This window comes from Thunnus albacares, chromosome 13 (genome assembly GCF_914725855.1).
Source record: "Thunnus albacares chromosome 13, fThuAlb1.1, whole genome shotgun sequence".
NCBI lineage: Eukaryota > Metazoa > Chordata > Actinopteri > Scombriformes > Scombridae > Thunnus > Thunnus albacares.
Window position 1 is genome coordinate 18,522,327 of NC_058118.1, and position 60,948 is coordinate 18,583,274.

At 39.8% G+C, this 60,948-nt stretch overlaps 2 protein-coding genes and 1 long non-coding RNA gene across 3 annotated transcripts; 1 reads left to right on the forward strand and 2 right to left on the reverse strand.

The window, feature by feature from the left end:
* Positions 1–20,425: 20,425 nt before the first annotated feature.
* Positions 20,426–22,094, reverse strand: kctd16b (potassium channel tetramerization domain containing 16b). The gene has a single exon (XM_044369685.1). The coding sequence runs from the start codon at positions 21,269–21,271 to the stop codon at positions 20,426–20,428; it is 846 nt and encodes a 281-aa protein (XP_044225620.1). The 5' UTR covers positions 21,272–22,094.
* Positions 22,095–37,451: 15,357 nt separating this feature from the next.
* yipf5 (Yip1 domain family, member 5) lies at positions 37,452–43,692 on the forward strand. The gene is made up of 6 exons (XM_044370921.1): positions 37,452–37,575; positions 38,938–39,052; positions 39,310–39,482; positions 41,712–41,857; positions 42,038–42,219; positions 42,429–43,692. Exons 2-6 carry the CDS (start codon positions 38,946–38,948, stop codon positions 42,589–42,591), a joined length of 771 nt encoding a protein of 256 aa, XP_044226856.1. The 5' UTR covers positions 37,452–37,575; positions 38,938–38,945; the 3' UTR covers positions 42,592–43,692.
* Positions 42,763–48,570, reverse strand: LOC122995606. Its single transcript, XR_006406819.1, has 2 exons — positions 48,279–48,570; positions 42,763–47,668 (listed from the first exon to the last, which is right to left on the reverse strand). It is a non-coding gene; the product is annotated as an uncharacterized LOC122995606 (long non-coding RNA).
* Between the last annotated feature and the right edge of the window lie 12,378 nt (positions 48,571–60,948).

Genomic DNA, 60,948 nt, shown 5'->3' on the forward strand with positions numbered 1-60,948 from the left:
TTTTGATTTCAATATCTGGATGTCACTTTGACTCCTCCTGTGGTCATTCATGTCTGACTCACATGAATACACACAAGTGCAGATGCTAACAGCAACATGAACTAGAAATACAGTAAATACAAACAGACAGGCCTGAAACATGACTGACACAATCTCCAGTCAGTTATTTAGTGTATGCTACAGACAGACACACGCACATACACAGACTGACAATTTCATCCTAAGATTGAAGGTTACAGTAGGAGGCATTTCTATCTGTGTTAGCAGAGGACGGGAATAAATCACTGCCAGAGAGACAGAATGGAAGAAACAGCCACAGAGAGTGAAATTACCAAAACTTCTGCACTTGCATTCAAAAATGATAACAGCAGTAACAGAACGAAATCCACAAAGCAAACCAACAAAAATCTACATGTCCACCAGGGGAAAAAGCTGAAATGATAGGATATTACAAAACAACAGGATGTTACAAGATAACATCATGCCTGGGACTTTGCTCCAAAGCATTCAGTGTTTTTAATATAATCTCAGTTGAGATGTGTCTGCATCCTTGGCCATAAGTCAAGTGCAATGGACCCCAGCAATGCTGTAGCTTGTGGCAGATTCTATTCAGCCATGTGGAGATTCTTCTTTGAAGAAGAATTAGTTCTGCTGGTTTTATCAGGTAATTTAAAATAGTTAGCATGAATCAAAACTCTTGAATTAACAGCCAAGTTTACAGTCAAGATCACTGATCACAAGGTTTAGGTATAGTGATGCAAAGAATAAGATGAAGATCCAACAGCCAAAATTAAGGCTAATCTGTACCTCCTCAAAATGAAGCTATTGGAGCTATGTGTCTACAGAGATACAATGTGGAGACTGCAAGAGCTGTGAATGGTGAATTTTGGCTACTTGTGTTTTCTCCTTAATGTTTCAGATACAGTTGAGATTGATGATAGTGAAAACATCAAGCAAGTAAAAGAAAGGCTCATTAATCTTCTCCTCCTCAGGAATACTAAACAGATTTGTAGCCATTTCATTTTTTCAGTTACTTCAGGGTACACAGCATGATACAGCTTGATAATGTACAACAAATCCACCAAGTGATGCAGTGGTGCTATGAATTGATTAAATTCAACACTGAACAATAAAACAATTACTACACCAGAAATATTCATGGTGGGACCGCTACATCACAACTGTGTGTGGTCACAAGTACCCCAGACCACACCTGACCACACCCAGCTGTGATGTTGGATGTGGAGATTCAAAAGACCTTTCAACCCATTAAGACCACTGCAGCATTTTTTTATGATTCCCTCCAAAATGTAGTTCGGCATTAGGTCTTTAGGAGCTCGGATATTATATTTATCGAAGAAGCCAGATGAATCCAATCAGTTAACTAAACTCAAAGCATGCCTTAAGGACATAAAGACCTGGATGACCTGCAATGTTCTGCTACTAAACTCAGACAAAACTGAAGTTATTGTGCTTGGTCCTGAACACCCAAGAAACACATTATCTAATGATATAGCTACTCTAGATGGCATTGCCTTGGCCTCCAGCACCACCTTAAGGAATCTGAGAGTTATCTTTGATCAGGATGTCGTTCAACTCCCACGTAAAATAAATTTCTGCCTTTTTTCACCTACCTAAAATCAGGCACACATCTCAAAAAGATGCAGAAAAACTAGTCTGTGCATTTGTTACTTCTAGGTTGGATAATTGCAATTCCTTATTATCAGATTGCCCTAACAAGTCTCTAGAGACTCTCCAGCTGGTCCAGAATGCAGCTGCATGTGTACTGACAAAAACTATGAAGACAGATCATATTTCTCCCATTTAAGCTTCTCTGTATTGGCTTCCCTTAAAATCTAGAATATTATATAAAGTCCTTCTCCTCACCTACAAAGCCCTTAATGGTCCTTTTTGATAAAGCTTATAGCTGGAGCCAGCCAGGCTTGCCTTGGACCAGCCCCTAGTTATGCTGCTATAGGCCTAGACTGCCGGGGGACTTCTCATGATGCACTGAGCTCCCCTCTCCTCCTCCTCTCCATCTGTACACATTCATGTCCCATTAATGCATGTTACTAACTTGGCTTCTTCCCCAGAGTTTTTGTGCTTTCTCATCTCACAGGATGAGGGACTTGGACCCCCTGGTTATCGACGACAGGGACCATGACTGCAGGGATGCCGTGGTGGCATGGTCCTGTGGGTGTCCTGCCTCGACACCATGCCTGCTGTTATTGTTACTAGTCATATTTCTATTATTATTATCGGTGTTATTGTTATTATTGTTGTTATGCTTCTCTGTGTCTCTTTCTCCCCTCTCCCCCCTCCTTCTTGCTCTCTTAACCCAACCGGTCGAGGCAGATGGCCACCCATGTAGAGCCCAGTTCTGCTTGAGGTTTCTTCTCATTAAAGGGGAGTGTTTCCTTGCTGCTGTTGTCAAGTGCTTGCTCATGGGGGAATATTGGGTCTCTGTAAATTAAAGAGTAAGGTCTAGACCTGCTCTATGTGAAAAGCACCCTGAGATAACTTTTGTTATGATTTGGCACTATATAAATAAAATTGAATTGAATTGAAATTGAATTGAATAGATATCCTAAAGGAGCTCAGAATTGAATCACTGCTCCTCTGCAACCAACCTCTTGCTCTTTTTATTATTGTTTTTCACTGTGTTTTCATATAGGTAGGGTGTACACCAACTTTTGGGTGATGGGAGCTCATAGATCAAACCAAACCAATACCTTTATGTAGTAAAAGGCAAAGCTGAGTAAGTAGTTTTACAGTGAAAGGTGCAAATAAGCTAAAATACAATAAAATAAACTTTAACAGTCACAAGAGGGACCTGAGAAATTGTTTAAACTGTGACCTTTTTTCCCCAACTTTTCCCTTTTCACACTTGGGCAGTGGTGCCTCCTAATTGAGTGTAGAATACACCTAACAAGGCACCCAGCCTCACTTACAAATGGCTCACAATCCCACTCATCCTTCTTGTGCTGACCTTTAGAGGTTTATTTTACGGTCTCGTGGACGACCAAAATGTACGGTCGGTTAGGCTGAGTATTTATGTTATATAGGTTTAATGTAAGAGCAGCAAATGGCCAAGAAGTGCATCGCCTGTGTGACTCTATTTCCATTGCACTTGCTTTCTGTGAGTCTCTCTCTCTCCTTGGCAGAGGTAACAATGTAGAAGATATGAGGATCTAGTCAAGAAACAACTGAAACAATGAGGCCAATAATGTGGACTGAGAGAGGAGAAAAAAACTAAAACAGAACGGAATGAAAAGAACAAGCAGGACTGTTGTTTTTGGCTGCTGTTGATTTTACTCCTCAGGCGCTTGGAGAGAAAGAGAAATATAGAGACCCATCAAATAAAGAGAAACAAGAAGACATTGAAAGCAATTGTGACAATCCTCACAGAAAATGAGAGCCAAATCACAACAAACCTCAGTTCTTGCAGGAAGAAAAAGGCAGAGAGGCAGATACAGGAAGAGGGACAGCTAGGAAGAGACAAAGGCCCAGAGCGGAGAAAACAACATCGACCAAACGCGTAGAGCGTTTGGTCGATGTCAGAGGGAGACAGACTGGGAGGGAAAGAGAGGCATAGAAGAGGGTTAATACGAGAAATGGCTATAGAGTAAGACAAAGGCTCGGAGCACTAAGAGCAGTGAAAGCAACAGCAATAAAAAACATCTGCTGGCAGCTGCAGCACTGGCAGCTATACCACTCTGTGCACTCCAGGTGAGATGTTTGAAGTCAGCGAAACACCAGTCAAAGATTCTTTACGGAAGGCAGGGGGCTGAGCTCTCGGCACAACACCTTGATGCTTTCAGTGCTCCAGAGAAAACTGTAAAATATCTGATCTGCACAACTGGCAGAAAATCAACCGCTCAAAGCAGCAGCAGATATAGAACACGAAGGTGAGACCCAAGAAGTAAAACACAAAAACAGAAAAAAACATGCTTGTGGCATACATATTTGACGCCCACTTGTAGATTTCAATCCAAAACATATTTCTATGTTGCCAGTGAGCCAAATCTAAGCATCTATTTGTATTTTGTAAACCTGTGTGCTATCCATGATGGATTTGTTCACGCTCAGCTGTCTCCACTGCCCATAGCTTTTACAATGGTAAGAACTTATAACTTTGCAAGACCAACAGACATAGAGATACTGATACCATCAGTAAGCTGTGCCCCATTCTACATATCCTTGAGTATGTGTGTGCGTGTGTGTGTGTGCTTTTGTGTGATTAACAGAGCAGTGAGAGGAGGAAACATTATTTTCTTCCACCATAATTTCGTGATCTTCTTTCTGCCTCCTCTTTTAAATGTGTACTCTCTCATAGAACATAATGTGCCATTTGGTGTCATATATTACATGCTGTATGCTGGATACTTTATTAACAAATACCCAGAGGCCCCATGTGGTGTAGCTAACAGCACAGCATTGTGATTCTCTAAGTGTTACAGAGGGAACACAAAACACCTGATCAGTAAAACGAGCTGGGAATCAAAAGTCAAACAAGGCAAAGCCCTCTAATGCCCTTGAGGAGTCAAGGTATTAACAGATGAGCCAAAAAAAAACTTTGAAAAGATTTTGAGTTCCAAAGCAAACTCTCTTCTGCAAACACACCCTGAATATTTATTCTGAATCTTCAGTTTTGGCTCATTGGCTGACTAACTCAATATGCATATTTTTCTTTGACTTTGTCTGTTTTTGGGCCTATTTTTGGTTTGTTTCCCTGCACAATCTGGCATATCTTTCCAGCCGTACAATCTTTTGCTGGGGAAAAAAAACATAGCATATCTAACAGTATATTAATGAGGGGAATATAACTGAAGGGATATTGCAAAAAAAAAAATGGAAAAGAAGTGAAGTGGAGAAGAAAAGAGCTTCTCAAAAGGGTGAGTGATGTCTGGGGGATTGGAGGCAAAGTGACATTTGTTATTGGGTGTCGCATGAAAAGAGAAGAGTGAGATCTGAAAAGGCCAGTGTCCTCTATTCCACCTCACACACACACACACACACTCAAAAACATCCACGTGTAACCCACACTATGTCCTAATCAAGATGAATGAGATTTGCTCTTCAACGAGGACACGTCATTATATTATGAGACAACTACATTATTGCTCTGATCTCACCGTTTTAACAGCTTGAAGTGCAGTGTGTGTGTGTGTGTGTATGGGTGGATGTGCTTCTATGTATGTGCATGAAAGGGAGAACCTTAATGATTAAAGGGGATTGGTGCACCCAAATGTCAGCCTGTAACGGCTTTAATTGGCTAAATGAGGTGATGGATGTTGATAATTGTCTTGCTCCATTTGCTTGTTTCTCATCCCAGCACACGCAAGCGTTCATGGACAAATGAGACCTGCCACGCTCCAGAGATCATATCTATAGACTTTCAATGTATAGAATAGGCAGAGCCTGCATGCTGACACAAATCTGCACACTGGAAAACTGTACATTGGTTGTGTTGCCATAGACAGACACACACTGCTTACTAATCCTGCTAAAGCTTTGGCCAGGTTAATCTTGTAGTAAACAATGTGTCTCTAGGCTAGACTGTGCTGTCTGATCTTATCGGTATAATGTGTGTGAGTGTGTACATATGTGTATTTGTGCATATGGGCCGTTTGTGTGTTTATGCCCCGATGCATTTGCTCTTGTCCTGCAAAAGCAACTTACCAACAGACCTCCTGTCTGCAGACCATAATCACACAGTAAACACAGGTTTCTCAGCCAGCAAATCATTATCTACACACAGCTAATACAGGCTTGTGTGTTTAGGACACCATTATACAGGTTGTATGTGTACATAGGACCCCAGGTAGCAACCCATTACTTTAGCAAACAAACAGCTCTGTGTGGCTGCCACAGACTGCGCAGTCCTCAGCGAACACAACTCAATAATTCATTACCCAGTGAATAGTAAACAGCAGTGCGGGGTAGATGGGATGATAGCTGATGCTCTCACTTTCTATAAATCATCATCGCTATGAGACAGAAAACACAGAGTCATTAACCACAAACTCTTCAAATCCATTGGATGTTTGATTAAACACAACCAGATGACACCAACCAATCTAAGGCTGTAGTTGCCTTCTGCATACGCTTCATTCCCTTGCGGTAACCAAGGAGACAGTAAGTTATCTCTCTTTTGTTTTGTACTCCATTTTGTACTCTGCTCAATTAATTGAATTCAGTGTGTACTAGAAACGATAACTCTGAAATTCCTTTGTTTTATATTGTCATGATGTGAAAGACCATTATGTGATGTGTAAACATCTGAATAAAAAATTAATTAAACGATATGTTAATGGGTTAATTTTCCAAACTATTCAGGTATTTGTACAGCCTATTCCCTGTGATATATCCTGCATATCATTCTCTTCCAAAGTTCTTTACCTTTGCAAGAGATTTAATGGCAAACACAAAACTTTTTAGATTTAATACATTTTTAAAGATTAAGTTAAGTAGCACTGTTGCTTTTTATACAAAATTCGAACTACCATTCAGATGTCTTTGCCAACACAATATGGAGAAAACTAGTGAGCCGTACTGAATGGAAAATCATGACACCAAGCCATTGTGAGAAGTAATGGGTGGAAGCATTTGGGATTCAACATCACAGATGGAAAAATCGAGATAAAGCTAAAGCTGTTTGCTGACTTCATAAAGTGGAGGCACCACGGATGAATGGCACAATATCAACTCTACAATGTAGTTCTTGGACTGCCGTTAACCCCTTGCGTCAAGTATAAACCAAACAGACTATGTAGGTAACGTGTTAGTTCTAAATTGTTTGAATTTAGGATGATTTCGAAAATCTGGCACACTTGGGGCAATCAGGCTACAGCCTACTGCATGTCAGCCTGTTCTTGTGGCTGTTGCTAAATTACATGTTCTAAGGAATAGGGAGGGACGAACTCATGGGGTAAGGTGAGATCAGTGATCTTGCTCTGATTTATTTGCCTGGTACATCCCCTTCAGTCTTAAAGGGGCACTATAGATGAAAGCAAAGGAAACAGATTAAAGTGGAAACTTTTTGCCACAAGGTGGTTTGAGGTTCAGCTCAGCAATAGCACAGTGTTCCTAATGTGCCTGCTGCACTTAGTGTGTATCACTTTGCCATCTATACAGAAGAATTCAACAGAATCCATCTCATCCATCAAAGTAAAAATCGTTATCCCACTTCTCCCTACTCTACATTAACAAGCAGAAGAGATTCAACACAACAACATTCTGAAACTATCTATAAACCTAAGTGTGTTTAAGTGAGCAGTCTCATCTATAATCTCTCGAATGAGAGTCATTTTTTATCGGTGAGCCGTTTTTATAAGTTAACCTCCAAGTGCATGCAAGTGTATGAGAAGGGGAGCATGTGTGTGCATGCATGGCATGCTTATGCCGACAGTATATGCTGTATGTGTTTTAATGGACAGGGAGCTTCACAGCCACTTAGGAAGGAAATGGTGTTGACAGCATGCTCTAGCAAGCAGCTGAGTACTCTGAAATGACACCAAGGCATTACAAATGAGACACAGTATTGGAATTAGAAATAATCCTCTGCAGCAGCATAACTTAACAGTAGCATAACAGGTACATGCTGAAGACTATTTTAATACAGTATACAATCCTTTGTGATTATCAGAATTTGTTTGACAGTGTGATTAATTGGTTAAGATGTATGCAATGTAACTGTGACAGCCTGAGATAAATTATTTGTCACATCCTTTCCAATCTACCTCTGTTTTTTTTTTTTTTTTCATTTTCTTTCCTCTATGGCTATTCAATATAGGCAAAAAGAAATGTATGACTTGCACTATTGAAGGCTGCAAATCAATCAGTGTGCTCCAATCTTTTCTGATCTTGAATTGTATGACTTTGTATGACCTTTATTTGTATTCCCTCTTGTGTCAATTGTGAAAACAAATGCATTTGAAGCAAACTGTTGCTGTACTACACATCATGACACATCAAGTCACAGGCTTTTATCACAAGTTACCATTGGTGGTTTCAGTAATTTCCTCTGGAGTTGCTACATTAGTGCCTCTAGCTTTCTTAATGGACATAAAGACTTTATTGCCACTGACAAATCAAATGCCACTGACATTCTGCAATAGGAAGCTATGACGCACTGTAGAATGAAATTACAGTGGTATGACCATATGCTCGATCAAGCTGTGGACCACTGCTGTGTGAGTGACAATGTGTGAATCTAATGAGGCACTGTGGAATTAGAAATGATTCAAAACACGATCAAACTGTAAAGTTTCATCATGAAGTTTAAGTACTAATGGTCTGAGTATTGACCAACTGTTTCATCAGTCACACCATTTTCAGAGTGAAGAAGATAAATGACAGGGCAGATGGAGGTAAATGAGAGGCAGAGCTAACTGAGGTGAGAACAGGAATAAACCGCCGCAGTGAAGCAAAGACTTGTCCACCCCACCCACGTACAAATTAACTCCCGAAAAGGTTTACACTGTGTCTACACAGGAGGTGCAGTGTGAGCAGCACGTTAGAGCAGCAGCTAGTGCTCCATCAGCATGCTCACAATCACAATGCTAACTTGCTGATGTAAAGTATAAAGTTTACCAAGTTCACCATCTTAGTTTTGCATGTTAGCATGCTAAAACCGGCTTATTAACGCTATACACAAAGTACAGCTGAACCTGGCGGGAATAGCATTATCTTTGACCATAAACCAGAAGTACTGGATACATTAAAATTTTACAAAATTATGGCTCAAGATGAAAAGTCAGGAGAACACCAAAGTGATTACAATTCCTCCTGAGGGGAACATGAATGTCTGCACTAAATTTCATCGCAATCAATCCAACAGCTGTTGAGATATTTCACAGGATAAGTAAAAATTTTGACCTACTGGTGGCATTAGAGGAAAAATCACCAAACTCAGCAAGACTCTGGACCACAAATATCTCATCTATAAAACATTTCATGGCAATCCATCTGGATAGTTGTGGAGATATTTCCCTCGGGACCAAAGGTGAGCCTGACTGAGCCACAAACTAACCAGCAGACCTACATTGCCATCCATAGAGCCATACCACTAGCATGGCTGATAATATCAATAAGAGGCCAGAACATAGAATATATAGATTTATTGTGGTAACGCATTTGAAAACAAAAGTTAATTCAAAGAGGTAGTCATTGATTTCCGACCACTAGGGGTCAGAAAGACACCACTACATATTTGAAAGTAAACTTTCCTACTATTCTACAAAGCACAAGCACAATACTTGCCAATGGAAAAAAAAACAATATCTTTTTTTACAACAAAGAGCTGGTATATCTCTATGTAAGTCTATCTGCTCTACACAAGCATCTCCATTGCCTCGTCCAGTAAAAGATATATGTACCAAAAAGGAAAGTGGGTAAAATTTGTGCGAGAGAGATTTCAGCTTGGGCCAGTAAAGATTTAGAATCATGTTCCTGTCTTGTTTAGTATTTCAGAAAAGCACTGCAATCAGACACTGGAACTTTAAATGTCCTTTATTTATTATTCCTTAAACTGCATGTCGGCCCCCTTTTGCATTAGATTCCCTATTTGAGAAAGTTTAACAAATGGCAGCAGGCATTAATCTGAACTGTGACCTGCACTCCCACAGTGGAAACAGCCGTTGTAATGATTAGACGATGCAATTACTGACGTGACAGGAATTCCATGCATCCTTTACATTATGTTTCCAGCCAATCTGGCCTTGCACATAGCGGAGCTATTACGGCATTGATGCATTGCAGCAGCCAGCCGGTGGGCTGAGCAAGTGAAGAGGCTCTCCAGCTGCAGTTTCTGTCATTATGGCAACGCTCCACACCTCGTCGCACCGCAGAGCACTTATTCCAACACAACAGGGGAAGAGCATCAGCATTATATCAACTATGCCTACCACCGCAGAGAGAATAGAGTGTCAAGAGTCACAGAGGAGGGGAAAATGGGCTGATAGACGTGTGAGGAGAGGAGGGAGTCGCTAAGGGCTTAAGGGAGCTTGTTGTTGACTCTCCAGTGTTCACTCTCTGTGTTTTCTTTCTTTCTCTCTCTCTCTCTCTCTCTCTCTCTCTCTCTCTCTCTCTCTCTCCCAGAGCTCCGTAGTTCCCCATACCCCCCAGAGGCTGGGGATTATGGGAATCTACACTACGTAATCTTTCAGTGGAGAAGGTCAAGGGGAGGCCAGACTAACAAGAAAGCCTATCTTCTTTCCATATGACCCACTTGCCCTTTATCCATTCTTTCTTCTATACTGTCCTCCCCTCACTTTCCTATAACCCCACCTGCGCCTCCCTCTGTGACCTTTTACGCAAAATCAATCAAACAAACAGCGATATAAATGCAAACAAATGTGTTGTTTCAAGATTTAGTTTTCTCGAAGACTCACCTGCTTATATACTGAAATTTATTTTCTATCAAATTGAAAAGGTGAGTAAACTCTATTTCAAAAATAAAAATTGAGTTCATTTTCTGTTTACCCTTAACCACATCCAATATTCCCAGTGTAAAGCAGTTTTTTATCGTTTTGGTGAGGAAGGGAAAGGGTCATCTGTGCTTTCATTTTCTTCACAACTCTCTATTCCCACCTCAGTCAAAAAGTATTTTCCTCACCCACAGCCTCTAAAAAATGCTGCAGCTTCAGATCTTAATGGAAAAAAGGGCAAGCTTGCATCAGTTTTATCTAGCTATATTAGCTTTCCAAAACAGCATATCATTATGAAAGGAAGTGATAAGAAGCAAAAAGTATATATTTGTAAATTCAGTATACGGTATGCAAATCCTTTTAGATTTCTTTTACATACTTGAGACTCTAAGGTACACACTGTAACTGCAGCTGGAAGGTTTGAAACTTCCAGGTTGCTTGCAGTGTCAGAACAGTTAAGAGAGCTAAATCTGTGTCATCTTTTTCCATTTTCTCATTTTCTGAAGCCTTCCTTCAACTTAAATAAGTTGAAATGGTTCGTTAATGGTGTCGCTTTTATGGTTTTGGCCTTTCTTTTATTCTCCTAACCTTGATTTTATTGCATTTGCTTTTGATTTTATGTGGCTTTTTGTACTCTTTTCCAAAGCAATTTAAAGTGGGTTTTGAACATTGCTACTGCACATAAGTAATGATAAACAGAAGTAATACCAATAGTTGTAGTAGAAAGAGCAATGTTAATGTTTCTGTAGCAGTAATGGTACTTTTAACAATCTAGTACTTGGATTAACGTCACAAGTAGTACTGGTAGTGGGAAGATAAATGGTTGCACTAGTTACAGTAACAGTATTTATGGCAGTAAAATAGTGGTAGTTATAGCAGTAGTAAGATCAGTAGCCATGGAAACTGAAGCTTTAGCAAGAAGAGTAGCATATTTTTCTCTACTTTCGTACATCAAACAGTGTTCCCCCCTCTGCTTCATCTCTTTCCTTTTTATCTCAGTCTGAATAATGCAGAGTTGAGGTGTGTGGTGGTGAACTCCCCTGTGGAGCTGTGGCCAGGGTAGCAGCTGTCCCTATCAAGACTCTCCTCAGAGCTGTCATGGCCTGTCTGCTCCACGGCTAATCACTTCCTACAGGCCTGCAGCATGGGACCGCCGCTGCTAATGTCATCAGCAACTGGGCCGGGAGAAGCTCGCTGGATGAGCGTGATGTAGTTTCATACACTGATGAGTGTATGTGTGTGTCTGCCAGTGGGTGTGTGTGCATGTGTGCAAGGGGTTGGTGGAGTGCAGGTGTGTTTAGCTAGCGGCTCAATGGGTGTGCAAATGCCTCAGGTAGTGCAATATGGGTCACGCATAAACTCACACATACACACACACGAACATCATAACCATTAACATAACCCCTTCCTTCCCACCTGCCAAAACACATTTGCCACACAAGAAGTTACTCATCCGTGTGTAACAAGCTAATGGCAAAGTGTGTCACACACCAGCACACATGGTCATATAAAAGTGGCCATTTGTAATGACACACACTTCACTCCGGTATTTTGAGCTGAGGCAAAAACAAAAGCCTGGGGAAAAACATCCTGAGCCAAAAAAATCTGATTTTCCAGGATGTTGTGTTGTTTTTGATGGTTCTATTGTGGTCAGCTCTGTAAGGCCCTGCGGTGAATACCACTGAACCAACTGTCAACAGAAATGATTAATTATCAGTCACTCCAGCCATGCAACAAATTGGTAAATACATTTGCCTTCTGGGGTTTCAGCAGCATTTGAATAACAGAAAAGAGATTGATAGGTATAATCAGGGAGTGGAGAATTCAGAGAGAGAGATAACAAGCAAAAGGAGGATTGAAAGAGATAAAGGAGGTTTAGGCTTCTGGCAAGAAAAAAAAATAATGCTTGTGGATAATGGCAAAGTTATTACAATCAAATTGGGAACAAAAAGTGAATGACTGGGAGTCTTAGATGCCTTAAAAGCTACTGTTGTTGTGCCCTTAAGCTCAACAGTTTACCTCAAACACATCAGGCTCAATTATGGAGGCTCCATGGAGTGATTGTGCTAAATACAAGGCCAGTGCAGCAAGAGGCAGATAAAATACCTAAAATGTAGAATGAGCAGCCAGAGATGAAGGTAAATAAACAATCATGGAGATGGACAAGCAGACAGACAGAGATATGAATAAGAAGTGAGAAAGGAGGCGTGACAGTGCAGTGAGGCATGTAAAGGCAACTGGTGCCGCGCCACGCTGCTCCTTGCCCCTGCGGCGCACAGAGAAAAATGAAGCTGGGGAGAGGGAAGGCGGGAACTGAGACAAGAAAGAAAAGCCGGGTATGATTGACTTCAGCAAAATGACAAGACATGAAAGGAGAAGAGGAAGAAAAAAGACAAGGAAGGCAAGGAAGAGGGAGGATGGGGAGAGGGGAAAGATGAGCGTGACAGGCAGATAAACAAGAGACTGTCAGTGACTACATTTAATCCACTGGGTGACTGCAGCATCCTGCATTTCCCTGCATACATACATGCATGCTTACCTGTGTGCATGTGTGTTTTTGTGTGCACATCTGCCTATTTAATTATTATGGGTGTGTAGGGGGGGGGGGGGGGGATGCATATAGGCTTTTTTGTGACTGTGTGTGTTGAGGTTTAGACCCAGCAAATATGCCACTGCCTTGTGCCCTCGCCTTTGAGTGTTGAGTTTGTGCCCTCTGACAAGCTGAACATTTGTCAACAAAGCTAGTAAGCAGTTGTTGTTTGTCAGTAAGCAAGAAGAGGTCTGCAGAGGCATTCCAAAGACACACTGCCAGATATTGCATAAGTAAGGTGTGTGTGTGTGTGTTAATGTGTGTGTCAGCAGCCCCCACTACCACTCAATTTGGCTTGTTAGTGCTACTTCTGGGGGTTATGAGAGCCAAGAGCCATCTAGTCATTGTAACTGTTCCATATGGGCCATAAATGCAGAACTCATTTAGTCCAGACCCAGCCCAGCGAATAATGCTCGTGTTTTTTAATCCTTTTTGCTCTGTGACTATGTGATCATTTGACTTATGTGATTTATGGAGCTGACAGTGGTTTTCCCTAAGAAAGTAATGAACACACAGCTCAGTAGTTCCAAACCAGCAGCCCAGGCCCCCATCTCAGTCATGACAAGGAAATCTTGGAACAAGATGAATAAAAAATATTTTGGGAATGTGAAGAATTTCATGGATACTGCTAGAATATCATAAATGCAACTTGAGCTTTCTTTGAGTCACATGACAGAATAGAAATTTGCCTTTTAAGGAGGTTTGTAAACTTCCGGTTATGTTGTGCTGTTGATAAGTCACAGTAACTTGGCTCATCGCTAACTTTCTGAAAAACACTTAAAGGACCAGTGCGTTAGATTTAGTGGCATCTAGAGTTGAGGTTGCAGATTGCAACCAACTGAACAGCCCTACCTTCACCCTCCTCTTCCAAGCATGTAGGAGAACCTACGGTGGCCATGAAACTGGCAAAAAACACGAAAGGTCCTTTCTAGAGCCATTATTTGGTTTGTCCGTTCTGAGAAACATGGCGGTGCAACATAGCAGACTCCGTGGAGGAGGATCCACTCCCTATGTGGATATAAGATAAGAGGTTCATTCTAAGGTAACAAAAACACAACCATTCTTATTTTCATGGGATTATACACTAATTAAAACATACTTATGAATATTACATTCCATTTCTGCCAAGTCTGTTCTGCTAGATGCTGCTAAATTCTACACACTGGAGTTTTGAAAAAGCTCTGTCAGAAACTATGCCATGAAAAAACACTAAACCTGGACAACAATCATTCAAGACACTGGTACAAAACAACATAACTAACAATGCCGCAATCAACACTAGCAATGTTGCTGAGGAACAGAAAGAAGCTAGTGCTAGCACACCTTCCAACAGCAATAAACTGGGTGCAATTCATTCACTGAAGAGAGATTTCGTCAAACAATCTGTCGATATGCTGGAAGCAATTAATGGTAATAAAGGAGATTTACTGTCACACTCAAGGAAAATTGAGGAAGCAGAGGAGAGAATCTCACAGGCAGAGGAAGATATAACTACCCTCCAACAAAAGGTTGAAAAACTGGAGGGAACAATGGAGACATTAAGCAATAAAATCCAAGACCAAGAAGACCGAGGAAGACATTCTAACTTGAGACTAGTTGGACCAGAAGTGCAACTTTTTGGAAAAATGGCTTCCTAAGGTATTGAGTGATGTTCTCACCCCCACCCCAGTCATCAAACAAGCACATCGGATAGGTCAAGTTAACTCAAGCCGGCCCTCAGTGCCCAGAACGAATGTCATGAAATTTCTGAACTATAAAGACTGTGAGGAGACTCTGAGAGCAGCCAGAAGACAGAAGGAAGTGCAGATGAAAATCAGTGAGTCAGCTTCTTTCCAGATCTATCAGTTGAAATCCGCCAGCATCAATTACATTTTGATGGAGTTGCAGAGGCAGAGGACTATCTCCGAAGGATCCAAACTATTTTACGAGGTTCCCCATGACTTGAGAGCTGAAAAGTATACTGTCTCTCCTTACTCCATCTCAAGTAAATATAAGGTATGCCTGAAAGTCACTATGGTGATAAACTGAGGACTTTAGTTTGAGATAATCTGCAAGTAGCACTCCCTTTTTTCCCCCATTTATTACATGGGCACTTTTATTATGTGAACTCTCACAGTGGACAATTAATGTAATGACTTCAGTTTTAAACACAGAAGCCTAACCAAATCGGACCTTAGAGGCATTTTTCTTTGGCACTATTTCTGTGCATGATTACTGTAACAGAAACTTACCATGATGTGTGGTAACAAAAGTGGCTGATGTGAACCTTTTTTTTTCCTTTTCAATTTACTGCAGGTCGAGCTTACGGTCAATCTGTCTTCAATATGTTAGTGAGCCTATAAAACAATGTGTCAGTACCCAAATCACGTTGCTCCTCACAGTGTGGATCAAACGTTCTGCATAACCAAAGTTAATTACTCTTTATGTTTTTTACTTACGCTTCATTTGGGAAAGTGCATAAAGGTTTCTTGGGAGGAGTTAAGATACTAATGTACAACCAAGAAAACAAATAGCACCACTATGTTTGAATCATCCTGTACCCATAATCTAAAAGCTATTTTATAGCCTCATGCTTAATGGATCAGACTTAAAAATATCTTGCTGGAACACAAGAAGACTGAACAAATTGGTAAAGCTTAAAGAGATATTGAATAGGACTAATCAAATGAAATCCAATATAATTTTCCTACAGGAGACACACTTGGTACAAAATGACATTAACAGGGTTGATAAAAGGTGGCCAGGAGAAGTTTATTCTGCTGTCTTTACTTCTCATGCCAGGGGAGGTCATGATATTAATGCATAAGTCGATCCCCTTTCAGTTGAAAAATAAATACATAGATCCATCAGGGAGGTACATTATACTTAATGTTACCATAGTATCTATCCAGGTCAACTTAATATGTATATATGCTCCTAATAGTGATGATCCCTCTTTTTATCATAACCTCTTTCTCTCCTTATCATCCTACCCTGGTCAATATATAATTGGTGGTGAATTTAATTGTGTGTTGGACCCAATACATGATCGCTCTACTGGCATCAACACTTCCCATGAACAAACAAGAAATACTATTCAAACATTCATGGTGACTACAAAACATACTCTTGAATTGATTACTTTTTAATCTCTAATGGTTTACAATCAAAAACTGAGAAATACTGGTATGTTAGTATATTGTTGTTGGACCATGCCCCAATCTCATTAACAGTGCAAGTATCTAACATCATTTCCTCACCACCTAGATTTAACTCTCAATCTAGATGGGTCTACCCTGATTTTGTGAAATTTCTTGATGGAAAAATAGATGAATACTTATCTCTAAACACAAAACAAACCACTGCTTCAATAAAATGGGATTCGTTCAAGACATATATAAGGGGCAAGATAATAAGCTATACTGAATACAAATCCAAAGTTTATTATGCACAGCTGGACATTCTTGAACAAAAAGTTAGGGAGTTAGAACAACAACTTTATCACAGTGATATCCCAGAAAAACAAGAAGAGCTTCTCCTATTAATATTCCAACACAATGAGCTAACTACAAATTAAATAGCTTCCAATCTGTTGTGGTTAAAGCAATCATATTATGACCAGGGAGAAAAAGCTGGAAATCTGTTAGCATGGTGAATTAAAAAGATACAAACAAATAGAGCTATTAAATTAGAAGATGGAAAAAAAACTTGTTGATCCAGTTGAAATAAACACTGCTTTTACAACATATTATGAAGATCTGTATAAATCCGAATACCCGCACAGCTTAGAAAAACAAAATGAATTTTTGGACCAACTTCAATTCCCAACTTTAACTGAGGAGACTAAAACTAATCTTGATAAATATGTATGTATCGAAGAACTAGTAGATGCATTGAAGAGTATGAATAGTGGAAAGGCACCCGGGCCTGATGGCCTATATAAATAAGAGGTTATCAGGAAAATTGTTACCACACCTCCTTGAGATGTTTAATGAATCCTATGAAGAAGGAATATTACCTCCTTCTTTAAGATCTGCAGTAGTTTCTCTTCTGTTAAAACCAGGCAAATCTCCCTCAGAAAGGGCATCGTATCGTCCTTTTCTTTAATGTCATGTTGCACCAAAATACTGTGTAAGGTCCTGGCTAGGTGGATAGAAACAATCATTCCCCTCCTGATCACTAACGATCATAGTGGATTTGTGCAGGGTAGACAAGCATTTCATAACACACGTAGGCTGTTGAATGTTTTATATGCTAAACAAAATGCCAGAGACCATGAAATCCTGTCATTAGACACCAAAAAGGCTTTTGACAGGATTGAATGGAGATACCTTTTTGATCTATAAAAAGATTTGGATTTAGGGAATGATATCTCACATTGATCAAATTGATTGATATTGAGCCAGTAGCAGAAATTACAACAAACAACCAAATTTCAAAGCCTTTTAATCTCTGTAGATCTACAGGCCAGGGCTGTTCTATGTCCCCTTTATTATTTTTGTTTGAAGGATATTCAGAGACCTAATTCTAGTCTAAAGAGACGTATTGCAGTCTGGCATTATAAAAACTGATTTACATTGTAAGAGATAAAGTTGAGGATTTTAATAAGATGTGGGTACCTTTCTTACATTTTATGAATGACCTGACTGTGTAGATGTCTGTGATAGGACAAGGTGGTACCACCATCATCCCAAGATAAGTTGTAATTTGTACCACAGCTAGAGTAACATGGTTGTGAATAGGGAGAGAGAGTATGATGAGGACTGAATTATATATTTATGATTGTTATTAATTAACTGTAATGTTTCTATAAATTTTGATGTCTGTGTATATGGATGCATGTATGTATGTGCAGGTGTATGTGTGCGTATATATATATATATATATATATATATATATATATATATATATATTCTTGTTTAAACTTGTTCAATTTTTACTTGTGTATTTACCTTAATTGATTTTGTTTCTTTAATATGTGCATGTATGATTTTCTGTCTATATTTTTTTTTTCCTCTTGTCTATAATTACTTACTTATCATATTTAATGTTTGTTAAGCTCCTCTTTTTACAGAGAATGTTGTGTTATTGGGTGTGGGAGGGAGGGTTTTTATGAATGTTTGTTCTGTTTATTCAAAATGAACAAAAAGCACAATATAACAATAGACATAGTATTGAAAAAAGGGATGTTTGCACATGGGCCCATAACTGTTTTTACTTGCCAAACATCTGGAGGATTCGGCACTGAAATGAGACAGCAAAGCCAGTGGTATTAAGAACTTGGTTAGAAGTCCTTCTTTTGGAACTGAAAAATTTCCAATGAATATGAAACAGTGTCCACCATTTAATTATAGTTGCCAAAAGTACCAAAATCTGTATTCTGTAATCAAAATTTACTTGCAAATGAGGATGGAATAGGAATTTAGGACAAACATGGCAACTGTTTAGTATGGTTGTTGTGTTGAGGGGAGGTTTGATAAGATAGTGTGGGACCATAATGGATGTTACAAATAATAACATACATACAATATTCAAATACAAAGGAAAGCCACAGCTAGTACTAAACTCTTGACAAAAACAGAAAGATTTCAGTGTTTCAGTAAGTCAGTACAAACAAGTCAATGTCACAACTATTAAGTCATAGTGCCTATGAGAGTATAGACTCTTTTTCTGTGTTGAATACCATGATAGCTGCCTTGACACATTGATCTCAGTACTGTTGGCAGCTTCACTAGTTCTATGTGCGGCAACAGTCAGCACATTGTGCATTGTGGTCTCTCTCTTATGTAACGAAACTTGATTTAATCTTTGGAGGTTTTAACACAGATCAGATTTGTTAAGGTTGTTTCAGTGTAGTTGCAATGCGAACCATTATTATGTCAAAATATTGTCCTGTTGTATTTGCAGCTATTCATAAAGCCATTGTGTACTTGTTCAAGTAGATATCATTGAGCCATGTGTTTGCCACAGAAATACATTCCAGAAAAAAAAAGCAAAGAGCCTGCAGCTAGTGGAGAACCAGAGGGGTATGACAGTATATCTGCACAGTTTAATAATTGTCATTCATTCATTATGAAGCACAAAAAAACATTATTTAGGGGTTTTTTGTTTGTTTGTTTGTTTGTTTTGTCTCAGTAGAGGATAATTTGGGGGTTTCCATATAGGTTACACCAATCAAATTCCCTAAATGTAGTGGCACATTCTTTATTTTTATTTTTCGAGGTCTTCCTTTTTCTTGGGCATCTCAACTATTTATATGCTAAACTGCTACTGATTCAGTAGGTTATTCCAGGGAGAGCTTTGTCATACAGCTTTCCTAATAGCACCTAAGTAGTTTATGAGGCACTAATAACTTCAGCACAATCTCAATATCACTTACAGTACACTTGATCTCTTTTATGACAGCTTTATTGCAGCAGTTTGTGATAAATTATGAACTGTCACATCAGAGAGTATGGATTATTTAGTTGTATCATAAAATCTTACATGAGCCAGTGTAAAAGTTATGATGCCCTCTTCTTCACTGTCACTCCTCTTTTACCTGATCTTGCTCAGACTCCAACCAGCCAGTGAGCAGCTGAGATGGAGAAATGGAAGGAAAGCAACAAAAAAGGCCAGAAGGAAACGCAAGAAGTTGAAAGAGTGGATGGGATGGATGAAAGCAGAGAAGAGGTGGAGTAGAAAATTGCGGCATGATGAGAAACGGCAAGCATTGACAAATCATTGCTCTGACGTTTGCTGTGGCTCAGACAAGAGTGGAATTATTAAAATCTGGTTAAATCTAATGAAATATAAACTAGCCTGAAAGAGTGCACTGAATGCTGCAACATGCTGTAATAGGGTTGAGCACACTGAGATCAAAACGCCAACTAGTCTGTCAGTTATATGTTTGCTGCTAAGGTTGCGTAGTTTCCAGGGAGAGATACTGTAACAACACCTTGGCTTAAACCCAATTACCAGGAGTGATCCCTAATTGGTTTTGTTCCACAGGGCTCACAACATGTACGTTTGACTCTGGGTCCGTGCCTGTATTTTAACCAAGATGATGCAGGCTGATCTCTATGTCTGTCATAGAAATGTACTATCCTGGGGGGTTTTATTAATCCTTTTTGACCCTGTCCAACCCAAAACGTCAGGAACACGTACTACACTGTAGGTAACAGAAACGGGTAGACACAGCTCAAATCACACAGTCTGTAGTAGTCACCACACTGAAGTGTTTAGTCCACCTACATCATTCAAAAGAGAGGTTGTCCTTTGCCAAAAAAGGCTCATCCCATCCTGATACCCAGATGTCTCTGTCACGCGAGCGCGAGTAAACCAATTGCGCCTTCTAGCGGTAACTCCCGTTTACTGTATGTGTTTGTGTGAATGTGGACCTGCTGTGGCAACAAAAAAAACAGCAAAAAAAACAACAACAAAGGTTTCACTTACGGTAAAAGACGTATTCTGTGTAGCTGGACCAGATCTTGTCCTCTGTGTGCTGGTTGACAAACGAGGCTGTGACTGACGAGTTGCAGGCCACCATTTGGAAACCGCACTCCGACAGCATGTCAAAAGCCCTCTCCAGGTGCTTGAACTTGAGGTAAAAGCGGGAGGTGTACCGATCCGGGGTCCTGTCCGGGTCCCGGCTCTCGTTCAGGGTCTCCCCGAAAACTTCTTTGGCCAGGGCCACGCGCCCGCATATCAGTATCCGAGGTACCCTCCTGAACTTGGCGTCGGTCTGACTCTCACGGCCCATAGTGCACGACCCCCGGTACCCCACCGTGATGAAACCGCTCTTTCTATCCGCAGGAACTAGAGAGGGCGGCGGACACTGCCGGTGGTCGCTACCCTGGGAACCGTCTTCATAGTCGCTGTGGAAGTAGTCGTCCGGACTGTGCTTGACATCCTCGGGGGTCAGGAGCTTCACCAAGTCGGGCAGCTGGAAGTACTCCGCCTCTTTTCTGAGCCTTCCTTTCTCCGGGAAGTGGTCCGGGAGGACGACTTGCTTGTCTCGGAGGTAGTCCAACACATACCGGAATAAAAACCCGTCTCTATCGATGAAATAGCGGCCCTTGGGGTCTCTCGCCAAGTCATTAGACGCTTCTTTTTTGGACGAGAATAGCTTGCTTAGTAATGAACTCGGGGTGCTCACCAAAGTTGAGTGACGCGTGTAATAAACCTGTCCCCCTACGTTTAATTCAACAACATCTGGGAAACTGTTCTGAACTGACGCCTGCTCTTTGGGGTTAGTCCTACAGTTTCCACTCAGCGCCATCGTTTCCGTCATGAACAGCTTCAAATAGGCTACACACCTATTTCTACAGCAAGTCTCAGAAAAGAAAACGATGGATCAGTGTCAAAAGTTGCCTAAGCTTTGCCCTCGGTTATTCTGCGTTCACACAGGGTCTCCAACTTCATCCCACAATAACCTGAATAACAAGTCTCATCGATCCATGGCCCTTATCACCTACCAGTCTTTAGCAGTGTTGTCTGGAAATGGGGGAAGATGGCAGTCCGGGGATCCCACTGTGAATGTTAAAATAAAAATAAAATAAAAAGCCTACGATGAAAGAATTGGAGGAGAAAAGAATCAGTGATGCGAGAGAGGAGACATGTACACGGGCGCATCAAAGGCTTGCGTCAGTGGCTGTGGGACTCCCATCGCCCCTGGAAAAAGAGCATTACAGGGGGAACCGGTGGAGGCTATAAGAAGCCTATTGCACCAAATGAAAAAGAAACTTGTCTTGCTGCCTCTGGGAGTATTATCCAACAAGAAACCCGTCTGCACAAAGAGGAAAATTGTGCAGTAGAACTGGGGGGTAAAACTCCACCAAAAACTTATATAGTCCAAACTGAAGAAGGTGTTGAGGTGCTGTTGTCACTTTTGTTTCCTCTTCAACTTCCCTTGAACACCAGCAGGTTTTTCCGGCGGCAGGAGGAGGCAGAATGCCTTTTATTGGCGAGAAACTTCGCAGAGATTGCACACGCAAACGGGAGTCATATAATGGTTTTGTCTGTAGCCTGTCACTGCAAATATGTCGTCTGCTCTGGACTGAAATAAACTAAATCCCCCTCCTCGAAAAGCATGTTGTCTTTGCAGTCCTCGAGTGGTGTTAAAAATCTCAGTTCAGCTTTTCTTTCTGTCTTCTCAGAGCAGCGCAGAGGACCGACCCGCTGCTGCTGGCTGCTTTTACCGGGAGCTGTCCGCGGTGCTGAAACGAACATCTCAGCCCCTCCTCCCTCCTCACCCTCCCTCCCACCCTCTCCATCAGAGCAGGGTGGTGTCTTCACACCTCCCCCCCACCCCACCCCACCTCCTCTTCAACACACCCACACACACACGCACGCACGCACACACACACACACACACACACTCTCTCTCTCTCTCTCTCTCTCTCTCTCTCTCTCTCTCTCTCTCTCTCTCTCTCTCTCTCTCTCTCTCTCTCTCTCTCTCTCCTACACGCACAAGTTACCAAAGAGGGCGATTCTAGGCTGCAAACGCTGCTGGGTGGTAAAAAAAAAAAAAAAAAAAAAGTGTGTAAATTAACCCAAATCAGTCACAATCAATGATCACACACATAGGTTTAATGTATAAAAATTACCCCCTCCACCCCCCACTCCCCACCCTCACTACATGCAAATGTGGTGCTGTCAAAGGTTTAAGAGCTGCGTTTTCCTTTTTCAGCAGCAACTCAGTGCATAGTCATGGATTTGCTGCATCCCGCAGCTTGAATCAATTTTCATGACATTTGGTTTAAAGATAAAAAAAAATAGAAGACCTGGCAATTTAAGGTTTACCTGTGTAGTTCTCTGTTTTATTTATTTATTTATTTTCAGTTGAGAACACTTTAACAAATCAAAATCTTTTGACGAAAAAGATTATAATAAATGGCTGTAACTGCCAGTCAGTGGTAACACTAGATGAGATTTCTGTCTTGTACTCTGTAAAACGAGTAACAGCGCCTCCCTCTGTTTGTATGTCGACATGCCCAAGACTTCCTCTTTCAGCACCATGGACAGATCCTCACACAGGAAAATGGAAGCATTAGTGCGCGGCAGCTGTTTCGTTTGCCTGATTTACTTCTTAAGCAGTCAGTGTGCGTGTATTGCATGTATGCAAGTGTTGCCTGCTGCTGTGTTCATTTGCATTTCAGATGGAACAAAAGCTGTTAAGAAAAACATGAATTTTCATTTTTTATTTTATTTTATAGCTTGTTTTTTTAAACCTAGAATCAATAAAACACTAATTAAAGTCATGAGGTAGAAGTGAATGACTTTGACCTATCAGGTGCAGAATGCCATGCAAGGAATCGAAAACAAGAAAACCATTGCAGTAAGCATTAGTAAGTAATCAGTGCTTGTATTAAATACAAATGCAGTGCAGAAAAAAATGTATAAAATATACAATCTTGTTCATGAATCTCGCACAAATCATGTTCATACTACACAGTGTTTTCATTACAGCCTTCTGCCGCCTATAAGACCTGTCCTGATTTTGTACTTAACACTAATTCCAACCGTGTTTTCAATGTGTATACAGTCACATGGAAGAATATACAAATTAAAATATAGTACTAGTCAAAAGTTTGGACACACCTTTCCATTCACTTGGATGAGAAAGTGTGTCCAGACTTTTGACTGGTACTGTACATGCATACCACAATTACCTGACTTTTCTATTTGGTGTTGATGGACACTCTCATCCCAAAATGTAATGCTCATTGAAAAGGAGGAGGTATATTTATGAAGACCAATCAAACAGAGTTGACACTGCAGGAAGAAAAATGGGACAAGCGATTGAGTGATAAAAACAAAGTGAATAAAACACAGAGAGGAGGAGGAGGAGGTGTGCCTGGCTGGGACCTGAGCAGTCACCCAGAAGTAGGCCACATCGGTAGCTTCATCATAAATACATGTAGCCAGTACACCACTCCCTGCTGTGCTGCTATTTAAAGACCAGATGATTGACCACCTGTAAGAAGTTAAACCTGTTTGGGTTGACACAATTCAATTCAATTCAGTTTTTCCTCTGTCCCCAAAGAGCACTTGGTTTAACAGCATAAAAGCTTGCAAAACACACAGCAGGGCTATCACCAAAGCACATGACACATTCCTCCATGGTCTCTGGTTTGTGCAGCATTTAAACTGTGTGTGGAATTCACTGACGTTTATATAACATATTTCTGTAAAATTGTGTATAAATTTTTTTTCAACATAGCCTGAAACAAATCTTAGTCCACAATTGTGTAACAGAAGAATTCCAGAAAAGACAGTTTGGAAATTAAGTTTTCAGAATTCCCATTTATTCAGTCACCCCCGAACTAACATGACAGAGATATTTACATCATGACATTATTTCTAATTTCTTGGTTTCTTTGCTGTTATATATCTTAGAGAACTCATTACAGTTTCATATTAGTCAATAGAAAATATATGATGAAATATTTACTCCACAAGCACAGCAGCAACATTTATTATTTATCGTTTTTCCAAGAGAGACACACATATCAGAGAGATTTATAATTTTACACTAGCAAAAGAAATCCACTTCTTACACTCAAAGAAAAATCATGACCATTTCAGTTCCCTGATCAACTATCAGGACAGCCATTTTCTTCCAGTGCAGTGCAGAGAAAACTATTAAAGGGGGGTTTTAGGTGAGTCACAGATGGTTGAAATAAACTGCATACTACTTCCACTTCCATCTCTCATTACAGCCAGACTGAATGATGCCAGGTCTTAGATGGGCAATCTGCAAATACAGCAAGCAGACATTCAAAGTATACATTCAGTTGACTCAGACAGGATCTGTATATACCAAAATGAGTTTCTATGTAAACCACAGCTATCTCTTAAACTTACACATCTTTTTTTTTTTTTTTTAAACTTGGTCAGCTACTGCATGTGTAATGTGCAAAAGTTTCAACAGGTGCCAACTCTGAATGTTAGCTTTGAAAGTTGTGAGAAAAACAGAAAATTACACTGAAAATGATCCAGACTAATGACAAAAAAACTAATCAGAGGAGAGGAGAGAAGACTGCTGTAAGGCAGTGTAAGGTGTCAGGTGGAATAAGGTATTTGGAGAAAGTGATTATAGGTGTCACGGAAAAGACATTGCTGATGGCATTATGCCTATTTATTTTGAACTCATCAGTGCTGCCAATAGGGAGCCATCAAGTACAATGAGTCACTGTGTGATTAGATGGTTGTAAGGCAAGCTGTAAGGGTTGTATTTTTGTGTGTGTGTGTGTGATTTGCATAAATGCTTTTGAGAGAGATGGAGGGGGGCAATGGGAGGATCAGTCTATCTAGAGAAAGAGATGGAGAGAGAAAGAGAGATAACAAGGACCATAACATCATGCATGGTAGTCATCAGTTATATCAGTATGTTGTTCATTCATATTTTTCCACACACACTAAAAGACTTTATGGGTAAAATCAAATCAATCACTGACTAGCACTTGTGTTGTTGTACTTACACTACCACTATTTATACTAAATGCATTTATTTCCACTTTAATTTCAGATTTCTTGTGTCAAGGAATCCTCTATGGGGTTATTTTTCAGAAAGTCCACAAATCTACCCAACAACTTCTTTTAAAGTCCTTGGAAACAAATTTTGCTTTTAAAAATTATTTATTTGTTTATTCTGTTTTTGCATGAGACACAAATAGCCTGCTGATTCCCAGCTCCCATGAGATCATCATTAGCAGGCTGGTAGATGGACTGAACTGCTACTGTCCTACTGAGCAGGTACACGCCAACACCCCCGGCTACGGATGGCATGAGTCATCAATCTCAAATGTTTCTTCAAAGACTGCTCGACAAGGTTTTCAGCTTGATATAGAAATCTTCTGATGAACTCATAATCATTAAGAAATGTCTTGTCTCTGCAATATTGATCCTCAAACATAAACTCCATGAAGTCCATGTGGGAATCAGCAACAAGTCCCAATGCCCCAGATTTCATATCAAAACAAGATATTTTTAGCTGATTCCAGCAAAATAGAGCCTCTCACTGCTTGCAGCCAGATCTCCTGACAGGAGTCAGTTGATTTTAGGAAGTAGATTCATTTGATACACTGTAATCATCATATCTCAAATGATGGCATCGATATTATGATCTACAAACAGTTTCTATTAAAAATTAATTTCCTCCGAGGCTCAACACACAATCTACATGCCACCAGACTGACAAATTGGGGGCACATTTCTTGTGAATGTACTGTAGCTGTGTGATAGTCTCTTAACTACTGAGCTATAAAATTACAATATCTCTGGATTTCTGCCAATTTCAGTAGGTCAAAAAAACGAGTTCTTTCTTGCTTTATGTCGCCTTGCTGCTCTTCCCCTCAATTCCCTCCACTTCCACTCTGTGCACAGGCTGAGGCTGCCTTCCCTGCTAAACCAGGTCCACTGCTCTCCCAGGAGACAAGGCTATTTAACAGGAAGCCCACTAAATATTAAGAGCTTTGGCAGCCAGAGCAGAGCAGGGTGGTGAGGGAAAAGACAAGTGACTCCTGCAGCCAGGATAAGTAGAAAGCCTGCAAGACACCACAGAGGGCTGGGAAAGCTGAACGTCTCAGCTTGTCTTCTGGCCAGCAACACAGCAGCAGAGCTGTCATCCCACTCACTAACACTGACTCTGCAGGTGTCTGCGAGTGTGTGTGTGTGTGTGTGTGTATGCGGTGTACTGGTGAAGGTATCAAGAAGAAAGGTGTATCTTTGGTGCCAAATCTAAACAGAGGAGGGAAATGTGGATCCAACCAGCTGAGGCAGAAGTTACTTTCATGTTTTGTTTTGGGTTTTATTTGTTTGTAATTCTCTATTTTATTCAATCATTTTTACAGGGTTGGAATGACTCTTTTCTCTTCCTTTACTTGATGTAAATATATGTGTAACTCAGATGCGTATTCATATTCTCTTGATTTGAATGTAAGCTTTCAGGTTGTACTTCATTATTTTTACTCCATGTTTTCAATTGGATGCCTTTCTTGGCTACAACCTCTTTTTAGACTCAGATCATCAATCTACATCACCTGTTACTTGGCTTTTATTGTGAAGAAGGCAAGGTATGCCAAAATGTTCATGTGTGCGTGGCTTCCCCTCGTTATCTGCAGGCCACCCCTTACTGAAACAGGTGTGTGTTTTCCTTTGGTTTTTATAGTTACAAGGATGGTGCTACTTACTGGTGGACAAGTTTACTATAAACTAGCAAAAATGCAACTGCTACTGTAGTCGGGATATTGGTGTTGTGTGTGGGCACACGGTACTTGAGTCATGATGAGGAAGAAACAAGAATCAAGAACTGAGACACACTCAGTGTATCATCTTCTGTTAACCAGCATGTGTGTTTGTGTTTGTGTGTGCTTTCATGATTGAAATTTCCAGTTGCAGACTACAAAGCTGGTCTGGACTGTTAACAACTGGGTATACATAACAGGAACTTGAGTGTGTGAAATGATTGTGATGTGCTTGTGATGCAGCATTTATCGACCATTGTCTTCCAAAGGTCAATTTCTATTACTATAGTAACTGATAGTAGATTGATCAGTTGTTCACATTGTGAGGGCTACTCTATCTGACAGACTTACTCTTCCTTTCTGCATCATGCATTTAAAGTAAAAGGATAATTGTGAGTTTTAAAACAGAACTGATCAACCAGCAAGTTTAGTCTTTAATCCTTGGCTAATTGGCCAGAGATTTCAAATGTTATTTGTCACTCTGTTACCATAGGAATTAGCCATTTGCACTTGTGTGCAGCATCTTGGAGGTTTGGTGTGTATCTTTCAGTAGCTGACGTTTGATTCAATTTGCATTATGTGGGACTCAGAAAGCAGTTGGCCAGGATCAAGTTGTGGGTGTAGTGGATGGATGAGAGGAGGTGGAGGATCAGACAGCTTCAAAGCGGAGGAAGAAATCTCAACAAAAAAAAAAACATCCATTGAGTGAAACTGTGTGTGTAAGTGTATACTGACTCATCTTTCTATCTAGATTGCATCAGACGCAGATGAGCTGTGATGAGCATGCACAGAGTAACCCTTCAGTCAGATCCAGGTCAGATCATATATACTCACTGCACATTAAAGAGGCGAACTCTTGCCAAAAAATTAAATGACTTTTGCAGCGTCTGGTGGTTTACAGCTTAGTGGCATGTCACATAAACAAATAAATAAATAAACAAAAATTCAGACAACATGCTTTGATTTTAATGTAGCACTTTTGGATGCATTTACTATTATGAAAGTGCATTCATATTGAAATTGCCACTGTGTTCATTGCATTTAAAGAAATCCTTGTTATTTAAATGCTTTGTGTTTGATCTGCTTGTGTTTTCTTAGCAGTGACATTGTTGAGGAGCACATTTTTCAGTAGACCACCATCATATCAGCTGGGAGGATGATGAAGCTTGTCTTGTGTAAATGTAATGATGTTAACCTATAAAAATTATGATGTGTTTTTAGACTAGTTTCTTCTGTCTCTTGTTCAGCCTTAATTTGGGTATTAAAGCAATCTATGACTTTTATCTGCCTTTACTGGCATCCAGGAGGTGATATTGACTGGTCTCTGCCACAATCATGCTTAAACCCAATTCAGAAATAACCTCAAATAACAATTAAAAAGAGAGAACCAGGGAAAAACATCTTATCCAGTCATTTGGTCTCTTATGGAGTCATCATATCAAAACAAATGAAAGAAATCTGGAATTGAGGATGAATTAGTCAACCTTATTTTTGAATTAATTGTCATTTTTCTTGATACATACAGCAATCTCCCTTGAAAAATTGAAATTATAACTGCACTTTAAATAGGTTTTCTGATACAGATCAGCAGCACCTCTTGTTTTAGGAAGAATAAATTCTTAGGGCTGAATACCTTGACACTTAGCAACTTAAGCAGGGATTTTTGCCAAGAAGAGAGTCAGCCTATATCTGTACCATTCATCTCTGAGGCCACTCCTTGGCAGTACAGCACAGTGGAGTTCTCAAGGCCTAAAGGGATCTTGACCCTGTTGATTTGCCAAACCATGCAGATGAGATGTTGCTAAGCACCCGCTCTCCCTCTGCCAGTGGAAAGGCCATGTGGGAACACAGTGGAACACTGTGGAGGGGTAGATAGCTGTGCTAGTTTACTGCCATAATCAGCTCTCCTGCGGTGTGTATTTCTGTCTCTGTGAGCGTGTAGGAGAGTGTTAGTGTGTGTGTGAGTGTGTGTGTGTATGTGTGTGTGTGAGAGTGTGTGTGTGTGTCACAAGCACAACATCTTTCTCTCTCGCTCCCTCTCTCTCTCTCTCTCTCTCCCTCTAGTATTTTTTTGTGCTTCACTCCCTGGTTCTTGGGATTAAGGGGTGGTTTCCACAGGTCCTCAATGTGTGACAAATCTCTTGATGGGGCCAAATCTCCAAAAGTCCTTTGAACTGTAAAACCCCTTTAAAGGTGTAGTATCCAATTTTCCTCTTCAGCTAATACCATCAGCAATTCTCTATAAATGCTTTAAAGGATGTTCAGTATATGATTAATGCTGCAAATTTGTTACTGAATTACCTGAAAAAAATTAAATATATAAAAATTTCTCCTTATCTGGCATGAATTCTCAAAGAATTTATGTGCAAAACTTTCCAGACTGTCCTTCTGTCACACTGAGATACAATACAGTTTGAAGCTGAAAATGAATAATTTGTGTCAGCGTGAAGAAGTGAATGAGACAGATAGTGTGTCTGATCATCTTGAAGATGTATAATTGAACATGTGGTGGGTCTCTGTTCGCTCCTGCCACTGTGATTTCATCAGGAAAGCAGGACGTCCAGTGGGGCATCACCCAGAACATAGAGTGAGAGTCAACAGGAATTACAAGTCTATGCTCACAGCTTCATCTGCAGTTTAAAGTACATCTCACAACCGCAAGAGTTGCACACTGAGGCGAGATGACATGGCGAGCTACTACTGCTAGCTGCAGCAGCTACTGTCAACACAACAAACAGCACTGCAAAGACCCAAATCACAGACATACATTAACCAAAATCACACAACCTGTTATCGTCACACACTCGGACCTGTTAATTGAGAAAGTGGATCATATATGGAAACTTCATCAATCACTACTACCTACAGTGCAACATGCCGGGTACCTTCACAGTCACTCCAGCCAACCTCTCAGATGACAAAACAAACCCGGCCGAAAGGGAAAAAAAACAGACTCTGCCACAGACACGGATGATCTGCTCACAACTGAAATTGAGGTCAGTGTTTTACAATCCATTAAACAAAAACTTGACCTGCTCGTTACACTTCACCCTGAAATAATAGACATGCAGTCTAGTTTAGATTTTGCCCACAACCAGATTGAACATATCCATAGAGAAAGCAACTCCCTATAAACCACGGTGGAAATCTTCACTAAACAAATTAATTCACTCTGACAAATGAAAATAAGCACATTAAAGAAACCATACTGGACATTCAGACACGTGTATGCACGACAACCTGATATTCTCTGGCATACTGGAAAATAATACATCTGACAACACAGAAGCTATGCTCAAAACCTTCATGCACTCCCAGCTCAAAATCCCCTCAGATGCTGCAAACAACTTAACCTTCCATCGCATTCACAGACTCGGTAACTGCACCAATAAAGACCCCCGAACAATCATTGCAAACACAAAGAACTCATAAAAATCTAGCAAAGGAACAAAATTAACCCAAGAAATAACAGAGAAAATACCTGTACACCATCATGAAAGAACACCAAATGAAAAATGTAAGAGCATACATAGTAGTGGACAAACTCTACATAGATGGACAGCTGTACCGCAACTCTACAACCACACTATTCTAGGCAGTATAACATAAAAGACTCTTCAATTAATCCTCCTAACAACAACAACAAAATGCGCTACTAAAGAGCTCCATTAGAACCCTCCAAACCCAAGCACAGACCATTTGGCAAAGCTACACACAATCACTGCAACACAGACCATCCCTATGTGTTTCTCACCTCCTCCGCTCCCCCAACCAACCCCCCTCCCCAACTCTATGCTATGGTCATCCTTCCCTGTCGTTCTTTTGTTTTGTTTTGTTTGCTTGTGTGTTCGTTTGTTATTGTGTTTTTTGTCTCCTTGTCTCACATCTCTTTGTCTCATTTGTCTGTCTTTGTTCTGTTTTCTGTATCTCTTTGTCTTGTACTACCTACCCGGATACCGACCATATTTACATATACATATTCATGCAAACACATAATTCATATACTCACGCACACACACACACACTGCATTACAACCGTTCATACTTCAAGGAATAACTAATAACATTTTTCTCTTTTCTGTGCAACCCATAACTTCTATTTCATGGAATGTTTGTGGCATTCGCTCACAGACAAAAAGAATAAGTCATAAATCATCTGCTCAAACTGAAAGCAGACATATGCCTACTAATAGAAACTCACCTAAATAATTCAGAACGACAAATCCTTACAGGCCCACAATATAATCTTGTCTGTTCAGCTACCTACAAAGAGATGTCTCAATTCTGATCCATAAGAAAAATACACTTAACTCGCAATATTAGACCGGGAAGGAAGATATGTTATAACTGGTGCCTCAATCAATAACAAACCATTTACAAACATTAACCTGTATGGTGTCAACAATGATGACCCTTAATGCTATCACATATTTTTATCGCAAATGACCAACCATACCTCTAACTCAGTAACCATAATTGGAGGTGATCTCAACGCTGTACTCAATCCATTAATAAACAGATCATTGCAGTAAGGCAATTCAAGAATTTCTCAATCCTCAGCAGCAATTAAAGAATACATGGATGACTTCCGTCTTGTCGATAGCTGAAGGCTTAAAAACTTAACTGCAAGTGAATATTCCTACTTTTCTCCCAGACATCAGTCAGTTTCACAAATTGACACATTTTTTCCTATCCAGCAATTCTAGCGCTCCACATATCCTAGACACCAAAATCAGCCCACTCGTAATTAGCAATCATGCATCTGTAACACTCACCCTGAAGATTAAATCATCCGTTACATCCCGCCCTACATGGTGCTTTAATACTTCACCACTTAAAGATGCTCAGTTTGACAACATAATCAGGGAAGAGTGGGCATCCTTTTTAGAAATGAACGACTTTCCAAATACCTCTCCAACACTACTATGGGAAACAGGTATGGCAGTAACTGGAGGGAACATTATTTCATACCTCTCTCATAGGAAAAAACAAGAGCAGAAACTACAAAGTAACTTAGAAAACAAAATAAAAGAATTAACATAACTATGCAAACAACCCCACAGAGCACACTTGGAATGAATTACAAACTCTCAAATTTCAACTAAATAATATACTGACAATGTAGATTATCTAGAGCAATGTAGCTATGTATTTTTTTTTCTTTTTCTCTTTCTTTCTTCCTTTGGTTAATACTGTCTCCCCCTCTCGCTCTCTCTCCCCTCTATGTCTTTCACACAGAAAACCCACCCAACCACACAATCACACACACACACACACACACACACCTACCTACACACATGTATATTACAATAAGAAAATCTAAGCCAAAAAGTTTTTTGTTTGTTTCTTTGTTTGTTTTTTCGTTGCTGTTGTCGTTGTTATTGCTGCAGCTGTTTTGCTTTTTTTCTTTTGTTTTGGTTTGTTTGAGTCTAGCTCTCCCTCTTGTCTTGTGCTGTGTCACGTGTCTTCATGTTGATCACTTGTATTGCACTGTGAACAAATACAAAAATAAATTAAATACACCTCACTCACCATGCATGTCAGGAGTTACTGTATAAAAGAATCAATTATTTGTCTTCTTGAAACACAGTTAAAGGACAAACCTCGCTAAATATTGTGATAATCAGTTCTTTCCCAAGTTCTTTGCATTTGTGGGCTTATTTCTTTGTTCAATCTGATTCCTGTTGATGGTAAATGGTAAGTAAACCTTGTGTCAGTCCCACAGAATCATCTTATCATGTTGTGCTCATGTTCAGAAGGCCATACAGGAAGAAATCCATCATCAAGGACAGACATTTATTTCTCCATTGACAGTAGCTTTAATAATGCAACAATGCAATGGAGCCTCACAATACTGTGCATTTGGTGACAAAGAGACACAGCTGTCATTTTTTCTCAACTGACATGAGGTTAAGGGAAGAAAACACTGCTGAAGGTAAAAAAAAAAAAAAAAATCATACCTGTTCCCAAAGGAATGTCAAAAGGCATTCTGGGAAATATATGATAAGGTAGAAATAAAGGACGCAGGTTGAGTAAACTGGATAGTTAAGAAAAGAAATTGCAACACTTCATCATGATTTCTGAAACTTTTGAAATGTGTTAAACATCATACACTGATGATACAATGTGAAACCATGCGAGAGAATCTGAGGAGGGACTTTCTAGCATCGAGGGATCGGACTGATAACGGAAGTTGGCAATTCCACTGGAGTCCCAAAAGAAATCTTGGACCCACTTCTACCTCTGTCATATCATTTGTTTCAATTAGATGTGAAAATACACTCTGGAATAAGAGTGAAACACTGCAGATGGTGAGGTTACAATCAGAGTGATGATATTGGCCCTTTATCAGCCTCAAAATATTTACTGGATATTAATTGTATATTTCAATGCATGCAAATGTGATGTTAATAATTATATTTCTATTAACAGCACAGTCATAGATGTACTTGTCTATTTCAGAGCTTTATTGTCTTTTCTATCATTTCAAGAAAAAAATATGAATAACACTGAAACCTTGTGAAAATTGCTATTTTAAATATATTATATATCGCCACAAAATTTTGCCGATTAGCAGTTCTCTATCCAAACACATTGATCTTGGCATGAACCTTGATGTCAAAATCAATCTCAATTGATCTGTGCATCAGCAACTTAAGAACTTAAATAATATGCTATTCTAATTGTAAGATATTGATACTGTATTATAGAAATGCTATAAACAACAACCCCAAGATGCTGCCATATGAAAAAAACATTGAGTTTCCTTCATTTGATCTGCAATAACAAAATACCACACCGTTAACCCGCTGGGCTAAAACTAATTTATGTCTGAACCCTGTAAAGAAAAGTTTAGTGTTTAAAAAACTGGCTAGTGAAAGTTGGCACAGGGGCTGTAAGTGTAGGATGGAAGAAGAAGAGCCAATGCTATGCTACTGTTTATAATATAAGACTTATTTTGGAAGCCTCTAAATCTGTTTTGACAGGTAGAACACTCGTGGGTCGACTGATGTCCCGGATGCCAACCAGAGGCAGGTAGGAAAAGGATGGCAAAACTCCACAGTACACTCCATCACAAAGCATCAGTTTTGTGTCAAGGCTTACCTACCATAAAGGTACATTTCATTTAAACAAAGGTTTAAATGAAATGCATTAATGGTGCTTGTCTTCATTCAGGAAAAAATAAAGGCTAAAAAAAAAAGCGTGGACATCTCGTATTTGTATATGTTGCACATTTCGTCTATTTTGAGTAATTCCTCTTTTCCAGCACAAATTCCTTAAAATAACAGATTAATAAAATGAAACATTTCATTCCAGGGAAGGGAAAAGCAAACCATGTTCATTTTAAAGAACAAGACACCTGATTGCAGTCCAAAATTGTTCCAGTTACATACTAAAAAAGAGCTATTGAACCCTAATATTATATTTTGGTCCTGTTAAAATCTTCTGGTATTACAGATATCATCACTATATTGTAGAGTGAGATGTATTTTCATGTTAACATTCATTTTGTCAGACGCTTTTAAATCTTGAGTGGGTGGAAATCTCATTTTGGAACAAACAAACTTCACAAACTCTTAAGCAGCTGATTGTTATTTTAGTGCTTGTGTAGCTCGCTCACAGAGTGAGGAAAGCTGCTCCAGAAAAAGGACTCTGCGAGTACCAGATGCCTACTAATTTATGATCTGTGCAGAAGTCATATCAATTAGATGGCAGAAAATTTAATTAGATGTATTAAAATAATGTAATCTAGTAAATGTTCTGAGGAAATGTGCACAGCCATCTCTGCTAGAAATAGAGCTCTGTGTGTGTTTTGAGTTCACTCACGTGTTCATACTTACAGCATGTGCAGAAGGGAGCAAAAATATCTCCCATCTGCATAATTTTTATGTTCAGAAGAACATAAAATAACATAGTTTGATCCTTTGCTTTCTCCTCTCTCCTTGATCCTGGAGAGGCGGGGAGAGAAATCTTAATTGAGGGTACAGTAGGTGGTTGGAGACGAGGGGTTGCTACAGTAAAGGAAATTCAGTAGTTTTAATCCACTCATCCACCCAGGCAGTGACAGCAGGATTACAGCAGAGACTTTATAAAAGAAGGCAATTATGACAGCATATGGCAATACACTGCCCTAAATTCAATTACCCTCTCTGGCACTTTTCAATTTTCTTTCATTAAGTGGATTAAGAAGAAAGACTTGTTCTTCAAGTTTAGAAATGATTAAAAGTCCGAAGAAAGATGAGAGGCAACAGAGGGGAGACGACTCATTTCTTATGATTAGTCATGGATGTTTGCTTCAGGAATTCATGTTTGGTGCATCAAATTGATTTTGTTCATCATGAAGCAGACACGTGATCCATGTAAGCCATGTAAAGCTGACAGATTGACAATTTGTTAATTACATTTTTTTTTTGTGTAGTTTTGTTTTGTTTTCTCACCCATCACAACTTTTTTGTGTTGTGAGTTACATTTGCCTGTCCTTCAGCATAAGAAGAACCGTCTTAAACTATCTTGGAACAAGAGATTTCATATAAAGGCTGACAATGGGAAACATAATGTAGCAGATGGTCACAAAGTTTCCTGGCAAGAAAATGTCCTCCGAACTCATGCAACCTTGCTGAGGCAACTGCTTTGTGCAGCATTGCCCTAAAGGTTGCTCTGTGTATTTTCGCCTTGAGACCCATAACTCAATCAGAGTTTCTCTGTCAAAGACAGGAGAGGCTCCTCTGAATAATGACAAAGTTTTCCTTCATGCCTTTTCCCCTGCTGTATTATTTCTCCCATTTCTCATTCTGTAAAATATTCTGTAACTCCAGGCTATGAGCAGAGCCAAGTCTGTGTAATTTAGTTCCTTTTTCACACTGCGCCCATTAATCTGTGGCTAAAATTCAAGCATTTTATTGTTACAGAAACCGGAGGTGTTTTCGTGTCAGCATCGAGGCAGAAAGGATCCAGTTTTATTAAGCCCTGAGTAAGATTGTTGTTGTTACATATATTATAGAAAGACATTGGTTAATTTGAATTTCCTAGTACAGAATAGTTGATGTGATCATTCTATATTTACCATATACCATTGTCATTTGAATTCATATCTATTTTGTTGTTCCTGTTGGCTATTTCTATTGTATTAAAATTGACCTTTACAATAGAAGGATGAAAGACTGGTCTGGCAGAGAAGCAAAACAATCTTTTTCTCTGTCTAACTGTTCCTCACTTATACTCCTCCATTCATTACAGGTCAAACACCCATCTGTGATGCTCTCTCTCCCTCTCATTCCCTCCCGTCCCTATTTCCTCTCAGCAGAGGTCATCAGCCCATTATTTTACATTATCTGTCATCATCAAAGAGGATGGATCTGTCTGCAGAATTTGGTAGCACTGCAGTTCCCCTGTACAGGCAGAGTGATTGATCTGCTTCTCTGCCTCCTGATGAAAGGGACTACCTTTGTTCTTGCCGTGAGCTCAGCGGTTGTCCTGTTAAATCATCTTCTGCCTTCTGTCTCTATTTGTTACCATTAGACCCAGCATTTCTCAAACTATTGGTCAGGACCCAGTAGGGTCTCAGACCAACCTGCAATGGGCAAAAAGCCAATAGTATGAGATGTCTAACTATATATCTCTTTCAGCATGTTTTCTTTTCAAGTCTTGTATATTTGTTTACTAATCATAGTTAGAATTGAACTGAATATTTATAATAAAGACTTAATAATGTTTCTGCACACAGTAGTGAGTGACCTTTTAGTGCTTTGTTGGTATTTTAAGTCCATTTTGTATGCATTAAAAAGTACTTGGCCTATTCATTTGATCCATGACCCTAAAAAATGTATAGTCTATTATCATGCTGATGTTCTTTTCTATAGTTGTACTAAACATTAACACTAGAAAGTCCAAGCATGACAAATGTTTTTGACCTTTATCGTCAAAATATCTCTTCTTCCATAATGTCTTCCCGCTTATTAGAAAAAAAAACAGAATTTCTAAATCAGGAAAGATCCAATTTAAGGAACTGCATGAGGATTTATCAGCATTTTCAGTTGCATTTTCATGAAAACATTAGCTTTGATACGTACAAATCGTAGTCTTTTCTAGTTTTATACATTCTTGTACTGCAGAGTACACCAGCCTGTCGTTCCTGCTCCTGTCGTTGGTGACTATCATGTATTTTATCAATCATGTAATGCCATCAATCGTCTATAGATGGCGCCACATTTTCCGCAAAGGGCACTTTGCACTTCCCTAACGGCTTCCGTCGGCTACGTATCATCCCGGAAGATTTACCTTTTCTCCTGACACGTAGCAGCCGCAACCGAGTTGGCAGGGCTTTGAGTAGATTTGTCAAACATTACAGGTAAGCGTTTGCAGTAGCGATGCATTTATAACTCGAAAATAATAAGTGTGTATGAAAAGTTAAATGGACATTGAAAGTCACCGCCAGACACACAAACCAGCTCTCCACAACTATTGTAGCTAGCATTAGCTAACCAACTAGCAGCTGAGTTAACGGTACATTAGCCACCCAAAGATTAGCCTCTTTTTCTGTATTTCTGACAAGATTATTCTTTAGGAGGCGGTGATTCTCAGGTAGTTTGATAGTTGATACAGCCAATATAAGACTAGCATTAATAACAGACCTACAACACACCATTTTTATATTGGTTTTGTGTGTGGAGCTGATTGCGTGACTGCTACCTTGGCTTACAGTTATCTTTAAATCATACGCAGGTAACATTAACGTTATTTTAAATAACGATAAGAAATAAGTTAGTAATCTAAATATGTACCGATGGATATTCAAATAGGAGACAGCGACTTCTATCACGTAGCGTTAGTTAAGCTACCAATTTGGCAACGGCCCATAAGTTCAAGAGTTAAATGTAAATATGTGATGGATTTATGAACGATTCCTAATGTTAAACGTGTTTTTAATTGTTGGTAGAGATGTCAATTATCGCTGAAAGACAAGGTTGTTGAGCTCCACGTCGTTGTTTACTCCATCACCGTTCACATTTTCTCTGTGCTGCCACACATGAAAGTTGACTGGGAGGCTAATTTTTCATTTTGAATGATAAAACACCACACAAAACTCAGATGTTTCACCTGAGTCAAATATGTTTGGACATATTTTAGTCCACCCATACACTCTCTGAGCATTTTATTATGTACACCTGTGCAGTCTAACGAAATCCAATACAACAGCTCTGCCATAAATTCTACTTTTATGAAGCTTATACATTTTCAGTTTTGTTAGAAAGGTTATAATTCTACTTTATGTTTATTATTTACGTTTATTGAAGTCATAGTGGGTGCTAGTGGTGGTGTACTGGAGTGCATTACATTGAAAAGTGCTATATGTTGCCTCCAGGATGGACAAAATATTAGGAACACTTTTCCATATAGTTCAAAGGTGTTCAAAGGAGAATTTATGGCAGAGCTGTTGTATGGGATTGCATTAGATTGTACAGTTGTTCCTAATAAAGTGCTGTGTGAGTGTAGGTGTCCAATAGAGCGGCACTCAAGAAATTAAAATTTGAAGTGACACCCATTTAAAACAGGCAATATGATCAACTATGTGACAAGGGATGAACAAGGCTTGCAGATGGTATTGAAAGTATATAGTGTATGGCTATTTAGACTGTAGGAATTAAGGTAAATACCTCCTGAATGATCATCCTACCCAACAAGTTGTGTTTCTGTTTCTTTCCTCTGACAGAGTGAGAGATGTCAGGGTTTGACAACTTCAACACAGACTTTTACCAGTCCAGCTACAGTGTAGATGACCAAAGCCAGGCCGGCTATGGCTACAGCAACACTGACAATGCCCACAAGTAAGTGAAGAGAGCCCTCCTTACCTGATTGTCCCTCAGCTGTTGACACCTCCAGAAGCAACATCATTACAAATATATGTGCCATGACATTTAATTGTCCGAACGTACACCTTATTTGACATCTTTTAAGTGTATTTTTGAAAACTACATTTCACTGTGTGCTGTGGTCATGTGACAAGTGTACAAATTTGAGAAAGTTACTTAATGTCCTTTCAGTTAAAGAGTCCCGTTGAGCATCATTATTATGTATTTCCCAGACAATATGGTCAGTATGACTACTCCCAGCCCATGGGATACCCTTCCCCAGGGATGATGCAGCCCCAGCAGCCATACACAGGACAAATCTTCCAGCCCACACAGACCTACACGCCATCCCCGTCACAATCCATGTATGGTAGCAGCTTTGATGACGAGCCACCGTTGCTAGAAGGTAGGTGAACCACAATCTGGAAGCTATGACCTACGTCTTTGGCTGTTCCAGGGCACCTCTGTTGTTTTTTATTTTCTCATTTGAGAGTGCAAAAATACAACAAGGGAAGTGACTGCTGCTAAAATTATCAGTTGTTTGTTATTCTGTCTGTCTAAAAGTACTTAATGACTATTTTTATAGGTCCTCCCTCTCAAAAGTGACGATTTTCTTTATTTTCTCTGTTTCATATTACTGAAAATTGAATACCTTTTTTTTTTTGACTCTGGCAACTTCCTGTAAAGTGTAGAAATAATCAGCTCATGAAAGTAGTCAATAGTTGGACAGTCTATCAACTTTTGCTAAAAGCTGCAAGTTATCTTTACAAGAGCACCAGCTGAATTCCTAAAATATAAATGTTTAGTGTTCATGTTGAAATCGGTCTGCGGTATCACTTGTAGGACATGGACTTAAGATCTGTTCTTAAGGCGTAAAATTAAAGTTTAATTCGCCTGTTGAGATTCCGAGAATCTCATAGCTGCAAGAAAATTAGGATAGAATACAAAAAACTGGTGGATCAAATGCTGGCTACCTGCCAATGTGACTGCAAAATTGACAGACTCCACTTTGCCAAACTTTTGTGGAATTTTTTCATAGACATCCTGTATATGCTGTGCAGTTACACACAAACCAGCACAGAGGAATGGATACTAATGTGAAATTAAAATGTGTGATGAGGGCTGCAATTAAATTATATGATTCGATTTATTATATATTTAATTTAAAGCTGTTTTCCACTTTCATAGTATGTGTCTGTGTTATTGTAATAATAAGCACGATACAAAAGGCTGCATAATAAAGGCCATTTTACTATTTATAGTGTCCAGTGTCAGCTCATACAGATGTACTCTCTGTTTAGTGTTTCCTTATTCATGTATGTCAATGGAAAAACAAATCCCCACCTTCCAATACATTACATATATAACCTTACATCAGGTAATCTCCAAGAGACCAAGATCAATTTTGCAAGAGATGCCAGAGTACAGCAGAAGAAATAAGAACAGCGATAGCTAGTTATACATATAACGAAGTTGTTATACATATTTATCAGCAAAGTTCCTTCACCTTCAGCTCCAAAGTAGAAGAGCTTCATCTTTCTCTTGTCTTTCATTCTCTTGTACTGTATGTAAACATTTTGCTACATGTTGGTTTAAGAGGAAGGGGGTTACGTGTGAGATTCTTATGGAAAAAGAGTGATATTAAGAGTGAATACCACTGACTGACATTCTATAAACTAAACAATTCATTTTTTTATTATAAAAATAGTCAATAGATAAATCAATAATGAAAATGATCATTAGATGCAGCCCTACATACAACTAAAGGACATCACTACATCTGATTATAACAGACATACACAGCCTCATACATAACCCTTTATCATTCACAATAGCCCTAGTGCTGATTAATGATCACGATTAACAGTGATTGCTTCCTGAGCTCCGCACTCTGCAATCCATTTTCTATGTGTCAGTACCTTCATATCTGACAGAGGGCTCCTCCAGCACCAGCTGCTTTTAAATGCTGTCAAATCATGTTTTGACAAATGGACAGCTAACCATGCCTTAAAAATAATGAACATGATGTTAATCATTGCAAGAAACTCAACTTCTTGATTTAATATAGTGTAAAAAATCAGTGTAGACACATGTGTTGTATATGCCATGTGATATAAGGAGACCTGGTTCTCTGTGAGGGAAGTTATCGTTATGGAAATACTCAAATTCTGGTTATAAAGTATTAAACATCTACTGCAGATAAACTAGCTCAGCTGTTAATTATGTCGGGTCGTGGACTTGATATTTGGACCAAGTTATTCAAGATTCCATTCACGGTAGTTACATTTCCAGTTTCTCACACTTTGAGAAATTGATGTCAGCTTTTTTTAATCACACTAGATTCTTTACTAGTTTAATCCATCTGAGAAGGCACTGCAGGCTGAAGTAATCACACGTCTGTCACAGGGAGTGTTGTCCTTTCTGTCTATATCCCCGAGCAAAGCTCTGACAGACAAGAATATTCCTGTAGGAGAGAGGTTTCTTGGTTTTTATATAGCAAACCAGTCACACATAAGCAGTAAGTTCCAATACAACTATTTTGTACTTATTTTTTGTAATTTTTTCCTACCGACTTGTTTCATCATAGTTCTAGCATCCAAAATGCCTAATGTGTATTCTCCCTGTTATGTCTTAGAATTAGGAATCAACTTTGATCACATCTGGCAGAAGACTCTTACGGTGCTCCATCCGATGAAGGCAGCAGACGGTAGCATCATGAATGAGACAGACCTGGCTGGCCCCATGGTCTTCTGTTTGGCATTCGGAGCAACACTACTCTTGGTAAATCATTTGATTAATATTGGTAAACAATAATTCTTAAGACGGTGTATTAGTAAAAACAGACATTCTTCTACAACTTATGCTACAAATGCATATATATCTGTACACCAGCTGTCATCATGTAGGTGTGTGCATATACATATGTCTTTTTTTTTTTGTCTTTTTTTTAACCTTTCACAGTCAGGAAAGATCCAGTTTGGCTATGTGTACGGTATCAGTGCAATTGGCTGCCTCGGCATGTACTGCCTCCTCAACCTAATGAGTATGACGGGCGTCTCCTTCGGCTGTGTGGCCAGCGTGCTGGGATACTGCCTCCTCCCCATGATCCTCCTATCCAGCTTTGGAGTCCTCCTCTCTTTACAGTGAGTACACAGGAAAACAGTATAGTTTATGGATGTTAATATAGCGTTTAAATTAAGTCTGTTGACCACAGAATAAATGATCCAGATAGGGTTTTATCGTATTGGTATGGTGAACTGTACATTTTAAAAACTGTATAAACATTGCTTTCCTTCAGGTAGCCATTAAAATAATCAAAGCTAACTTCCTGCTTTCTTCTCGTCCACTGTAGGGGCATGATGGGAATTATACTAACGGCAGCAATCATTGGCTGGTGCAGTTTCTCAGCCTCAAAGATCTTCATCTCAGCATTGGCCATGGATGGGCAGCAGCTGTTGGTTGCTTATCCCTGCGCTCTCCTATACGGGGTCTTTGCACTCATCTCTGTCTTCTAAAGAAATCATTGCATAACAATTTAAAATAACCGCTCTACAGTTTCTGTAATTTCAGTCTAATTAGTGTCAGTATAACTAGTGTCATTATTGGCTAATTACACTGTTATTACAAAAAAAATGGGAGCTTCAGTCTAAAACGGCACCAAGGTTTGTTTGTTTGTTTTTTTTTTCTTTTATAAGCCTCCACCTCTCACCACATTCCGACTTGACCATCTGCCGGCTGGAGCGTCTCACTCAGGTCTTCTCACCACCTTTACTCCCTTCATGTATCTTGAAGGAGAGGACTGTCAAATAAACCTAGTGGAAAAAATAACACTCTCGTGGACCATGTTGAGCCTTTAAACGGCTTAGTACAGTCCTATGATTTTAAGGACTTGAAGGGGACGGAAGTGAGCAAGTACTTCACCCAATGGAAGTGCAAGGAGACAATTGAATTTGGACACGGGCGGGAAAAGGTTTCAATTTCCAAGAGGAACCGATAACTAACCTTCAGCAAATCCTGCAGCCCAATGTGGAGCCAGTAGGAAACGCCATGTATCATTTTTGCAAAAGCTGTTGTTAGCCATTTCTGGCCCACACCCATAGATTGTACAGCTGCAAGACTAAAGGAAACACCAACTTTTCTCCCGCACAAGACTACAGTAGCTCATTCTACTTCTTCACCCAGAAAGGATGAATGAAAATTTGGGGAGGGGGGCTCCTCCTCACTGTCTTCTTTTCTCCAGGACTGAGGAACCATGAATACAACCATTTGCTTATCACTGTAAAAACAGCTGCTCCGCTTTATCTCTTCATGTATTGTTTTATTATACTCTCTTGAGATTCATTTGAGTTTTGATGCCTTTCAAGAAGACAAAAATACAGTTTGCACAAAAGCATTGTTCTAATTTTCAAAATCAAACAAATTAGATAATGAGAATTGATATTTTTAGGGATACTTTATGTGTCTAGGTACAGATGTGTCTCTACAGGATGTTGCTTTAGTTTGCATCCCTTAAAATTCTTAAATCTTTATTTTAGAGTCCACTCACTTTGTATGCTTTGATGTGTCATCTGTTGTTCATGTCTTCTCATGCACATTAAAGTTGTCTTTGAAGGTTATCGGCCTTGTGATATTAAACAATATGTCGTAGGGTCAAGTACAAGTGGTGTAACCTCTATTAAAGAGGGCCTGTGGACCCATAGCTGTTTGGTGTGCGGCAGAAGAAAGACCAGTGTGCACTGGGAGAAGTGGGTGTATGATACAGGGTGACAGGTTTCAACAAACTGGGGAGATTTTACCACAGCTGGTTGGTAGATCAAAGGAAATAATCTGCACGATTTGATCCACACCATTGTCATTTTTATTGCCGTGTAAATCTGGAAGACCCTCCCAGGTTAGAAAAAGGTTCATCATTTCCAGTCATCACCTGTAAGTGCTTATAGAGGCTCTCTACCATTCCCATGTGTTCAGATTGGATTGGTTAGTGGGCTTTGACTGTTGTTGATGTGCTGCTTGTTTGTCAGTAAAAATATCATATTCTTTACTGCCTGGCTTGTATATCCACAAGCTAACATACAAAATACTGTAAATTGACAACACATAGATTGCAGTATTCTGGTGTAATTATGATACAACACAGTTACATAAAATTTCTGCCCGTTCGATTCACTCAAGTTTTGGCATTTGAACGTGACACTGGAGGATCAGCTTTTAAACCAAATCCATGAAGAAAACTTGCTGATATTTCTGAAAATCACTGGCCACATTTCTGCTGAAATCAATTTTGTAGATGTTTCTAATTTCATCTTGATCTGCCAAAAGGTAATCTGTTAATGTGAGATCTGTCTGTGTGTCTAAGCCAAGTGGCAGAAGAAACCACAAACTCTCACTTTATTCATGAACTTGGTCATCTTATAGTAGAACCACATTGATTGACTTCCTTATTCCTGGTATGAGGCAAACCCTTTAAAATGCAAGAGCTCACATAATCTTAAGCGAAGGTTGACAAGAAGAAATATGAAATTTATGGTTAGAGCACAATCTTCCATTTTTTTCTTCTCCCTTCTGGGCTTTCTTTGCGCTAACATACACAAAACACACACACAGACGGGGGCTCCTTAAATGGATGACAACCCACTTAGGATGAATGAATAATTCAAAAATGAAAATGGAGTGCTTTTTCTATTCCTACAAACTCAACATCAAGGAGGTACTTTGCATTTCAAGCAAACCCTACAGGAGCAGTCTGTGCTCCCAGGCCGCTCCCTCATATGGCCAAGTGTTTATACGTATATGCGTCTTCTGTATGTATAATCTGTTTTGAATATCAATTTACATAGAAAGAAAAATCAACCTGTATTTTAGTGTCACCATTATTTTTGCAAAGTCCAAGTGTCACACTTTAATGGGGATTTATTTGTTTCTCTCTAAATAAAACATTGCTTCTATATGTTACGAATTGCTTTTTAATCTCATGTTATGCTCACACACCGTGGCGAGTGTCGAGTACTTCAAATTATTCTGCAGTTCTGCGTCTTTTCAGCTCTGGGGAACTCAGAAACAGTCAAAGACATTCTGGGTATGATGGAAGTAAGCAGGATGTTGACATTGACACACTCTTCGTGTGTGTTCAGTATCTGGTTTCAGCAAGTTTGCAGAGCTTGTTGGGTTTGAATATTTTGCATCTGGATTCACTCAGGGGCATCTCACATTTTCACATGTTCCCTCTCAGGCCTGGAGAAGAAATTAATTCCAAAATTTCATGATCTTCCTTTCAGCAAGTCCTTATTTAATCCTCAATATGTCGTCCTAACTCTGGGGTTTCCATTTTTCAGTAGGCACTGCAGTGAGAAAACTAGTAAATTCAACATTTAAGATATATTTCCTGTAGAAATTCTTATGGTAATGTTAAGGAAAGGAAGACGATGTGCCTCATTTCCTGTGCTTAAAAAAAATCTAAGCTGGTGACAAATTTCAGTTTGGTTTAAAAATCACTTGTTTGATCAACCATTTGTTTAAGAGACTTTTTAATATGAGTTGATGATGTTTAGTATGACAAAAGCAGGTTGCATATAAACATGATGTTACATGCCAGGCAAGGATCAGAGAGAAAAAAAAACATTGTAGTTTACATAGTCTACTCAGTTATGTTTTATGTTGCGTATAATTGCCTCTCAAATAATAATTAGACACCACATTCAAGCAGCAAACTGGTTTGACAGACAACAGTTAAATGATTTGTGTAAATACACAGATTGTAATCTGAAAAATGAGAGTTGAACAACGTGAACTCTGCAGTGAGGATCACTGTTCACTACAATGAAAACTACAATCAGACAAACAAAAAAGTCTCTCCTCGTGTTAATAAATATCCTATCATCCATGTAGACTATAGCCATAGAAAATGTTTCTGTAATGCAGTGAGCACAAAGTGATTTAGTGACACAGTAACTGGACATATGTGGACAGTTGATTTAAACATTGCTTAGCTGACATGTATGTTTTCAGTCAAGTTCTTGATGCATTCAAAAATATACTGGTTTATTTTTGATGAAAAACTGATTTGGCCTATGCATATACCATATTACAGAAATCCTTATGCACAGAGACGTTTAGTGCTTCATCTGTGAACAATAAAGTCCAAAGTTAAAGGCTGAGGTTGACGGCCTGAAAATATGACCGTCAGTAGAGAATGTTTATTATTCAATTACCCACATATTGCTCTATTTTTAGTGTTTTATTGCTTTATGGAGCCAATATGGTTTCAGAATTTGCTGAATGTGCTGCTATTTGCTGGGCTTTACCAGCGGCAAGACGTCTTGTCCACAATATTTTGACAATATTACCGCTGAAACTGTTGGGTTATTTATGTTCTGTTGAGCTGGATTTAGTGAAAGGTGGCAGTACACTTCTTTCATTTATGACAGGTGATGAGTCAATGATTCTGCAGTTGTGTTCATAACATGGATTCAAAAAAGCAAAGGTGGATGCAATAATAGAAGCCAGAAGCCAGAAAAGTTAGTGTAACCTCAAACTCCTTTTCCCATGTGGGGTATTTACTGTACCTAAAGTTTGGAAACCTTGATTGGAGCCAGATGATTGTTAAAACAACAAAATCAGCACCAATACCGAAAGAGAGAACAGAGTTGTGTCTTCCTGTTTTTCCCATCACCCCCTGAAACATTTACACCAATGCTCCTCTAGATGACAGTGTTGAGTTACATACTGTCTGTCTTCTTGGCTGACATTTCCCCTGGAGCAATGACTGCATCCCAACTTCTTTTTCAAAACTCCCTTGCAGTCATTATCTGGGAAATTTATGGCTCACTCTGGACCAGATCAGCATCTGTGAGGATCAGCCTAACCCACCCAGTTCAGTATGCAGACTCTTTTATTGGTTGTTTGTTTACACATTTGTTTGGTTGGCTTTTTGTTTGGTTGCTTAGTTTGTAGGGTAACTGCTCATCTTACGTAACGTAGTGTAACATGCCATTTATTTGAGTGCCTCTACTGTCCTGAATATACACACTGTACTATTTTAAAATGGGTGGGCCCCTGAGAAATCCCTAACAGTCCCTAATTTTGTCCCTGTGAACACCTTCTGCAAGACCATTACTGTTACTAAATTTAAATGATTTGGGGTAGTACATTTAAGTGAGATGAATAGGGAAAAAATGGCAATGAAAGAAACCATTGCTGCTGGATGGTATAAAATACTTTATAATTTTAAGACATGGAAAGAAAGGGATATGAATATTAGTCATTGCTGGAATATACTGTATATAATTTTTCATATCAGTAACTCCCCTCCTGCTACCACTGTTCCTCACTGCTAACTACTACTAATAATAGAAATCCTCTTCATCACCTACAAGCTGTCTTAAAGAAAGAGCAGACTAGTTGACTGGTCTGCTCATCTCTGGGGAATGAGGGCCACCGTAATATTATGTTATCTAATGGGAGATAATCTCACCTCCATCTGGCCAGCCTGAGCCACAGTCTGTTCTGCCCAGCAAGCTGGCCCGGCTGACTGGTGAGTAGCAGCTAATGCTGAATCCAACTCCAGTTAGAAAGAATTACATGGAGTGAGACAAGCTGTAGGGATGGATGCAGAGAGAAGGGAAACAGACGGTAGTTGTACTACACATCAAATAGAAAAAACTAACAGAAATATGAAACAGGACAATGGGCCTCATTCACAAACAGTGCTTACACACAAATCTTTGCTTAAACTGTGCGTACAAATGTTTTAAATACAAATCCAGGATTCATCAATATGTTGAATTTGTTCTTACTCAGTGAACAAATTTAGAACTGCCTTAGACCATGTGTATGTGCAAATCATAAACGTCCCACAGTCTCAAAAAATGATATAGTCAATATTTGTTCAATGTAAACAGTATATTAGAACCACAATTACTCTTAAAAATGATTAGGTCTAAATGTACAAAATTTAAAAGTGTAAAATTGCTAATAATACACAATTTATTTGCTAATTATTAGGGCTGTAGTCAACCAAAGAAAGGGGGGGGGGGGGGGTGTAACGGGACAGAGAGGCTAACCCATTGTTGCTAACTTTGAAGCTAACCCCCTTTACTTTTCCAGCATTTGGGGAAACAACGGACTTGACTTTTTAGCATTTATTAACTGATACACTGTAGTCTGTACTGTACATTTACTGCTAGACTGACAACTTACTACTAACCTTTTCCTCTTCCCCGCTCGCATCCACCGTCACTTCTCTGCCCCTCGCTCTTTCCCGCTCGCTACTCAAACATACTTCTTAACGGAGCCACACTACCAATAGTTTCCCAGGCAACGACAGAGGTTGACTCACGTACCGGAACAGCGCTGCACAGAGACTCCTAAACGCGGGGGTTCTCGTTGTGTCATTATGGAGAAACACAGATTCAGTAGACGTTCAGTACGTTCAATAAACATTGAGTACAGTTAGACCCAGCAGTCTCCATTTGATTGGGCGAGTTCAAAGTTGTGAAAACAACAGGGGGTGTTTTGAATACACCCCCGTTTTCACAGGTAATTTGTTAGTCTGTCCCTCCCGCCGCAGGAAATAATGGATTACTCCTGGAACGCTATTACTGTAGCACTTTTCTCCTTATGAAAATAACACAGAGATTATTCGACCAATGAGAATTTAGTCGGACGAGGGCATATCGACCAACTAATCGACCAGTCGACCAGCAGACTACAGCCCTACTAATTATGAATGAATAGCTGAGACATTGTAATCCATAAATCATAATCATAAATGTAATGGAATTATTAATATAAATTTGATATGAAATTTTCCTATTCCAACTTTCAGATTACAATAGTTTATATTGGAATTTCCATATTGGAATGTGACACCAATTAATTTCCCCCATCAGATTTAGCTGTGATATATGCAGCTGGTTAACCAGCAGCCTGTTCAGTGTCCTCATAGTCTGACAGTTCAGTAGTGGCACAGGGAGGGGCCATCTGCTTTCAGTACATCACGACCTGTTGTGGACAGAGATGAAACACAATGCGTGCCTGGAACAGCAGTAGAGATTTATTAAGATCACTTCCACAGATCCACACATTAACCAACTTTTTATTTTGTTACAGACGTACTGTGTCGTGGTGGTGGTGGTATGCAGGCTGTATACAGGAATCACAATCAGGCTCCAAACGGTTGTGCCAGTGACATGTTTACCAGCCAAATCTGGCTTCTACTTCTGAAACTATTGTTTGCATTTCACTAGCAGTAAAGTTTTTCTACATTTTTACCATCATGGCCCACTTTGCAATGAGGGACAGCTCTCTCAACTGCTGCACCACTCCAACCGCTAATTACCGATAGCAGGCACAGGCCTGTCAATTTAGAATTATTCTGATTCACTAGCTTACGCACAGTGGCAAGAACAAGATTGGCCGGTGCACATGTGTCATGAATCCGATGGTAATTTTGCATGCGCCCTTATTTTGTGCGCAAAATAAGAACATTTCTACACACATATTAGTGAATGAGGCCCAATATCTTTATCTATTAGTGGGCTTTTAACAACCTATTGGACAATATGTTAACACTTGCTCTTAGATATAAAACTGTATAAAATTCTGTTTACACAATTACTGTGTCAGAAAATATATTCTATAATGAGTCATGAATTTGCCATGAGCAGGTTAAAGGGTTGAAGGACATTAGAAATACACATTCGTTGCACAATGCCTAATAACTTTTGGTTACCAGGGTACCTTGGTTCTCTGAAAACCAGCACTTTCTGGTGTGACCTATCATGGAAGCTCCAAAACCACCATGTCTGTTGGGAGACAGACCAATCATCTTGAGTTGCATGGGCCAGCCCGTCCCCCTTTATAAGCACCTGTGGTGTTGCACCCATTATTCTCAAACATATTTCTCCCACGTAACCTACATATGCAAGTAGTGCAGTATTGTGAGATACCTTATCAGAGAAAGTTCTCTTTCAAACCTTGCTTAGTATTCCATTAGATGAGATGAGACCCAGAAGGGTTCACACCACAAGCCCTCCCAATGGGCTAGCACACAGTTAGCATGAACCCACACTCAGGTCTGAGTGAGCCAGTGAAGGCACTGTCATGTCCAGGCGGTAAAACCAAATAAATGTGTGTGGGGATGTCCAACTAGTAGTGGCACAGATGTTACTCACAGAAATACCCCTGAACAGGGCCCGAGGGGTGGCCATACCCTGGTGGAATGAGCCAGGAGACATTCCGGGAAACCCTCACCATTCAACTGAGATGACGTCATATCTCCAGACATAGGGAGAACCCCCAGTGTTGGAAATCCCACATCCTCAACAACCCCTGAGGAATGACAGAAATTACTGAGGCCCTCAGCCCCATCAGGCAGAGGCAGGCTCGTAACGAGACTGAGTTCCCCTGGTGAAACAGAGTGAGGTGCTGGCAAAATTTCTCCACTCTCTTGTGACAGAAAAGCCTGAAAAGAAACTATTTATTTTGAGGCCCAAATACTCTATATGCTAAATGGGAAACAAGACACTCTTTGCGTGATTGACACTGAAGCCCAAGCTGAAGAGGCTGCTTAACAGCGCATGAGTGTCTCTCTCCGCTTCCTTCCTGCTGGGAGCGCAGAGGAGAAAATTGTCCAAATATGCCAGCACTTTGAGACCCATGGATCGCATAGGATTCAGAGCTGCCTCTACTCACTTGCTGAAGACCCTCGGGGCGAGTGACAGCTCAAATGGCAGGGTCTGATATTCGTATTCACAACAGAACATTGTGTGTGAGCATTCTGAATTTGTATTTGCAGAGGTGGGAATTGAGGAAACGTAAGTCCAGAGTTGGATGTAACAAAACTCCCTTCTTCAGAATGGGAAACACTGGTGGTAGAAGCCCAGATTCATTTCCTCCTCCAACACAATTCGAATTGCCCCTCAGCTTATGAGAGAAGAAATTTTGCTCTACAAAGCCTTTGCAGCTTCCCCTGTGGCCTTCAAAAACACCACACCATTGAAACTCGGTGGTTTCACTGCAAACTGAAGCTTGCCTTGCACTTTTTGGTTTTCTCTTTTTTGAATTACACACTGTGCCCACGGCTTTATGCCTGCTGCAACAGGGGCTTCTTTAATGAAAAAACATGTAAAGTGCTTGGTGTGAGCTTTGTATGACATATTCCCTCTTCCCTCTGAACTGACCCTGTGGGGGGCTGAGGGGGAATAAATGATCTGGGGAGCACTGGGGGAACTTGTGCTTCTCCACGTCTGTGAACGGGGTGAACATGGCAGGCCATTACACAGCGCTGACTGGGACAGTAGTGTAGTTCTTCTCCTCTCCTCCTTTTGAGGGAAGAGGAAATTGCCAGTCTGGCCCAGAGGCTCAGGGCAGGGATCCCTCTGAGTGCTGACTGCTGAGCCTCTGTTTCCACTTACCACAACTCCTAAGTTGACCGCGTCTTCCTCCCCACCAGCGGGCAGAATGAGCAGTTCAACACAGCGGCAGAAGTGGCAACGAAAGTCTTTTTGCCCCATTGCTTTTGGCCTGGAGCACAATGCTGGTGGGTTGCTGGCTGCTTATGTGTCTGAAATCTTAGGTCTTTAAATTCCCGCGGCACCCTTTCACCACCATAGCTGCAAAGCCTGGGCAGGTTGGCGTGGTGGACAAGGTGTTGTCTTGCGAGGAAGGCAGAGATCGAAGGCCTCCCCCCTGCTTCTTCCTTAGGTCGCTAGCTTGCTGCATAGAGGTAACAGCCTCCCCAAATAAGCCCCTAGCCCGTGATGGGTCAAACAGTGAATCCATTATGACCTGCTGGCATCTTCATCATTGTCATTGCCGAGAATATCCAAGGATACCCAAGTCCTCGTCCTGCTCTCCACCAACACACTCATCTGTTCACAATCAACTTTCGGTGAAGCAGCAACCACAGCCTCCTAAATGCTGTTCAAAGAGGTGTATAGCCTTCCCTCATGGTAAATCTCACGTTTGAGAAGGGCCCACAATTTCTCAATAGGATTTACATCAGGTGAGGAAGGGCACCAGGCCATTATTCAGTCATCATGGAGGCTTTTGCTGGCTAGCCAAGCAGTGTAGTACCTGGATACATGTGATGGAGCATTGTCCTGCATACAGATCATGGCCTTCTTGAATGCTTCTTCCTGTACCACTGCTTGAAGAAAGTACCTTCCAGAAACTGGCAGTAGGTTTGGGTATTTATTTCCAGTCCATCTTCAACCTGAATAGGTCCAACTAGCTCGTCCTTAATGATAGCAGCCCATACTAGTACCCCTACTCCACCTTGCTGCGCCTGACTCGAAGTGGTGCTCTGTGTCCATTAGTGATCCAGCCCTGGGCCCATCCATTTGGTCCATCAAGAGTCTCTCTCATTTCATCTGTCCATAAAACCTTTGAAAAAATCTGTCTTCAGGTATTTCTTGGTACAATCTTTACACCTGAACTTGTGAATCTTAGTCAGTGGTGGTCGTGTTTCAGCCTTCTTTACCTCGGCCATGTCTCTGAGCAATTGACACCAGACTCCAACTTGATCACCAATTGACTCCAGAAGGTAGGTTGCAGTTCTGGAATATGGTGGCATTGGAGGATAATGGGTTCCTGATAGTTTCATGTTTAATCTTTCTCATCTTTCGCAATTTGTGCCTTTTCTTCTCCATTAGCTTTTTGCAACCCTGTTGACTATTTGCAACAAAACATTTGATTGTCCAGGGGTCATGCCTCAATAGTTTTCAATAGCTGAATTAGCTTTCCCTTAGCATTCCCTGTTGCAATATGTTAGGCTTGAGTCACACATTTCAAGCCACTATTTCTAAGTAATTTTCTGTACTATTTTATTTTTATTATCATTTAAAGGCCTTATTATTCTTTTTCTTTATTATCTTATGCTTTGTTATGTATCCTGAAGAAGTTTAGCTCTTAATAAATGTCTTTATCCTAAGAAGTTGTTATTGTTTCTTTGGGAGAGCAGAGTAAACAGAGGTCACTGCTTTGAAAAAAACTTACAGTATGGGACTGATTAATTGATCAAATTGAGAATTAAATTCACACTTTAATGTTTCCTTATAGGAGGTGGTGCCCTGATTACTCAAGGTTATATGTTAATTAAAGTAGATTAATTCCTACAAGCAGCAGTCATGGTTGATAGTCCTGGTTCTATAGCAGCAGTCATGGACAAGCAGGTAAGCAAATATGTGATGTGGAATATTTAGATATATGAGTTGAGAAGCCTGATGGCCTCGTGGTAAAAACTGTCCTTACAGGATACAGAACCGAACAACCATGCTCCTGTATCATCTGCCAGATGGTAACAAGGAGAACTGTCCGCGTGCTGGGTGGCTGTGGTCCTAGATGATGCCATGTGCCCTCCATAAGCACCACTGGTGGAAGATATCCAGCTGTGGTCAGCGCAGTTCCTGTACCAGAGTGTGATGTGTCTCCTGCTGTGTCCTGTAGTTCACAATCATCTCTTTAATTTTACTGATGTTGACAGAGAGTTTGTTGTCCTGACACCAGATGGTTAGTGTCACCTTCTCTCTGTAGGTTGTCTCATCGTTGTCCATGATGAGGCCTAGGACAGTCGTGTCATCAGCAAACTTGCTGCCAATTCTCACCACCTAGGGCCTGCTCGTCAGGAAGCCAAGTATCCAGCTGCAGATGGAGGTCTCCAGTCCAAGATCAACAAGCTTAGAGATGAGTTTTGAGGGAATGATGGTATTGAATGCCAAGCTGTTATCAATGAAGAGCATTTTCACATATGTATTCCCTTTGTCCGGGTGGGTGAGCACAGTGTGTGTCGCCAAGGCAATGGCATCAACTGTGGCCCTGTTTGATCTGTATGCAAACTGAACAGGTTCCAAGGTGTCAGAAAGGGAGGAGCAGCGGTGGGCTGAACAATTCCCTTGCTTTTTCCTTTTAGTCTGTGATGTTGCGTAATCCACTCCACATGCATCTGGGATCAGAGCTGCAGTAGTTGGACCCTGTAGGCCCTCTTGGCATCCCTGATTGACTTTGGGGGGTCATAACTGGCTGTTTTGTTGGCATCAGGGTCCCCTGAGTTGAAAGTGGTGGTCTGCACTTTGAGTTTACCGTAGATCTCCCAGCTGACCCAGGGCTTGGGTAGGTGCAGACGGTGGCTTTTGGAAAAACATTGATGCATTTATATAGCCTATGACAGAGTCTGTGTATTCAGTGATGTTGCCACTGGCTGCATCCTTAAACATCTGCCAGTCAGTCTCAAATCAGTCCTGTAAGACCCCCTCAGCCTCTTTGTCCCATTTGAAAATGACCCTGGAAACTAGTTTGTCCTGTGTCAGTTTCTGCCTAAATGTAGGCAACGGTAGGATGGAGCAGTGGTCTGCTTTTCCAAAAGCTGGGCAGGGAAGGGGTTTATAGCAGTCTCTGAATGGGGTGTAACAGTGATCCAGGATCTGCTCTCCCCTGGTGGGAAAAGTGATATGTTGATAGTATTTTGGGAGAACCTTCAGGTTGGCTCTGTTAAAGTCTCCCAAAACAATGAACGCAGCGACCTGGTGTGAGTTCTACAGTCCATTTACAACCCTATACAGCTCATCCAGGGCTAAAGATTTATCAGCCTGTGAGGGATGTAAACAACTGTGAAGAGGACTGAGCTGAACTCTCTGGGAACCGGCTTTGTTTACCAACTGTGTTTACTAAACACCAGTAGGTCCAGCAAGTTGTGGCTGGGGAGTAACAGCTCTGTTACCCACCAGCTGACCTGGTGGGTAACAGAGCTGGAGAGCTAAGATCTGCAGGGTGTTTCTAGTTGGATAAGTTAGCACAGTTTTTGTTGTGGTGGGTGCCGGTCATTTGTTGACATTAGGAGAGAGACACAGCACTCAGGAGCGCACAAAAACATGACAGCCGTTGGATTTTCGAGGAAAAAACAGCCCAAGTCCTTAAAATCAGTCCATAAAAATCAGTCCACAAGCTGTTATAGGCAAGTTATAAAGTCAGGGAAGGTTTAATTTTTAAGTTACATTACCCGTTCACTCATTGCCAACAAAAAATGACTAATACATGTAAATTACTTCAAAATTCTTACATATAGCACTTTTAATATATCAAATTTTAATTAAAGTAGAATTCCATTTTACTACTCCTAATCATGATTTAATAATACTATATAACAGAGTAAAGATTCAACTTTTCATTTTTTCTTTTCCAAGGGAAACACCAGCCACAGAAGTAAATGATATGTTTTGTGTTTTGCTTGCAAGAACAGCACTTTGTTTAGCATAAAGAGAAGAGCAGCTAGTTGGTTAGCATGAGCAGTATTTGCCCCCATGGATAAAACATTATTATGACATCATAATCATTTTAAAGATGCTATGATCACATAAAAATATGCGCAAAGGGACTTTAACTAAAAACATCAGCAACACATACACTGAAATATTCACTTTAAGTAAGATTCTCTTTTCCTTTCACAGGCTGACATCATCTCTATTTCCTAAAAAGTACTACGATGTGTTTTCATTATTTTGTTAAAAGGTAAGAAGGTGTGTTTTCAAATGGTGGACAACAGCAGCTGAAGCTGGATAGGATAACAGATGTGGCCTGTGTACGCGATGCGTTCCAAAAAGCCTCACAGCAATGAGGCTGATTAGGATGTTATCTTCACTGAGGGAGCAGACGAGCGACAGGTGGAAATGTAACGATTGGTATTCAGCAACGCAGTGCCGCCTTTTAATGCATCTGCAAAGCCAACAGCACATGAATATTCACTGAGCAACTGTTAGCACAGCACTGAGTGTGATTTGCATCTGCACTTCATTAGGCTAATTGTCCCCTCTCATTGCACTGCGGACTCTTCTAACAGTTGATTCAGAACTCAATGAACTAACGCAAACACTGCAAGGGACGATCAGCAGAGTCCAGCTGAGGGGACCTGAGTGGTGTGTGTGTGTGTGTGTGTGTGTGTGTGTGTGTGTTTGCATGTATATGTGTAAAAGTACATGAATGCATGCTCATGTGTATTCATGGGTAGGTGTGTATAATGTGTGTGCATGCACTGCTGTACAAGCATTAAAATATATGCATAAACTAAACATGTAAGAAGATACAAATACAAACACAGACACAAAAATGCACATATATGCAGTGCTCAAAGTGTGCCGGTACTCACTAGTACGCAGCACCAGTGCTTCTACATTTTACTCTGTGGTGCACTGTGACTTTTTTTTGCACACTTGCACTTCTCACAAGCTGCCAGTACTCTCTAAAGTGTAGCATCTACCCACTGACTGTATATAAATATTTATATACAGGCAATGATATATGCATCTGTTGTGGCGTCTGCTGATAGTCTGCATGTGAGGCGTTTAGGGGACATCTGTGAATTGTACCTACAGAAAATAACCTGGGTTACATTCTCCCCCTCTAAACTGCTTGAGTCTCTGTATGCACATTAGTCACATGCTGCGCCACCCACCACTGCAAGTCAATCCTCAACCTGTGGGAAACACTGAATCAGCGCGTTCCAAACAGGCACATTTTGATGTTTTAAATATACTTTATTAAGTTTTTGCACAGGAAAATACATAAAGGTAAAGAGAACAATTTCAATAAAATACATAATTAACAACAACAGTAACAAAAAAATCATCAATCTTCATCAACATAATGATACTTCATCAGCAATATTAATTACAGAGCATAATTCATGGGCACTGAACTAGTGTGAATAAGGGGAGTACTGGCACTTATTTTTTTCCACTTCAAGAACTGCATATATTGACTCCTCAATGCTATTAAACATGCGTACATGCAAAACAGACACATGCACAAATGTACATAAGCATGTGCAGACACACAAGAGGGATCTATATTAAGCGCAGGAATGATGGTTAAGCAACATTGATTTCAGATCATTAATGTGCAGTCAGCTGAGCTGCATACTTCCATTTACTGTATGTAGCCTAGCCTGCGTTCATGCTACACTAGCTACGGCTGTGCTCTACACTTATTTTCACATTGGGAAGTTTGAGAACAAAACACTCCATATGTGAAAAGTGAAAAGAAGATCACAGTGACATTTCTGACTGAGGACATTTCTTTTTTCATCTATTTTCTCTGTAAATTAATACATCACAGTCCTGAACAAAGTCAGACTGAAAATTGGATATTGCCTGGAGGCCCTTTTCACAGCAGTGTTACATGTCACAGCTGGAAAAACAGGGGTGTAACTAAAGACATTAATTGCTCCATTAATGTAGGTGTTTCAGGTACTGTGCACGCTGACTCACATTTACAGCTAAATTAAATGGAGCCATCGTTAATGTTATTAATTACAGTAGAAATCTGCCTTTCCTGCTATGACAAGTCAAAATGTCTGTTGTGAAAATAGTCAGACACAATCAGAAAAGATTGCACAACTGCACAATACTTTAATGATCATTCTTTACACATGATGGTGGAGAAAAAGTCAGTGTTTGACCAATCAAGCCACAACATCAATGGTGTAAAACATGGGCAGGAAAAATAAAACAATTATTTGACAACTACATAAGAAAGAAATGTGGCAGGTTGCACAGAACATGCAAAACTATATTATTTATGATTTGGCACAACTTGATCTAAATAGGAAAAATGACTAAATCTAGACCAGTAGGTTTTTTTTTTTAAAGAAACCTTAAATTTATTGTGGATAAAAAATATGATGTAACTAGTCAAATAAATTCATGGAAGACATCATTGCACAGCTTTGAAGTCGTTTAGGCTTTCACCTTGACATATTTTCAGGTGCTCATTCTCCACACTGTCTGAAGGAGAAATAAAAATGTATGAGAATTCACTCCTGAGACACCACTCTACTTTCTGAAAGAAAAGTACTTTCTCTTTCAGCTCTTTGTGCTGCTGGGAACCATCTACTCCAGTCTAGGAGAGAGAGAAGAGATACTTCACTTTTTCAGTCAATTGCCTGACCAACATCCAAACCTACTCTTGATTCTTCACATGATGTGTGTTTAAGTAATGTGTGTCTTTGCGTTTGTGTCTGTGGAAGTGCTCTTCTCCCCACCAAATAAGGTTTTCAGTGTGGCAAAGGAAAAGAGAGGGAAGAGTTATAACGGGCTCACAAACAGACTTTGAATGGATCATACTCCTTAGATCGATATAAAACCCTAACAAAAAAAAGAAAGATGAACTAGATCACCTGATACTGAATAAGCCAAGCAGCATCTGGTGGATGACAAAGGAATATTGTAAGCACACTATTACATAATAATTTGTATAATAGAGCTTTCACATATATAATGCTAAGTAATGCTAAATAACAATAATTCTCCCTTCATTTAAGACCTATTGTGAGTATTCTCTGTTAAACCTCTTATTAATCTGCCTGAATGCCTTATAAAAAAAGATTTTACTGTTCATTTTGGGCAGTGAAATTGTGAGCAGCTACAGATTACAGCAGCTACAGAGACTGGAAACCCATCTGGTCTTGCTGGGGGCATTTTATTCAATACGCATGACATAAGCATAATAATTCAGATCATCAGCTTACCACAGCAAGCAGCAACTCAGCTGACGTCACTCCACATTTGTGCTTTCATTAGTAGAAGTGTGACTCATCATATATAATCCACTCCTGTGTTTTTCCCCTAACTTTTGCTCAGATGTTTATGGTACCTATGTGAGAGGTAGAAAGATAGGAACTTTCCGCACAGCAATGGAATGAAGGAAATGAGTCAGAATGACCCACAAAATGCATGGTACTGAATTAAAATGATGACTTGTATTATGGATACAATGTTCTTTTTAATCTATATTAATTTCATATATGAATTAATTCATTTTATCTCCTTTCAAGAAACATTAGGAATTGTATGAAGGTCAGCACTGCACATAGAAATGCACCTGACTCTGTGGATAATAGACTTCCATAAAAAAACCTAACCCTACTCATCCATATTTTAAGTTATAAGCTACAAATGTGGGCATTATTTATGCCTGTCTTTTTTTCCTTGCAGTACTTGACATAATAAAATATAAAGTTACTTAATCGTCTTGCCTATTCATTTATTAATGAAAGCCATTGCGCTCTATTTATAGACAGGGTTGTGTTTCTCTGTAAATTATGTAATAACCCCATACCATTACAGCTGAATGATCAAAATCTCAGATATGTGCACAGAGAGAAGAATAAACGGGCTAAATATGTGTGGTGCACACCAGTGCATCACTGGATCCACTGGTAACTCTATAATGCACATGTTCTGGAAGCAGTTGTTAAATGCTTTAATATCTTTTGAACACGCAATGCATCATAACATATAATACAGTGGTTATTATCTTAGTGTTAGCACATAGGGAGTCTGTTTTTTACATTGTAGTATGACCCTGAACTTATATCAACAAGTTATACAATAGGATAATATAAATGAGGTCTGTCCTGGCTTATAATACAGTATAGTACATAGTACACATGTAGTACATTGCATACATGGCCTTCAAACAGGGTATTCTTCGTCTTTGTACAGTATGTAAGCATGCATATTTCATGTTGCTCTGCAGTGAAGTGCAGAACTTTTTTGATTCTCTGGTTGAATGACCTCTGCTCCAACATGTAAATTAAACAAATTTTACTGTAATTCTGTTTTCTATCACTTTTATGTCACAGCCTGGCCATCATAAAGTAGCAGCCAGCTCTGTTCTATACTGCTCAATGGGGTAAGGATAACATCATGATTATTTCAGGAGTCATCAACTCACTAGTTAAAGTAGCACATGCAATGACAGCAGCAGTGGTTTGAACAACTCCTTCTCCCCTCCAGGAACCTGGAAGTAATTGGCAGGATGCTGGAAAACTGCAGAGGGATCCATGGACCTTGTTGCAGCTCAAAGGGAAGAGCTCAAGCAGAAGAAAAAAAATCCTGACAGGGCCTTGTATAATCTTATGGCTTTCTTCAAAGCTTTATTTATTATTCTTACGTACATTTTTCTATAGCTAACTAGTGCATACTTTCAGCTACAGAAACCACTCAAATATCAAAATGTTCAGATCTTTAAGGCCATTTATACTGTGACTTCTCTTCTTTCTAGTGTATTCCAGTGATTTATATCATTTTTCTAAAATATTAAAATATATAATCGAAAATCTATGGCAGGAATGTTTAAAAGTTTATATCTCAAAAACTAAAAGTGCTAAAGTATTCATACCTCATGGACAGGTGTCCCAAGTGGAAATGCTTAATATATTAAAAACATGGTACTAATAGCACCACCATGTGGTCAGTTATTATGTGTTTTACATGTTGGCTAATAATTCATGAACCGTGGGTTGTAGCAAAACAATATTTGCACAGTGTGTTCCTTGGATGAAGCTAATTCGACTGATATAGGCCACAACCATTTGCGCCTCGAGAATTTTTCAGTAACTTTGTAACACATTTTTTGTTTCTGTTGACACATATGTCATGTAATCTTCACCGAACTTGGTACAAACCATATTAAATGACCCCGAATAAAACTTGTGAGTTTGTTTTTGGGTATCACTTACTGTTTGTCTGTAATTAGTTACCAAACTTTTGAAGGCGTGACTTGATGCACTTTACAGGCCATAACTCTTAAATTCGATTGCAACCAAATTTGGAAATGTTGTACATACAGCCACACTGCACAAGTGCGTAACATTTGATACTATTCTACCCACATGGGGCACTACTGTAATATTATAACATGATATTTCTACAATTCTGTTGTCTTTAATGAAATGAAACTTGGTACACAAGATCTCCATGAGAATATGCATGACATATTGAAGCATGGCACCAATAGCCCCACCTTGTGGTCTTAATGAAACACCACTATACTAATTATTAGCTGCCATATCTCTTAAATGTAATATTCCATGGTAACAA

What these genes read in the sequence shown, in the direction of transcription:
- kctd16b (XM_044369685.1), bottom strand. Translation starts at nt 21,271, where the DNA reads ATGACGGAAACGATGGCGCTGAGTGGAAACTGTAGGACTAACCCCAAA.
- yipf5 (XM_044370921.1), top strand. Translation starts at nt 38,946, where the DNA reads ATGTCAGGGTTTGACAACTTCAACACAGACTTTTACCAGTCCAGCTAC. An exon ending in TCGGAGCAACACTACTCTTG is followed by an intron (nt 41,858 to 42,037) that starts GTAAATCATTTG and finishes AACCTTTCACAG; the next exon opens with TCAGGAAAGATCCAGTTTGG. An exon ending in GGAGTCCTCCTCTCTTTACA is followed by an intron (nt 42,220 to 42,428) that starts GTGAGTACACAG and finishes CGTCCACTGTAG; the next exon opens with GGGCATGATGGGAATTATAC.